Genomic DNA, 72,089 nt, shown 5'->3' with positions numbered 1-72,089 from the left:
CAAGGCTACCTCTCATTTGCATTTTTTGACTGGAAAATATTACATTTGTCCTCATGCCAGGCTTAGCCTCCTGGCAATACCCTAAGGTATATGAATATTATTAAGGCTGTAAACTACACTTCTTCTTAATATTTCGGTCCAAACCAGGAAATATATGTTGTTACAAGAGTCTCCTTTCATGATTAAGAGAGAACAATTTTAGGAATAAAACAAAGATAGTCTGACAAAATTTCAAAGTTTGACAAAATGTAATCCTTGAAAAAATGGGGGATTTAAAATGTTTTACTTCCTTCCTCATTTTTTTTTTTTTTAGGTCCAAGAAGATCTGTGTACTGAAGGATTTAGAAAGAAATGTGAGGTGATGAGTACAGAGATAAATCATTTGGGAGAGAGAATTGTTGATACTAAAAATGATGATAGTTCCTTGCTTGCACAAGCCTTGGACAACCTTGGCAAAAGAATCACTTCGTTATTGCCTGCCCCAGCTAACATTCTTGGTAATGTTATGAAAGTAGTGAGCTCACTATTTAAAAAGAAGTAGCTCTCCTTGTAAAGAAATCAGATATATAATATAATATACATGTATGTTCTCTGGCCTATTTCTGATATGCATGCTTTTCACTTTCATCCAGCAATGCTTTAAATATAAAAAGTGATTTCTAGAGAATACTGATGCCTGGCCCACATTAGATAGAATAAATGCATGGACAATTTGATATAGTGTGTTGAGTTTTAGGAAATATATATGTGTGCAAAATCATATATATGTGTATGTACATATATACAAGAGTTTCACTGAGGCTTCACTTCTAATGGCAAAAGATTGGAAACCACTTAATGCTCATTTATGTAATTTGGTAATATATATTTTGCATGTATTTATACTAGAATACTATGTTGCTATTAAATAGTGGAGCTCTATTTGTATAAATATAGAACAATCTGGAAGATAGAATGTAGAGTGAAAAAATGAGGCACAAAACAGTTTGTATAATGTGTTCACCGTAAAAAAAAAAAAAGGCAATTATTTTGGGCACTCATACACATGTATGTATAGTACATTTCTGGAAGATTCATTAGAAATTGTTATCATTGGTTCTTCCTGGAGAAGACAGCTTGGCATCAGGGATAGAAAGGACACATGCTTTTCATTATATACACTATATTTTCAATTTTGCAAAGTTAGTTTGTGTTATTTCTTGAATAACAAAGAAAACAAACTACAATACTAATAATTAAAATAGTAAATGGAATGTGAATAAATGGAATTGCTCATTGCTTCCAGAAATGACATTAGCCTGCTTAATGAGGGGTATAAGACAAAGATCAGAATACTAGAAAATAACGTTTGCATCCTAATCTTGTTTTTGCTTTGGCCTTGGTTCTTAATCCCTTATATTTGCTTCAAAAATAAGGTATGAACTTTCCTGTTACCCCTTGAAATCTCAACAACAGTAACCTTTACTTCATAGGTTTCAATTACACTTTTACAGTGTTTAGAAACAAATTACTAAACACTAAGAATATTCACTGGTGAGAGGAATTCCCATCATCCTTAAGTTCAGTGGTGGCGTCTCTGCTGTTGGCAAGTACAGAAGGGGTGATGCACCACTGCAGAAATGGATGCCTTGATAGTAATGGGGAATGAAAAACCCAGACACATAGAGGCCAGGTGTTGGCATTTAAACATCAGAATTCAAGTACATACAATAAGAGTAATGAGCATCGTTGTTTGTCTTAGCTCAGACTGCTATAACAAATTACCATAGACTGTGTGGCTTACAAAACAAACATTTATTTCTCCCAGTCCTGGAGGCTGTAAGTCCAAAAGCACTGTGCCAGCATTGTTATTTTCTTGGTAAGGGTCCTCTTACAGCTTTACAGATGACAAGGTTCTTACTGTGTCCTAGCATGGTGAAGAGAGAGAGACAGAGAGAGAGAGAGAGACAGAGAGAATGAATCTCATGATTCTTTGTTATACAGGCACTAATTAGATTCATGAAGGCCCCACACTCATTATCTAATCCCTCGCAAACCCCATTTCCAAGCACATTGGGACATTGGTATTTGGGGTTCCCTCAAATGGATTTTGGAGAACACATTCAAACATTCAGTCTATAATTTGGTTGGAGTGGCAGCTAGCAGAACTGACCAGAGAAAATTCTGAAGATGGCAAATAAAACAAGGTGTCTGTAGAGAAAAAAAGAATGGGGAGGAAACCATTGTAATCAAGGATATTTATAGGAAGCTGAGAGGTAACATTGATAAAATGTTATAATCCGTAGCCTTGGTCTAAACCAATTTCAGATGATGGAACTATCACCTGGAGGGGAGGGCAGGATCCCAGGAGAGAGGACCTTGCAACTCTGGGATGAGGATAAATGATAATGATTTTCACAGTGCCTCTCCTAGGGGACCTCTGGAAATGTACTTGGATCCATATGCTGGGAAATGAGAATGCCCAAACACTTCAAGGACTCTCAGAATCAGGATCCAAGCTAGGAGTGATGCTCAGATCCTGAAAAGACATCACAGTCTCCCTGTTAGAGGTACATGACATCCTGGTATGAACACAGTCTTGGCCCAGGTGCAACTAACTTGGTCTAGTATTTTTTTCAAATAAAAGTATAGTTCGTCTGAAGACAGACACCATTTTATATATATATGTATTTTCTTTACATCTTCATAGTGTATGTTTAGGCACAGAGGGTACTTAGTAAGAAACTTCTGTATAAACAAAAAGCTGACACATGTGTGATTGTTTTCAATTGCCAGAATTCCATGATCACACCAAACCTCTGAGATAATAGATTGTTTGGATTTTAGATATTAGATTAAGGTCTCTAATTTGACTTAAGGACCAGAGGAGCAGAAGAAACTCTTTCGGTACAGTTTCCCCCTCTGTGACCTTATTCACCACAGTCTCAGTATCTCTGCGAGGATGTTAACTCATCTCCACTGGAGAATTTAAATGACTCCGTCTAGTCGTGGCTTCAAGTGTTCAGAAGGAAGAATGAATGGCTTTGCCTTTTAAAGAAGAAACCATATAGTAATGAATATGTGACCAATGTATCATGGGGTTTAATGGAAAAGTAAACTATTCTACAGAAATATCTGTATATCTGTTCCCACTGAGAGCTTGACTTAAGCAGATGTTCTAATCCCTTGGACTAGACACACCCTGCATTGAAGAGCAAAGAGAAGCCTTGTCTTTTTTAGATTTGACATACAAGTGATATCACACTGTACTTGTCTTTCTCTGACCTATCTCACTTAGCATAATGTGCTCAAGGTCCATTGATGTTGCAAATGGCAGGATATCCTCCTTCCTTGTGACTGAATAATATTCCCTTGTGTATATGTATATGTGCCACATCTTTTGTATCCATTCATGTGTTGGCATTTAGGTTGCTTTCATTTCTTGGCTACTGTGGTTAATGCTGCGATAAACTTGAGTGCAGATATCTCTTTGAAATACTGTTTCTATTTTCTTTCAATAAAAAATAATAAAACTGACAATGGTCACTTAGAAAAATAAAAATTCTTTAAAGAGTAGTTAACAATTTATTCACACATCTATTCTAATCCTCATTAAGGAATGCTTGGTTCTAATTATTTACATTGTTTGTTAAATTCTTATGTCCTCCCTGCCATTGTTCTGGATTATGTAAAGAGAGAAAAGCAAAGATCTTGTCCTCATGCAGCTTACACTGTGTATGGGCCTTACATAATGTTATTTAGGCAGAAATAAATATTGTAATTATATACATGTATATATATATGTGTGTGTGTATATAGATGTGTGTGTGTATATAGACATGTGTATGTGTATGTATGTGTATGTGTGTGTGTATATATATAAATATTTTATGTGTAGTGATCAAGAATCTAAGTTGCAACCAAATAGTCATTTTTTAAGTTTGGTTTCAACCTAGTGCATTTTGCCTGGAGATATAATTGTGTATTATAGAGCCCTAAGGACCAAATATGGTAACTTTAAAGTAAGGTAAATCCTAGTGTGCATGGTGATTGAAACAATGAATAAATAGATTAATGTTTGGATGTATGAATAAGTGTGACATTTGTTTATTATTTCAAAGGGTAATAAATATCCCTCTTATTACCTATAGGCCAAAAAGTAAAGGCTTTGGTGAAGAATTTTGTGTTTTTTGATCTCTATTCCTTTATCACCTGTACAAATTATTATGTTTAAACAAACTAAAGTGGATTCTGTTTCTATGACTGTACTAGGACTGATATGACAACTCTGAAATATTCTTCCTTGTGTCTCTTTTTCCATGGAAGTGTGGTTGTGCCACTCATCAGTGTTATTTGGATGGAATTCCTTATACTTCAGATAATGTGATCTTATTCCTTAACCACTGTTCTGTGGACAGTGGTCCCAGGCTGCATTGAATATGGTGCTCACTCTTAGCCCAGGAAACAGTCCCTGATAAAACATGAGTAATGAATTCCTCCCCTGATATATTTGGTCTAAGACCACAATCTCTCTCTGCCCCTGCTTACTGTCCATTAATATAGAAAATGCAGACAATCAAGTTCTATTTCCCTCCCACTTAAAATGCCTAATTATTTTATTTTGATGAAATATGCACAACTATTTACTATTTTAACTATTTAAAGTGTACAATATAGTGGAATTAAGTATATTCACATAGATGTTACAATCATCATCACTATCTACCTCCAACCCATTGCATCATGCTCAGCTGAAACTCTGTATCCAATAAACAAGTCTCCATTTCCCTCTCCCCAAGCTCCTGGTAAGTGTGAGTAAACTTTCTGTTTCTATGAATTTAACTACCCTGGATACCTCATAAAAATGACATCATATAGTATTTTTCTTTTTGTGACTGTCTTATTTCAGTTAGCATAATGTCCTCAGGTTTATTTAGACTGTAACATGTGTTAGAATATCCTTCTTTTTAAGGCTGAAGAACATTCCATGGTAAGAATGTACTACACTCTATTTTATTTTTTTAATTTTTAATTATTATAGAACTTTTACATTTCCACTTAATTTGCAGTTATTACAAAATACTGGCTATGTTCCCTTTGTTGTGCAGTACATCTTTGTAGCCTGTCTTATACTCAATAGTGTGTTACTCCCACTCCTCCCACTCCTCCATACCTTTATTGCCCGCCCCACTTCCCACTGGTAACCACTGGTTTGTTCTCTATATTTGTGAGCCTGCTTCTTTTTTGTTGTTGTTTTTGTTATATTCAATAGTTTGTTGTATTTTATACATTCTACATATAAGTGATATCATATAGTATTTGTCTTTCTCTGTCTGACTTATTTCAGTTAGCATAATGCCATCCAAGTCCATCCATGTTGCTGTTAATGGCAAAATTTCATTTTTTATGGCTGAGTAGTATTCCATTTTGTGTGTGTGTGTTTGTGTGTGTGTAGTGTACAATAAATATCTATACATACTATATCTATCTATATCTATCTATCTGTGTGTGTGTGTATATCATATCTTCTTTATACATTCACCTGTTCATGGACACTTAGGTTGCTTCCATACCTTGGCAATTGTACATAATGATGCTATGAACATTGACATGCATGTATATTTTCAAATTAGTGTTTTTGGTTTTGGTTTTGGTTTTGCTTTTATATACCCAGGGGTGGAATCTGGGTCATATAGTAATTATATTTTGAGATTTTTGGAGAAATCTCCATACTATTTTCCACAGTGGCTGCATGAGTTTACTTTCCCACCAAGAGCCCACCAAGGGTTTCTTCGCTCCACATCATTGCCAATATTTGTTGCTTGTGTTCTTTTGATGACAGCCATTCTGACCAGCAAATACACTACAATTTATTTACCCATTCATACGTTATTGGATAACTAGATTGTTTCCATTTTTTTGTACTGTTTTGAATAATGCTATTATAAACATTGGTGTACAACTATATATTTGAGTTCTTACTTTCAGTTCTTTTGAGATATATAACTAGAAGTTGAACTGTTGAATCAAATGGTAAATTTACATTTAATTTTCTGAGGAATAGTTATACTGTTTTCTACATTAGCTGTTCAATTTGTTCCTACCAATGATGTACAGGATTCTCAATTTCTCTACATCCTTACCAAAATTTGTTTTCTGTTTCTAAAGAAATGGCAACCATATTAATGTGTGTGAAATGTATCTCATTTCCTTAATGAATAATGATGATGAGCACCTTTTCAGGTACTTATTGGCCATTTATCTTTGTTATTTGGGGAAGGTGTCTTCAAGTCCTTGACTATTTTTGAAAGGAGCTCTTTGTTTTTGTTTTTGTTGTTGCTGAGTTAAAGGGTTCTTTATATATTCTGTATATTAATTTCTTATCAAATGTATGATTTGTAAACATTTTCTCCCATCCTGTGAGTTACCCTTTATTCTTTTGATATTGTCCTTTGATATGCACAAAAGTTTTAAATTTTTGTAAAAACCAATTTATCTATTTTTTCATTTGTTGTCTACAAACACCTTTGGTGTATATCCAAGAAATCACTGCCAAACCCAATAGAATGAAGAGTTTCCCCTACGTTTTCTTCTAAGAGATTTTGTTTAGCTTTTACATTTAGATCTTTGTTCTATTTTGAGTAAATTTTTGAATATGGAGGAAGGTAAGGGTATAACTTCATCCTTTTGCATGTGAATATCGAATTTCCTCAGTATCACTTGTTGAAAATATTGTGCTTTTCCCACTGAATGGTCTTGACACCTTTACCAAATCATTTGACCGCATATGAGAAGATTTATTTACTCTATTCGTCTATATGTCTATTTGGATTACAATAGTTTGTACTAAGTTTTGAAATCAGGAAGTATGATATCTCCCACTTTGTTCTTCTGTTTCAAGATTTTTTATTTGTTTATTTGGAATCACTTGAAATTCCCTATGAATTTTAGAACCTTTTATTTTCTGGAAAAAATATTGGAATGTTGATAAGAATTGCATGAGATCTGTAGAATCTGTTGAGTAGTACTGACAGCTTAACAATATTAAAACTTCCCACCTATGAACATGGATGTCTATTTCTTTATGTCTTATTTAATGTCTTTTGGCAATGTTTTCAGTATGCAAATCTTTCTTATTCTAGGCTAAATTTATTTTTAATTAATCACTTTGATCCTATTTTAAATGGGATTGCTTTCTTAATTTTTTGAATTGTCATGTTAGTGTATAGAAATGTAACTGATTTTTAATTGTTGATTTTGTATCCTCCAAATTTGCTGAATTTGTTTATTTTTTCTATTTTTTGGTGAAATCTTTGATATTTCTATATTTAATATCTTGTCGTGTGTTGAGAGAATTTATTTCTTCATTTCCAATTTTAAATCTCTTTATTTCTTTCCCTTGTTTTATTACACTGGCTACTATCTCTAATACTATGTTAAATGGAGGAGGGGAAAATGGGCATTACTGTCTTTTTTGTTATCTTAGGGAATAAGATTTCAGTCTTTCATCATTGAGTAGGATGTAGCTGTGGACTTTTCATGCATGGTTTTTATTATGTTGAGGAAGTTTTCTTCTATTCCTAATTTTTTAGTATTTTTTTAACAGAAAAATTATTAAATTTGATCAAAGGATTTTTGTGAATCAATTGGATGACCACTTTTTTTCTTTGCTCTCTTAATGTGGTATATTATATTGATTGATTTTTCTATTTGGAATCTACAGGATGTAATCAACATTTATAGAATACCAAAAACATTAGAATACATATTTTCCTCAAGCTAACATGAAACATTCACCAAGATAGACCTTATTATGTATCATTAAACACACCTTAAAAATTGAAAGGAACAGAAATATTATAATGTATGTCTCAGACTAGAGTGAAATTAAACTAGAAATCAACAATGGAAAGATAGCTGGAAAGTCCTAAAATACCTGGATAGTAAACAACACACTTCTAAGTTATAAATAGGTCAAATAAGTCTCAAGAGCGATTTTAAATGTATTCAATGAAATAAAAATAAAAATACAACTCATCAAAATTTGCAAAATGCAGTGAAAGTTGAAGGAGACTTGTAAGATACTTTTGTCATGATATATAATCTTATGGAAACCATAAACTCAATTTTGGGAAGGTGAATAGGAAGACACAAAGCAGCAGTTCCCAGGAAGGGAAATGATCCTAAAATTAAATTCATAAATGGTTTCCAAGCAAAGAACAAATCCAGGGTGTTGCCAGAAAAGAAAAGAAAAAAGATGGAGGGGTCAAATATGAAATGAAGGACATGACTGAAGATTCTTTTCCTTAAACCTCAGAATCATTATGGTTGCATCCTTGGAGTATGACATAATCAGAAAAAGACTCTCTGAGGAAATACAGTATGTATCATAGATGCTCTCAAACAATTGGGCTTCTGGAAAGTTTAAGGGAGTTTTTCCTCAGACTTATCAGCAAAAACCCAACGTAGAAATAGGGCTACATTGAAAGGATTTGTGGGTTCAGCATTGTTGAGCCTTGATGAAGCTCACCTCAGAAGGCTTAGAACAAATTGGAGGGTATTTGTGCTAATGAAGAGCTACAGGGGAACCTGTTGATCCTGCCCTGGCACTCCCATGCATGACTATACTTTCATACATTTTTCCTTACCATTTTATTCTCTTATCTGTTTTTACCCTTTGTTATTGTTTCTTTTCTCATTTCTTCACCCCTTTTTGGACAGTTTTGTGTAAGTAATGGACAGAGGACAGGCCTTGGAGTCAGAGAGCTTGCATCTGAGACTAAGCTCTAGAACCAAGCTAAGTGACCTAGAATATGTTAAGTCTAATCTCTTCACTTGCATAAATGTAGGAATAATATCTAATTTACTGTGTGATCATGAGGATTAGAGATAGTAAGTGTACTTCCTTAACGGTAGAAAGTGTCCAATAAGAGTGGCTGTTATATTGTTTTTATTACTGTTGCTACAATTTTGTTTATGTGGTTGATTTGGGTTCTTGGAGCAGCTGTTAGTAAACTCTACACTGAGTTTCTTTACTCTACATACTCTTTAATATGATTATTTTTATGAGGTTGATTTTGATAACTGATATTGAACTCTCTTAGTCTCTTTACAGCAGAGTATCCATCCCAAGATGCTTTGAGTGCTGGCTTCTAGAAATGCTTACATGATCTCCCTAGAGAAATGCCTGGGAACTTGCATCCTCCTATGTCTCCACTTCTCTAAAGATTTCTTCTCAGAGGATTCAAGCAACAAATCATCTACAGGAATTGCCATCTTATGCTTTGCTTCTAACATACTAACATTAGAAAATTATTTTTTAATTTTTATTTTTAATACTACAAATATATCTTAGGCATTCCACTAGCAACCAAAGATACAGCAAGCCCTCATTTAAAGAGAATGCTAATCTATACTGTATCAGTTTCCCCTTCCTGGCTCCACTTCTGGCATGATGGTGTGCAACTCAGAATCACTCCTCAAAAAAACTGATGAAAACTATTTTTAAAACACATTTAAAAATAGTTGGCCTTATGAGCATACACAAATGGAAATGCCACTACAGTTATACAGAAAATGAGGACACATTTACTCAAGAATATTTACTGAAGCTCCATAAAATGATGAGTCTTTAGTATTTGAAGTTCCGCACTTTTCCCCTCTACACTCATTGAGCTGGGAACTCCACCCAGACTTGTACAACCAAGAACACAAGTTTTTGACTCCCCCCAGGTCCTGGTTGGAGGGTTGTCTTCCTGGGAAGGACATGACATTAGCATTTCTCATACTGCCCATAGATACTTGTTGCTGAGGCAAAGTTCTGTACTACTGCAGCCAACACGTGGGGGCCCCATTCTTTCACCACGTTTCCTCTCATGAGACAAAGGTTCTACCTTGGGCATGGTAGGACATTGAAGTCCCAATTGCTATTGACTCAGCTCTTATGACAGGGGCTTGTGCCAAGGGAGACAAGCCAAGGACACCTGGGGCTCTTGCCCATATAGCCACTGAGCACTTACTTCTTCAAACTGGGCTGTCACTTAGAATTGACCTATTGTTCCTTACTCCAGCACCAGAGTTGTGGCTCAGAGATTTTCCCTCGGAGGAAAGGCAGACCATAGAACAGAGAGCTCAAATTATCTCCCCAAAGGAGCCAACTTTATTTGCAACAGCATATGAAGTTCAAATCTAAGTTTGCTTTCAAAAACAGTAGAAGTGTTGGTGAGAGGCAATGGGGAGGAGACTGACAAATTCATTGAAGATACAGGCTAAATGATAAGCCAACTAGTTGCTGGAGAAAAATAAGTAACCAGCTGCAAGAACTAGAGTCTGAATAAATTTCAAACTTTGACCATCAGGAACTGTCCCTTCATAGAAGCCTGAATTTCACTGGATTAGGGTGTAAATAATTTATTCTCCAGGGCATTGTTATGAACAATAGAGCTTTTAACCAGCAGTTAGTGGAGTTTCATAGGTTAGTGTGGTCAGGTAACTAGACAAACACTGCCTAAGTCCTGCTAAAACCTTGTTATCCCAAAGTGGCTGGGCATGTCCAAGGATGAATCCCTGAGGAAAAACATCAGAGGCTTTACCCTGTGCCTGTTTAGGGGATAGAGGAGGAAGAGAAGGGAATGGACAACACTAAAATAATCCAGTTAGTCTTTAAACAAGTAAACAAGCTAACAACAATGACAAGCACTGAAAGAGGGGAGAGATGAAGTCAGTACCCAAAGTTGTTGCAATATCTAAAATGTTCATTTTCCAAAAAATATGAGACATGCAAAATAAGCAGGAAATTATGGCCTAGATACCAGAAGAATAGCAGGCAATAAAGCCACCTGCAGGAGAGTCCAGATGTGAGAAAGAAGCCATTATAAATATGTTCAAAGAAACAAAGAAAACCATGATTTTAGAAGTAAAGCATGATGACAGTGTCACATCACATAGAGATCATTAATAAAGAGACAGAAATTATTAAAAATAACCAAATGGAAATTTTGGAACTGAAAAGAGCAATAACTGAAATTTAAAAATTCACTATATGGAATCAATAATACACTTAAACAGGCAGAAAGTAAAAGTACTTAAGAATAGATCAATAGAAATTATGCAATCCAAGAACAGAGTGAAAAAAGAATGAAGAAAAAATGAGCAAAGCCTCAGAGAAATGTGGGAAACTAATGTATACCAACAGACATGTAAAGGCAGCACCAGAAGAACAGAGAAGGAAAGGAGCAGAAAAATATTTGAAAAATTAGTGGCTAAAAACTTCCCATTTCCTAAAAAATTTAAATCTACATATCCAGGAGGTTCAACAAACTGCAAGTAGGATAAACTCAAAAAGACCCATGAATAGACACATAGTAAAAATGCCAAAGAAAATCTTGAAGGCAGCAAGAGGAAAATGACATCTTGCTTAAGAAAACTCGTATAAGATTAACAGTTGACTTATCATCAGAAACAATAGAGGGCTGAAGGCAATAGGATAACCTATTCGCAGCCCTCAAATTTTAAAAGCTCTTAATCAAGAATCATATATCCAGCAAAATTATCATTTAAAGTGAAGATGAAATAAAAAGACATTTGGAAAACAAAATCTGAAAGAATCTGCTGCCAGTAGACCTACCTTACAAGACATACTGAAGTTAGTTCTTCAGGCTGAAAGCAAGTGACCCAAGACAGTAATTTCAATACACACACACACAAAACAAAGAACACTGATAAAGGTAATTATGCAATTATAAAGGAGTATAATTGCCTATTTCTTATCCTTTCTTATCTTGTTTAAAAATCATAAAGCAGTATACATTTAATTGTATTTGTGGGCATATAACATACAGAAATGTAATATATTTTCCAATAGCAGGGCAAAGAGGTTGGTGAGAACAAACCAACATTGGGTTAAGAATTGACTCCAGATGTTTCACTTGAATCCAAAGGAACAAATGCATAGAACCTGAAATGGAAAGAAGGCTAATATGAGAAAAATTATACATATAACATAAAAATTGTGTTCTACACTGGAAACTGACACAACACTGGAAACTGACTATAACTCAATTTAAAAAAAAGAAAAATTATACTTATAAACTTGCTCTCTTTTCTCCTCTCAGCTTCTTTAAAAGACATAAAATTACATAAAGGAATAATAATTATAATGATGTACTGTTGGGCTTATAACATGCATAGAGATAATACCTATGACAAGAATACCACAGTAAGAAAGAAAAGAGAGTAGAGCTATATGGGAATGCTGTTTCTACATTCTCTGAAATTGCTGGTGTAATTGTGAAACTGTTTTTGATAAGACATATATGGTAAGGCATAAAGCAATCACTAAGTAAATAACTAAAAATATATAGCAAGATAATCAATAAAGAAGTTAAAAAGTAATATTAGAAAATATTCAATTAATGAAAAAGAAAACAGTAATGCCAAAAAAAGACTTGTGGTGTAGAGAAAATAATAACTTAAATGAGAAATGTAAATCCTATTGTTTTGCTTAGTTTTGTTTTTATGATCTCTGGATACAAGTCCCTTATCAGATATATTATTTGTGAATATTTTCTACCATTTTGTGGGTTGTCTTTTCATTTTCTTAACATTACTTTTTCAATTAATGCTATGTCTCTCTCTCTTTTTTTTTTTTTTTTTACTTAAAATGAATCAGAGCAAATACAACATGTGTACAAATCTATAGATAAAGCTACTCTGGAAAAAATGCATAAATACATGGCAAAGAAATGAGACTTGGCATTTTAATGCTGATCATGCCATCCCCAGTGCCATAACACCAAATCTGTGCTTGCAACACAGTAAACTATGTGTATCTGCTATACCCTACTTCTCAAATCCAGGACTTATGAACTCAAATCAGAATTTGCCATCAAAAACTCAAACTTGAATTCCTGTACTAGGAATGTCTCCAGTAGAGAGCACTAATGTTTTTTGAATATTCGGTATAAGTAGCTTTAATTGAGATAAGGCCTAGGAAGGGGTTACAACCATTTCCCATTCCCATATATCTGGGTACACAAGACATAGGCATTTATTCCATATCTATTAACAGTTTACAGAGCACCCACTGTCCCCAGGCACCACATTAGGCCTTGGGATCCTGAGGAGGAAAAGATACACTCTTAACCTCAAGGAATTTGGCCTAGTGAAGAAGACTGTCTCAATCCCCTAATAACATCTCCTTGCATCAATCAAGGAAAGCATTTACTAATCATGCACTTTCCTATCACAAACTACATACATATATGTAGAAAAGCACATGGACTGTAAGCATTTGCAAACAGTAGGTTCAGGAGGGCCTTAGAGAAAATCTAGTCAAAATCTCTCATTTTATACCTGGAAACTTTAAACCCAGAGTGGATAAGTGACTTACCCACGATCACGATAAGAGCTAAGATTAATATGGCACTTCCTATACGCCTAGAACTGCTCTAACAGTATTGTTTATTTAATCCTCACCACAAATCATTTTTGAAATACAAAACTAAGGCACAGAGAAATTAATTAACAACAAAAATCAAACAGCTCACAAAGGCAAAGTCAGGATTTGAATCTAAGTAGTCTTGCTCCAGAATCCATACTTTTAGTCACCATGCTATATTTAAGTAGCTATGTCTAAAGACAGTCATGATTTTCTGACTCATGTTTTTACACTGTCTTGTTATTTTATACTGTCAGGGATTCCAGCAACTCTAGAAACCATTGGTCAAAAATTATCAAAGAAATCTCAAGATATTATGGTACTTCAAAGTCACAAGATCCTCGATTTGGGGAAAATGGCTCAATTCAAAGTGGATGTATATGTTACCAGAAGGTGAAGATGAAGACATGCACAGACATGAGAAATATAGTAAGTAATCTTATAAGTATTCTTTTATCTTACTTTGACAAATGTTGCCACTTGTGTCTCATTTCCTTGTTTTCCTGAATCACTTCCATGTACTCCTTCTCACTTCCAAATCCCAGTCTTTAAGTGTGTTGATTCTTCAATCAAATAAGAACATGTTAATGTAGACAGAGCTAGGGATTAAATCTTGAGAGGACCCTGCACTATACAAGATAGAGAAAATGTGCATTTCAGAAGCCTCAGACTTCAATTCACCCATTCATTTATTATCTAACAAATATTTATTGGCTGCCTGCCATATGCACAACAATGCACTGGGTTCTGGGGATGTGCTAGTCTATGTGATGGATGTGACCTTTACCCTCCTGAGGTCCACAGTCTTACAGCATTCCTCCAGAGTAAGTTAGGGATCCATAGTTAAGCACTTGTCAATTCTCAACCTGTTGGGCCTCTGAATGATGCCTGAGCTACAGGAGGATGAACAGAATGACTCAGCAAGACTGGGGACTGCTAAGAGATGCTGTCACTCTCAGGTGTGCAGACTACAGAGGAGTGAGCATGTTATTTTGAAATGACAGGAATACACTGTTTGAGTGATATGCATGAACTATAAAATCGTTTATAAATAGAAATTATTTGCATTATGATTATGTTTTGTCAGAATGCACACATCTTTTTTTGTGTGTTTGTGTCCTTGAGGACCCTGAAGAACAAAATTTTTTATCTGATTATTGAATTGGTTAAGTAAATTAAGCAAATCCAGGCATTTTATTTGATAATCAAGTTCACTCAAAGATGAAGGTAAAATTATAAAATTTACACCCACTTACATATTTGTTTCATCCTTTAGTATGCTTCCCCCCTCATTTTTACTTGTAATCAATCTGTCTGTAACTCCCCCATTTACACAGAGGCCTTTACCAGACACAAAAAGCTATTCTGCTCACAAAAACAACAGGCTTCCTTAAGCCTTAAGTTGTTTTTTTTTTTAATTTGCCCTTTAGGTCTCAATTTCTCTGAGAAATCTGGGAAGTCCTCTCCACTTTAGCCCACTCTTTCATCTACCAATATAAGACCCAACTACTTTTGCCCTTCAATTTTGTAATGAGATAAACGACGCCTGATTTATTATCATACTGCTCTTTTTCATAAGGTGACCTGGTTACATTCAGCTATTATAAAGCATATTTGAGTCATAGGCTCTGAACCATGTCAATATCCTGTACTAGGAGATTTTAATCAGCCCTGAATTTGCTCATATATCCAGCTACATATTTGCCTCTATTTTTTTTTTTAAACTATAAGTTTCTTGAGGGCACATGTTTATTTGTTTTTAAATCCTCCAAAAACAATTTGGTGGAGAGACTGAATTGGAGATAAAGAAGTTAGCAGAGATAAATTAGTAGAATAAGTGGATAATTGGAAGGTGTGCCTGCATTTGGATACATAGGATTCAGGAGACAAAGACAAAGAGAACTGTGGTGTGGGGACACACTGGGGTTTGGTTAGTTAGTCCCCACTGATTTATCATGTCCAGCCTAACGGTCCCTGGAGGAATGCTTGGAGACTTGTGGACCCCAGGAGGGCAAAGGCCACATCCATCAAATGGACCAATGTATCCTCAGAAACCAGTCCAGTGTTTTGCCCACAGTAGGCATAGAAAAAACATTTGTTGGATGATAAATGAGTGGTAAGATGAAACGAAGTCTGAGATATCTGGAACATGAAATATTCCTATCTTCTTTTCTGATATAGTCCAGGATAGTTACATTAAACACATAGAAAACAGAAACTCCTGCCTAGACAGTTAGTGGCTTGCCCCAGATCTCACTGCCAGAAGAGCCACCAGCAGAAGCCAAGATACCAATTCTCATACACTTTCTGACTCATATCTCTTTTCCTCTATTTCTAAAATGTTCTGAATCTTGTTCTTTTACAATTTATATTGATTCTTAAAAATTCTTAACAAACTATATATATGTGTGTATATATACATACATACACACACACACACACATACATATGCATACATATTATGTCCTAGTCTTAGAGAATCAGTTAAGGTTAGAATTGAAGTTCAGTATTAAATGTGTATTACAATTAACAGATAGCCTAATATTAGGCCAAGAAACACATATGCAGAAATACATACACACACAGTCATTGAGGAAAAAAAGATGGGAGGGGCATGGAATCAAGGCCTAGCTGGTATTAGACCTGGGTTACTTCAAATCAAAGAAATGAAAAAGTTGACTATGAGGAACCTCAGAAACCAGCTGTTTTCACAGTATCAGGAAAACTTTTGCCCAGATTTCAACATGGTCCAGGGAACACAGATTGAATTCTTACAGGGATCCCAGCAAGCACTGTCTCAGTCACTAGCAGAACCCATCAGGGCTTTTTTTATATCACTTCACAGGAGCTAAGGAGCACTAACTCTGCTTTAATTCTAAGCTTTCAGCCTGGCTTCACTTGCAAATATTTTCTAAGAAGTCTTCATTTTATGGATGGGAAAGAGACAATAGTCAATAACTGGCTGGCTCCTGTGTGGCAGATTCCAATATGGGACCAAGATGACAGTACATATTCTTTAAATGGGATGCATGGGAAACTTTCAAAGAAATATTTGGACATCTTCCAAGAAGACAGATTAGCTGGAGATGGCGGGCATCCTGCTGCAGGAAATCATGTTTTCCCCTTGAAGGAGAGCCTGGAAGATCACCTTCCTAACACTTGTCATAAAAGGAAGGGATGTCATATAGTTAAGGCAGAGGGTCAATCAGCATAGTGGGGTGAGAACACAGAGTAATTGGTCGTGAATATTTAAGACTGGGACCATGATAAGGGATCAGCTCACACAGAAGTGCACAGCTGGCCTTGCACAATTACAGTTTCTAGTCAACCTACCTTATTCCAAAAACACTTGCAATGTCGACCTCATCCTGTCCTTGGACTTCTCACCACTGAGCTCATTCTCAGGGGTCATTCTCAGAATTTCTCCCAGGCCCAAGGAGAGCTCACGTTAAAACTCTGCAACCAGGAGATTGAAAAGGTCAGGAAAACATGGTGAAGTCTTTGATCAAAAATAAATAAAAATTCTTCATCAATGACAATATGCTCAATCATACAGAGTTGAACCAGCAGGATGACTTTCTGAGAATGCAAAGCCATGAATGCCTTCTCACTTTTGTTCTTTTCTTCTGACCTGATGTCTCAGTAGGACTAACAAATTTGAACCCTGGTGTTGAGAAAGTATTGCAAAGTAGTATTTCAATTGAGCACTGTAAAGCTAGCCAAACTTTCCCAGACCCATGTTCCTATGCTCCTCCTTCAACCCTGCGTGGCCCACCAACCTCTCCTCCCCTTTCAGGTGCTGCATGCTTCCCCTGTAGATTACAAACCTCTGAGAAAAGGAATAATGATTCCTGTTTACCTTCGTATTCTGCCTCACTTCTCCAGAATTCCAGTGCTTTCTTTTATACACTGTAGAATTTCAATGTTTTAATTAATTGAAAGAAATAGAGAATTTTCCATTATCAGAAATAATTTTATAATACAGAATTGGAAAATAACTGTTAATACTGGATAATATTCTGTCTTCCATTAATCATAAAAATTTTCTCATGACACAGAGAAATCTGAACTCTTATCAAGGCAGCCACATGGAGCAGAGATAATGACACTCAGAGTCTCTCTATTTTTAATTTTTTTTTTATTTTTTGGTTTGGTTTGGGTTTTATTGTTTTGTTTTGTTTTTCAGGGAATCAACTCAGAAAGGCCCTGCCAAACCTAGGAGTGAGTTGATTGCTCCATGTAGGTCATGCAGTTCAATAACACAATTTGTAGTGATCCTTTCTTTTCTGTTATTTGTGACTCTGCTTGTGCCATTGGGCAGAGGAACCGGCCACATTGCTGCTCACAGTCATCTCCTTTATCATATGAATGTGAGGAGCCTACCACTAGATATGTCCCCAAACCAATGGGATGCTGTAGAAAACAGAGTATTTCTATGTCTTTTCCTTCTGGATTTTCTCAGGTTACCAGAAAGAGATTGACTGAGCCCTGAGGGTGGATTGGTCATTTTAAGACAATATTTGGGGCAGATAAGGCAAACATATAGAATTTAGGTCTTTCTAAATTTTACTTCTCTTTCATGAGTCTCTTTCTGATTATTATCACCTGCACTGATCCATCTATTCATGTAAGTAGTACTTGGTTGTTTTCTATGTGTTCACCTAAGTTCTGAGCTGCTTGAGGTCAGAAACCAATATTGATGATTTTTGATATTGTTCTTGATATCTAGCATACTGATGGGCACAGAATGAGTGCTTAATAATTATGATGAGACTTCTAAACACAATTTTACACTTTGACAAATTTGGCTGTGGAAATAGTGAATGAGTCTTTTAGAATTTTCTATGAACAGAAAAATAAATGTATATAGGAAATTTATAAAATATAGATGGGAAATAAAATACAGCAGCATCTTTCAGAGACACAGCTTCTCTTTCCTTTCTCTTTCCAGATCCATGCAGGTAACAGATCTTTCTCTGTCCACCTCTGATGGAGACTATATTCTTTACTGTCCAGTAGCATATTCCCTTTGATTGTCTCTTAGGTATGCAGAATTGCGAGCATATTCGAACTTTCCTTCTTTCCTTCTGTCAAATTCTTGTCAGCAGTTTTACACACACACACACTCTTCCCCCACCACCAATCTTTTGCAGATTATAATCAGGAGTTCTTCAGGCTTCTGCCTAAGAGGGTGGACTTTGCAGACTGGTGGGCCTGGGTTTGAACCTTACATGATCACTTTGGATAAGTTTCTGGATTAGTTAAAATTAGCTGCCAGTTACAGAGACTGCAAAGAACAGTGGCATAAACAAAGTGATGTTTGTTTCTTTTTCACATTAAAAAAATTTCTAGAGAGACAATCCAGAACTGGTATTATGATTTCACAAATCTCCTGAGGCTTAGGCTGGTTCCACTTTTTAGGTTTGCTAAACATCAGATGAGGTCCTCAATCTCATAGCCCTAGATGGAGCTTTATCCATCACATGCAATGTAGAAAGGAGGAAGGAAGGAAGGGAAGGAGACTGAGGAAGGCAAGCATCTATGATCTCTTAAGGAAATTTCCCAGAGGCTGTCATACACTTCCTGTTACATTTCATTGACCAGAATTTAGTATTGTGACCTCACTAAGCTGGAATAGAGACTGGGGAATGTTGTCCTTATTCCAGACAATACTCAGCTGAAATGTGGGCGGTTCACATCCTTAGAAAGAAAGGGGGAAAGGAGCATCGGAGTAGCCAAATGCCAGTTACTCTATACCACTTTTTTCTTGACTGTTATTACCCATCTCACAGGAGTCTTAGGATTAAAATAAATGTTACTATGAAAGCATCTAATACAGTATCTAGCATAAAACAAGCTTTCGGTTAATGTTAATTAATATCCCTCCTTATTCCTTTTTTGTGAATTTTCTCATTTCCCTGATACCCCATCATTGGCATCCAAATTCTATTTTAAATACTTGCCCCAGTTGATGGTACTAAGCTGTAGTCTTGTACCTTTTCATAAGAGGGAGCAACAAATACATTATTATTCAATGTCAGCATTAATTTTTTAGCTTAAAGTTTGGTTTAGATTTAAGACATAGCTCTTGGAATCAAATAGACCTAGATGTGAATCCTGGTTCTGCCATTTAGTCAGTGTCTAACCCCAGCCTCTTGCTCCCTCCATTTCCTCATCTGTGACCTGGGATAAGATTCAGATATGAGGATTAAATGAAAATAATAGAGAGAGAGCACCTGACAAAGTAAGTGGTAGTTTTTCTTATCTTTTTAAATTTGGCCTAATCTGGGTGAACCTTTTTGAAAATGAACTCTTATTCCATTAAAAAAAAAAAAAAAGTTTTAAAATTGGTCATCTCCATACATATAAAAATGAGTGTTGTTAAATTGTTAGTCAAACCTTTTGAAAATTGTCTCCAAAATCAGTTTAAACCCAAATAGCAGCAAAGTCTTTCTTGTGTTTTTTTTTTAAAGAAAAAAACAGCATAGCTGAGCCTTAACCTTGTTTAGCCTTGATTTGAATGATTTTTGGCAGATCCACTCTTAGAAGCAGAAACACTTCCACCAATGAGTATATTTCATAGCATCTTTCCCCCAGTGGCTAGTTGTTAAGCCCCTACTGTGTCCCAGAAGCTGTGCTAGTTTCTGGGGACATATTGGTAAGCAGAAATGCACATGTTCCCTGCTGCTGTGGAAGTCGCAGTTACTGAGGGAGACAGGTGAATCAATCACTGAAAATAAATGAAAAATTGCCATTATTAATGTTGTTAGGAAGGAGACATACCGGTGCTGTGAATGTATGTGTGAACATCTTATGATCCAAGGTTGAATGGTGATTTTAGGAACAAAAAATTGACCAGTCAGTTGAAGTAAAGAGATGTTATGAGCATATGGTTTGAAATGAGCTCAGACACAAGGTGAGCCTGCCCTTGGCATGGACCAAAACATGCCACAGTCTCCAGCACCACTCCAAAGAATGCATTTCATGGTTTGGGGCTGTATTTAAAATAAGTGCCCGTGATATATAACTTCTCAATTTTATACTCTGAAAGGGGCTACATAACTTAGGAATAATCTAATTATTTCATAATGTATTCATGCTATATTGATAAATATTAAATTCACATACTTTTTTTTGATACACCAAGCAGAGATATCTGATAAAATTGGCTGTAAAGTAGGATCTTTTCAGAGAGGGTCAGAGTGTTGATCTGCATTACCTGTAGTGAGAATTTGAATTTGAAGCCATTTGGCTGAATGGGGTGGCATAAGAAACACTGTTGGCAGAAGAATAGGTAGCCCACAAAGTAGCAGTGGAGGATGACCACAGGATGAGAGGTGTGAGCAGTGTGTTCCAGAGAGCAGGCAGGACTGTGCTTGGGATGGCCCATCTCAGAGCCAGCAGGCAGCCCCAATGTCCCATCTCTCAAAGGCATTCCAGGTTCACATAGACAAGAACCCATCTTGGCACCTTGGCAGTGGGGTACCATTTCTCCTTGTCCTGTCCAGCTGAGCTAACGGGGCATCCTTTGGGGAAAATGTTGCCTCTCTGGTCTCTTTTAGGGGTTTGGAAGTTGGCTGGGAGGCTCTGTTCCCATATAACATGTTAGGGCATGACTGAGCCTCGGGGGAAGAGCTGCCTGCCATCGGACTGTAGGTGGTTTCTTGTTCTGAGCTGATAAATTTAAGATGAATTCCATTCATCTAAAGATTTTTAAGTTCATCTCTGTAGGCAAACCTAAATGAGTTTTAGTTAAATGAGGTACCAAAATAGGCAACTGAGCAAGGGCTTGTCTTCCAAAAGCATTTGTGAGTCATGATGCAGTTTCTAGAGGCATAGTGTTGTGCACGGTGGGCAGGTTCCCAGCCCTCCCCAAGAGTATTTGTGCTAGGTATTTACCCTAAGGCGTCACAAGCCTTTCACTTTCACCTTCCTAGGAATGCCATTGGAACTAGGAATTTCCCCAGCTCTTCAATTGCTCTGTAATTGGAATTCCTCCCTCAGGGTGCAGCAAACTTGTTTCAACCTCAGGGACTTCTCAATTGCTGTTCTCTGCCTAGAAAATTCTTCCCCTAAGAATCTGAATGACTGCTTCCTTCTCAATGGAAGGTCAGCTCCAGAGTGACCTCAGGGATACTTTCCCTAATATCTAGATAAAGAACCACTGCCTGCTACCATCATAGTCCTTCAGACCTGGGTTCATTGCTTGCTGACTTGTTCATATTCTGTTCCCCCCAACACAAACACAAGAATATAAGTTGTGTGAAAGCATGGTTCTTGTCTCCCTTGTTTACCTGTTCTTAAGCCTGGTAGAGAGTAAACTTCCCAACCTGCTGCATGTGATAGTAGGCAAAAAGTTTACCCCTTTGGACATAAAATAGGGATAACATCACCTGTGCTTCCTGCCTCATAGAAAAACTGAGGACCTGGAGTTAGGGTGCTGAAGATACTTTCTCTCCCAGAAACTTGTGACCAATTTTTTGATTCAATATATATATATATATATTGCAAATATCAATACCATTTACCCAATTACATAACCCCAAAAGTCTTAGAACACATTTTGTGCTTGTCTTTGCTTTGCTCCCCACTAAACTACTCCTTAAACAATAGTAATCAGTTTGTCCAGAGGCCATATCCTTAAGGTCCCTCCATTCAGCACCCTTCCTTCACAGCTTCTTGATTGCCTTGAGTCTTTCCAGGACCACTGATAATTGTCTTCCAACCAGCAGTTCAGTTTGTATTCTTTCCCCTCTTCCACCTCCCAAATTTGTCATCCACACTGCAGGAAAATAATTGTTGTGGAAGGCAAATTCCACACCAATACTGCTTAGTTTAATAATCATGTAATGACTTGCTTTGCCACAGGATCATGTCCAAATACCTTGAAGAACCATGTAAGACAGTCTTCCTCTGTGTGCTTCTGCAACTCTCCAGCTTCACCACTTGCCCTTCTGTCATTTCTAAATCATCAGTGCACACAACATGGACAGAATGTGCACAGTCATGTGCCATATGCACCAACCATCCCAAACTGTTTGCAGTGCAGAGCGGAAGGATTGCAGGTGGCTTCACTCCCCTCTATCTGTGGTGTTCACATTGCCTTGTCAAACACCTGCCCATCATTTAAGAGTCAGTTCAAGTGTACCTATTCTTAAAGAACATTCCAAACACTTGCCCTCTGCCCACCACTTCCAAGAGCTCCTCATTTCTTCCTCTGCACTGCCTCTGAGCCTTGTAGTATGCCTATTATAATACCCATGCCAGAGATCATCTCTGCCTCCTCAGTGCTCCTTCATGGTCAAGTTATTTGATTCATCTCCTGAGCTTCCTGGGCCAGGCAATATACTTGGCATGTTAATCATTATCTGGAAAAGAACAAAACAACCAAATTCAGTGTACTCATTATCTAGTAGAGGGCTTCATTCAATAACATACATTTGACTGATATTTGAAAAATTGAAAGATCTCCTTGAAGGTTAGAGTTAGGAAGAAGGGATATTGTATTTATGCTGTTAATAGATATCAGTTGAATGGCCAAAATATTTTGTCAATGAGCTAGTGTTAAATGAACATTTACTGTGTTCAGAGTTCTGGATGTGGCCAATTGCAGGGGATGCTTGAAATAGCTTTTGGACATTTCTGAAATGACTCTGGCTTTATCATTTCACTGGGTCAAAATGTTAAGTGGTCAGCACAGTTTCTCAGCTTCCAGGCAGTTTAGAACATAGTGCCTGAATGTTTTTTCATCCACTACCCTCTTAAAGGATTTTGAAACACTGTGTCCTTTCCTCATCCATTTAAAAAGATAATATGTAAAAATTTTATCTTGACTTTAAATCATTATAAAAGATGGTGCTTCTTACATTATAAATATTGATTTACAAAAACCACTCTCTTTAATGTACACAATGGAAGCTAAATTAAATACCAAAGTGATTTTGTATCTACCATGTCATCCATATAAAAAAAAAAAAAAACCACACATTATAAACAAACTGTTCTAGAAAAGCCAGGAATTTTACATAATTGTTTCCCTTGCAGAACTCATTTCATTCCTCTTCTCCTATAAAACTTAATCCCCATATAACATTCTTGTGTTTGATATATTTTCTTGATTACAAGTGCATTCTTAGCTCACTCTCATCCATGTACACTCACCCCTTGGCTCAGGACACATGCTGGACATTGGTTGAACATCAATTTCACCTTTTCTCTCTCTTACTTCAAGAGACAGAAAAGGTCCTCACAAAATTGGGAAGGAGGAAAAAGAAAAGTAGAAAAGGAAATCAGTGCAGGACCTGACTTTTGGTGAGGGAGCCAAAAAGGGGAAAACACTCTTTTACTGGGACACACACAGAGAGATCAGTTGGGATTGAAGGAGATCCAATGAGGGTGAGAGGAGTGCACAGCAGATGCCTGGCTGACAGAACTGAAAGAAACCAGCACAAAATATCCCTGTAATCAATCCCCAGACCTTGACTTGAGCTGTTGATGCTGAGCTAGGAATGTCTGCTGAAGCTGAGGGAGAGGGCTGAGGCTGATGGCACAGACTGAGTCTCATGGGGTTGGAGTGTGTTGTTTTCTGTGATTGGTAGTGTCTATGGAACAGAACTACCTGGGACCTGAATTCAAATAGCAACATTGCTGATGCACATGGTGTGGATTATCTAGGTATCTCATGGACATATTCACTATCTCTGCAGGTCCAGGGCCCAATTTGGCATTTTTGCAATAGAAGAGAAGCACGGTTCTATCAGAATCATCATAATTTTGGTCTGAGAGACCCAGGGGAAGTTCGGGTTGAAATCAGAATCCATGGCCAAAGAACCTGCATATTTCATAGGCACAACTGTGATTTTTATTGGGTCCAAGGCAGAGGGTGTGGATATGCTCTGTGGTTGTCTTGGTGGTCCCATGCCACAAGGAAGAGAGAGCCAAGAGCAGAGATCTGGGTGCACAGAAGGGGAAGTTGAAGCCTTTCCATCAGCCTTGTCTACTACATGAAAATGTGACAATAGGGATGGCACTGACCTGATACTGCACTGAGGACCCAGCTGGGGGACTGAAGGATCATTACAGGAGGCCCTAGTGCATGACATCTTTAGATTTGTTTCCACTGGTGTTTCTGTGTAGAATTTGGACATTCCCATGGCAATAGAAAGGGCAAAGGAACTGTTATGAGTGTGTATTGGAAACATTCCAACACCACATACCACAGCCTGCACCACAGAAATGGTTTGGAAGTCTCAATTCCAATAAAAGGAGAAGCCCTAGCCACTCTCCAATCTGTGATAAACACCTAATCAAAATGAGGCTCTGTTAAACAACAAAAGTAGATTGTGTTCACCACAACAAAAACCACATTGACAATCATAGAAATAACAGGCAATGCACTCACAAGAATGACATGGCACCACACCATACCAAAAACAGATCTCACAGCAATATCATGGAAATGTGCGCAGCCAACATAGGAAATCTTCCACTTAAAAAAAGCCCTTCAAGTCTACAACAGATAACTGACAATCTTTAACCCATAAAGATAGAGAGCTATAATAAAATGAAAAAGAAGAACCATTCCCAGACCCAACCTCCAACACACTTGGAAACTGAACAAAAAATAAATTTAAAAAAAGGCAGCATGTGAACATCCTTATCTACAGAACAGACTGAAATAAAAATTAGATTATGACTACTTCTTAAAAAAAAGTTTTAGTTTTCTAAAATGTCTGAATTTTCAAAGCCACATTTTATATTCTCCACCACCTTTTTCTTGTCAATGAGCCTGAGTAAGGTGTTCACTCAGTGACCAAGAAGATCTCAGGTGTTGTCAGCAGGACCTAAAGCAAGCCTCCTCCTACTTGCTTCATCAAAAGAAAATCGACCTATAGTTCCTGCCACTGAGCCAAGAAAACAGGCAGTGAAAACACATTCAGTGTTGTTAATCATCAGAGAAATGCAAATTAAAACCACAGTGAGATATTACCTCGTGTCTACCAGGATGGCTATCATCAAAAAGACCACAAAACCACAAACATTCAGCAACAATGTGGAGAAAATTGAACCCATATACACTGTTGGTGTATAGTTTATACAGAGACTAGTGTGTGAGAGCTGAGTCCTGGAGGCCTGTGATTTATCCAGGAGGTCAAGTCATTGCAGGCAGCATGTGCTGCTTGAAGCCAGTTTTCAGCCCTGGCTGTCCATGCGCATCAGTCTCCTCAGGAGCTGAGTCCCCCAAAATCACAAACCCCCACCCAGAGATTCTGATATAATTGGCCCAGGCATCCTGATTTGAAAAGCTTCCCACTTGATTCAATGTGTAGTCACATTGAGAGACACTGTGAGCAACTAGTTCACTCTGGGTTTAGTCAGTATAATTTATACACCCAAACTAGGAAAAGAAGGAACAATAGAAATGCAAACTATTACAACCACAATGGAAAACAGGACGGTGGCTTCTCAAAAAACTAAAAATAGAACTAATATATGATCTAGCAACTCCACTTCTGGGTATTCATCCAAAGAAAATGAAAACATTAACCTAAAAATATATATGAACCCCAATGTTCATGGAAACCTTATTTACAATTGCCAAGATATGGAAGCAAACTAAGTGTCCATCAACAGATGACTGGATAAAGAAGTTGTGGTATATATAAAATGGAATATTACTGAGCCATAAAAAAGAACGAAATGTTGCCATCTGCAACAATATAGATGGACTTGGGGAGTATTATGCTGAGTGAAATAAGTCAGACAGAAAAAACAAATACTGTAGAATATCACTTATATATGAACTCTGAAAAAGAAAACTAGTGAACATAACAACAACAACAACAACAAGAAAAAACAGACTCACAGGTATGGAGAACAAACTAATGGGTATCCATGGAGACAGGGAAGAGGGGAGGGCAAGAGTGGGATAGGGAATTAAGAGGTACAAACTACTACTTATACAATAAATAAGCTACAAGGATATGTTATACAGCACAGGGAATATAGCTGATATCTTATAATAACTAAAAATGGAGTATAACCTTTAAAAACTGCAACCTGGAACTTATATAATATTGTACATCAACCCTACCTCAATTAGAAAAACGTCAAAGACCAGTTTGCCCCATGTGACCCAGGTCCCTCCAGTTTTGCCTCCTTTTCCTATCTGTAGGGCTCAGTGTCATCATCTGTTAAATAAGGTACTCAGGCTAGAAGGCCAGCTCTACGTCAAGAATCCTGTAAATCTATTGAAAGCAAACTAAATGATCAAATGAGAAAACTCAACCCCAGCATGAGCAATCCTTACTGCTGGCAGAAGTTCCATCTCCACCATGATGAAATGAGGACTAGATAGTGCACACTTGTTCCTTGCTTTCATGGACAGGAAGTCACAGCTGATGTTATGTGAGATTTAAGAAGTAGGGAGAACAAGCCACATACTGCACTAAACTTAATACTCTCATCTGCCTTTGCTTTCCCTTCCTTGCACATTTACTGGAGGTGAGATGTGTTTAATTAAGGTTATATACCAATAAAAACCAAATTATTATTTGCTTTTACCCATCAAATTTTTCTATATAGAAAATGTTTTCCAATAATAAAAATAACATGTATTAACCATAAAATTTCAAATAATTTTAAAACACAAAGATTAGAAAGTAAGAGTTATCCATCTCTTGCCCAGATATATTTTATTTCCTTTAAGGAGTTTAACACATATCATTCAATACCTTTTCTTATATATATATATATATATACATAAAGTATATTTTAAATAAAATGAAGTAATACTATGTGTAAATTTTACAACTTGCTTTTTCATTTGACAATATATACTGTAGACATCTTTTCATTTGAATTTACATTGCTTTACCTCATTCTTTTTAAAGGCTGAATAGTATTCTACTGTCCAGATGAAATAAACTGTATTAAGCCCTCCCTACTGAGCCTGGTCCTCTCCCCCATAAGGTGCAGGCCCCTGCATCTGTGAAGGGGAGACGTGGTCTTGGGGGAAGAGCAGGATGTGCAGACAGAGGTGAGCAGACAGGGAAGCAGGGCCAGCTGACTGCCACTTTCTGCCCCTCCCCTCTGGCTCTCAGCAACACTTCCTTCATCCTACAGTTACATGAACTGCCTTTTTCTCCTTTCAAGTTTCAAAATTCCCTGCACTCAAAGAATTTTGGAGAAACATTACATGAGCATTTTCTGATTGTTCATTTCAGATTCCTCCTTCTCTCTGACAACAACACATCTGGCACTAATCTAAATACTCATGAAGCAAGACCAGCAAACTCACAGAAAGCAAGAGGGGAAGGACCCCCTTGATCTTTCAGTCAACATGGAGGGTTAAAATTGTCCAATTTAAAAATACAGCTGGGCAGATAAGAATAAGAGATACTAGAATATTTAAATCAAATACTTCTGGCTAACTGAGTTATATTGCCAAGCATTTAAGTCACCCTCACTCCAAGAAAAATATTTTACCAGGAATCAGGCCCTTAACAAATCCTATAAAACAGAAGTCAAATAGGACTATCTGCAGACTGATGGTAAGGGTCTATTATTCTCAGAATGCTGGGCCTTTAATTTCAGAAAGAAATCCAAGCATGTTACCCAAGCAGCTTATACCTTATATAGCAGATGGTGGACATCAATGGGACAGTTCTGTGTTACTTTGTCAACAACATCTGAGATGGATTGCATAAAATCCAGGTTGGTGAACAGAATTTTGTACAGATATAAAAGAAACAATACACATTTCTCTCAACAACTTTTTTAAAATGTAACTTTAACAAATACAGAATTCACTATGCCTTTTAAACCATCACATTGGAATGAATGTGTCAAATTAATCCAAGTGACTCTGGGCATGGAGTGATGGTGACATGTCCCTTCAAGAGATGAAATGTGTGGGTTTAGAGAGGGAAAAGAAATCAAACAGTAACAAAGGCAGACCAGCCCTGCGTTAGAATACACAGTGACTCAAACTTTATATGAGATTGTAAAAAGCAAGTGCTCAGTGTATGTGGCATGTAATGAAAAATATTGTAGATAATGAGCATGTGATGTATAGACACTAATGTCATGAAAAAGTTAGCCAGGATATAAGAAAAAACCTAGTCAGTGACTCACACTGTAAATCTGAGCTAGAAGACTGGGAATGGGGAATGGAGGTGGCTTCTAGGTGAAACAATCAATATGGTAATAACCATGTTATTAACTAAAAAATCTTACATTCAATTCCATAAGTGAAATAAGCTAAAGTATAAGTAATTCAATTACAAAATTCTTAAAAATGCTTTAAAAATCATGAAAAGTGTCAATGTGCTCGAGGGAAGAAGAAGGTGCCATGCAGCTGTTCACTGGACTTTGCTGGTTTATGTCTATTTTAACTGAAGACTATCACGAGCGAATGAGTGCCGTGATATCAGGTACTGTCAGACATACATTGTGTGCCATTTCCCTGAACAGTCATACACATCGAAGAACAGGCAGTGGTTTGTATTTACCTATTAAATGTAAACTGAATGAGGCAGAAAAATATACCAAAATACAAATAAAGTCCATTTTACTTAAACCTTAAAATATTGCCTCTTAGTTACTGCTTTTACAAACGCAGTAATAATTCTTTGTGACTACTTGCTAAACTGATGATATCTTTAATTCTTCTTTCCAAGGCTGTCCTCAGACAGAAGCTTTATCTAACTTGCAGCAGGGAACACAGCAGGACCAGCTGTACTGGGTTAAATGTTGGACTGGGGATGGATCGTCATGTGTGATGGGAAGATTATATGTACGCTATCGTACTCTTATACAGAGGCAAATTCCAATCAATCCTCGAGATTAACTAGTTTTCATATCAGTAGGAGATGAATTTCAAATCCATTCTCTTCTATTGCTCTTAAAGCTTCTTCCTAACCACTCTTGGTTTAACCAACCATTAACTGTTTAACAGATAGCCAGACCCAAAGAGGAGCATGATGAAACACCCAGTCAAGTGTGTGGGCCATGCAGGAGCCAGAGCAGCCACTGAAGCTGCAGCCTACACTCCCAAGGTCCTCCCTGAAAGGTGGCCACCTCACTTGGGAGCCCAACGGGGAGCCACTCTTGCACACACGAGGTGACAGCATTGCTCCACACACGTCATTCTCTGCACACTCAGAAAGCAAATGTCTTACCTCTGGGTGAAAGAAAATTTCAGGGCCTGGGAAACTTTCCTAGCCAACATCGATAATGAATTTCTTCTGGCTTATGGCATTGTTCCCTGTTTGCTGTTTGATCCACTTACGCTGATCCACGTCATACTTGGCAAACTTCTTGACTATATTGGGGCAAATGTGACAGTACTTCTCCTGCAGACACACACACAGAGATGTCACCAGGCATTAGCGGCCACCCAGTCTGCCCTCCGGCAAACACCCAGTAACTCCAGCACCACAAACCCCCGACATCAGTCCTGCCCAAGGCCACAGCTCCAAGGGACACTTACTGGGCTCAGTGATGTCTAACAGCTATGCTCTGGCCACGTACTCTGCTTTCTTTCCAGCTCTGCTATTAGTCCCAGCCTCACTGTGTCACATGTTGCTGCCTACTATCTGAGATGATGTCTGACGGTGCCTATCAAGTCCCTAGTCTCCATCTCCTCTCTTCTTACTCCTTGTATGCCCCCACGTTGCACCTGCCCAGGCACTTGCTGCCACCCACTGGGACAAGCAGACCCGCCTCGCAGCCCAGCCCAGATCTGAAGGCAGCAGATCTGGCCCTGTGGTCACCACATCCGATTGACAGGTGGTTAACCTGCTCTGCGGTCTGACACAGCACACTCAGTGGCTCCATGACAGAGAGTTAGTGAGTGCCTAGGCACGTGGGATGAACAAGTGAATAAAACACACACAAACCCCTGCCCACTGGCCCATACACTGGCTGAGAGTCAGAGTAACAAGTGACAGTGATAAATAAGTAAATTGCAGAGCACTTTATAAGGTGCTGGGACCATGAACCAAAGGAAAGCCCGACTTTGACAGGATGGAGCTGCCACACATTGGGGCATGAGAACCCGCTCAGTGCCAGCCCCAGCCTGTGCTGTGCAGTGTTTCCTCAGCTGGTGATGCCTGACTGGGGGCCTCTGGGTTGATCATCTGTCCTTAGAGCTAACCTCACAAGAACAGCAGTTGGCCCCTGGGTACCGGATTCTGAAAGTCAGCTTCCTGTGGGCCAGGTGGGCTTTGTTCAATGCCTGCACTTTGTCAGGCCCAAAGCTGGTGCTCAGGAGGACCTCTGAAGGCATTTTCATGATACTAAGTTCAAAATTTCTTAGAATCCCTGAAATGAAACCTAATACCATCCTTGGTATACTCTGCACAACTGTAAGACTGATGGGCCAGACTTGCTACACACCCCTGTGCTCACTGATAACTGAGTGAGTGGGTCACCCCATACAACTTCAAATCTACCAGGCTGAGGGCAGAAACAGTAAGTTGTCCTAAGACACCAGGTCAATGTCTCGCAGCAACTCAGAGGCTTAACTGAAGGCAGGAAGTGCCTCCACAGTGTTGATGGTGTGCAGTGTGTCAGCCCCAAGTCCTGGACCACCACTGTCCCCACCAACAGAATCCACGCATCCACAGGCCCACTCCTGCCCACAGGGGCAACAAGACACAGGGTAACTCTGACCCACTCCCACAGAGGGAAGCGGGGCAAGAACTAACTGACAGCAGGGATGGGGTGGCTGACCTGCAGGGAACACAAGGAGCTCTTCCACTGCCTACCTTCATGGCTGAGTGATACCTTGTCACTGCCCAAATGGGCCAAACCTGGTTCAGGGTCAGAGATGGACCCCAGAGAGCCAGTGAAGAAGGTAAAGCCCACCACGAGGACTAGGAGAGCAGCCTCTGTCACAGTCAGCATACTCAGGGCCCTTCTCACCTGCATGGCCACCCCGACAGTCAGGAGCCAGAGGCTGTGAGACATATTGGTAACAGGAATGGGGAGGTGAGGGAACTTGGGTCAACTATCCAAATTTATTTCCTTGAAGAAACACAAGGAAAGGACTAGGGGAAGTTCTAGGAAATATTTTAACATTAAAAGAAAGTCTTATGCTACTTCTGTAAACCTTCCCCCAGAGGGAAAAGATTGACTCCCATGGGCTGCCCAGGACCACACACCCAAGCTGTGAATTGACCCATCCCTGGAAACTCTAGTCCTGGGCACACCCGGGCACCCAGCCACCCTACTCACACGGGCCCTGACTCACACCTGTGCACCCTGTCCTAAAAATACCTCTCCGTCCACCAAGAGTGTCATGCAAAATGTGGGAATCCCCCCAGGCACTAGCTTTCCTTCAACCAGCTTGTTACTGGGTGCAAAAGTGGGAGGGAAGGGGGGAGGCTAACCTCCCTTAAACTCCCCTGCAGCTCAGAAACTGTGTGTTCAAGGTCACATGTCACTTCCATGCTTAAATTTTTCTCCAAAAACAAAATCTTTGCTCTTTATATAATAATTATCCTTGTATTACTAAGAATCTCTTCATTTTGACTAAAACAAAACAAAAACAAAACAGTAATTTGTCCTGATTTTGCAACCTGAAGAGAAAATTGCTTTGAAAGGGGTCTGTCAACTGCTACCTACAGAGTGACACAAAGACCAAACCGATGGATCAGTCAAGTGGGCATTTTAAATAAGGACCAATGAGCCATTTTCCTCCGAATCTTACTGATTTAATTTTAGAGCTTCCTGTAACTCCTCCAGCATGGTAACGGAGTCTAGAAAACACAGGTGGACTCTGTTCAATGATTCACCCTAGAACAGCATCACTCTGAATGGTAATTCTCAGGGTACAGAACCACACACAGCAAGAGCTGGAAATGAGTTTGAATTCTGGATGACTGCACAGGATTCCTCACAGTCACTGCTGCTGCTGTCTGCTCCTTACTCGGGAAATGAAGCCTGGAGGGAGAGGTGCAAGACACATTGGCTAATTGAAGGTTCTGTCTAATCAGGCTCCAATTAAATGACATCGTACTAGGCAGGATGCTCAATACCAGTTATCAAGCTGCTCTCATTTACAGCTGGAGAACTTCACAAGCATCCATGTTCAGAGAAGAGGCTAAGTTTTCAGCCCCTTAATTCAAGTGGTAAACAGATGGAGACCCACATTCATGGGGAGGGGAGGGAAGGCACAGTGGGAGCAGGGGTGGTGGCCACAAGGGGAAGTGTGCAAACACTATTTCTCTCTCACCACCAAACTGGCCCATTTCCCATCTGTTTTTACCTTAATGGCCTTTGTGGTCTCCAGTGGTTGCTCAGGAGGGATTCCCACCTCCCTCTCACTTGGCAGCTGTTGAATGAAATACATATCTCTACCTGCAATAGGGATGTGTTTGATGCAGCTTCCAATTACCTAACCTTCCACATGGGGAGACAGAGAGGCAAAACACCATGTGAGTAACTCCAGGAGGAAAGCCCTCCCTGGACTGTAAGTTAGACTCCTGCCCCCACCTGCCCTGGCAATGCAAGCATTTACTGAATCTCCACTCTGTGCAAAGCTCAGGACTGGGGGAGGGGGAATAAAATGACCATGCATGCAATTCCATTAGGAGAACCTGAGATGCTCTGTAAGCAAACAAAGTGGCCTTTCCATTAGGAATGTGAAGAGAAAACCACAGAAGGCAGTTAATTTCCAAAATGCTGCTGTCTGTCCGAACAATGGGTCATTTTATTGTTCCTCTAACAAAAAGGAAAACGTTTTAACTATTAATTTTATAAACATTTTTATTGAGTTATAGGCATTTTACAATGTTTTGTCAAATTCCAGTGTAGAGCACAATTTTTCAGTTATACATGAACATATATATATTCATTGTCACATTTTTTTTTTTGCTGTTTAACTATTAATTTTTAAACCAACTACAAATTGGCTTGCATTTAAAAGTCAACCACCTGGCTAGCATGCAGGACTTAGAGTGTGACAACCAGGACTCAGATCCTGGTTCCACATCTGTGGGCAGAGTAACCATGGCCACATCTGTTAACACATATGTTTCAGCCTTGGCACCTTCACCCATCATATGCAGTGAGTGGGTGCACACAAGAGACCCAGTGACAGGCAGCGGGTCAATTACACAGCATGGTTTAGGCATGCATTAAAGACTCAATAACTGATCTGCTCACTCTAGTAAGAGCTGAACTTGGTAGGAAGGAACAGTCTGGCAGGTTCCCCTCAACCCTATGCTATGTGAGATCCATGCTGGGGGGAGTTTGGATCTGCTCACCCAGTTGCCCTCCCGGACCAGTGACCAGGATGTCAGCCATCAGCAGCAGGAGAGGGCCAGGAGCTGCTGTGTGGTCCCAGGTCCTCACCAGCCCCCTGGGGTGCCACTCAACATGCAGGCCACAGGCTGGGAAGGTCCAGCTCATGCTGGTGGGAGTAGCTGTGCAGAGTGGACAATGTCCCCACCTGCACCAGGTAGAGGAGGCACTCTGAGCTCCCTGATGGCACTGGCTGCTTGTCACACACTCATGGAGACAGAAGGCTGGAGCAAATCCTCATCCATCTGACAGATGGATCAGTTCCAATGTGTACAAACACAGTTACCACTGAAGTTGCAAGAACAGGTGACTGAATTCCTCTTATGTCTTCTGAGGTGCCCAACTTCTAGAAGTGAAAGAGTGTGTAGACTTTCTCAGGAGCCCAAGCCAATTGTAAAATATTTAAGATCAAGATAAAAGATATGTACACATTATTAAAATTAAAAAAATCATAAGAACAGTAGCTCTCGCAAACAGAAACTATTCACAATTTCTATACTCAATACATTACATATAACATTTTCTAAAATTAATTCAACCCATGTTGAGTATCAGCTTCATCACAGATTAAATATATTAAAACAACCCACAGCCAATGGTAGGAAAACAAGTAAGTGAGTTGTGCTACACCCACATGATGGGCTGTCAGGTAGTTACTAAATATCTTTCCACAGAGTATTTAACCATAAAGATACATCAGGGATAATTCAATATGCAAAATACAACCTCAGGAGCACATTGTACATTTAGAACATGAAATCAGATGGAGGGTATCCCAACTGTGCTTAAAATGTGTATCGTGTGTCTAAGAAAAAGAGCTCAGTAGACTATACCAAAAAAGTGTGGCACAGTCCTCTGGGCAGGTTTGTGGGTCATTCTATTTTCTTCTTTACATTTCTCCATTTTACCTAAATTTTGTACAGTAAATGTAATTTTTATAAATAGGGGGAAAAAACTGCATTAAGAAACAGAGAAAAATTTGAACAACAACTTTCTCTGTGGGCCTGCACGTAGTGTGAAACTTGTTTCAGATGCACAGGGGAGGCCAGGAAGCAGACCCACAGGCACAGGCCCTGACCTTGGCCTGCACTGACCTCTGAGGACGTGACCTCAGAGAGGAGCCAGGCAGGACCACACAGCAAGTGGCACCTAAACACCTCAAACCCAGGAGGGGGCAGCGTTCCGAGACTGGATGAAGGGGCTGCGAGCACAGAGCATGCTCTGCAGGACTCCAGCCTCTCCTCACCCCCGGGCAAAGGGGACACTGGCAGGGTGCAATGACAGAGGGGAAAGATTTGGCTTTTTCCTCCTGACTGTAGACACATCAGCCTCCCCCTGCAGTGATTTCTGAACTTTGAGGTATTAAAGCACCAGCATATTAGTACATCATCTCTGCAACGTCCTGAAATAAAACAGTGACTATTTTTTAAATGAAATAAATGAATTGTTTTTTTTTAAAAAAAAACTAGTTTGCATTTTTTAAATTTGTCTTAGTTGATTTACAAAATTCTGTTAGTTTCCAGTGTATAGCATAGTGATTCATTTATTGCATTTTTAAAAGGAGCTTAGCACATACACACACAAACCTATATTTTCACAAAAGGTACTTGTAATACACAAAATAACAAACATTAGTATCAGGGGTTGCCTCCAAGAAGGGACGTGGAGGAGGAAAGGCAGGTCTGAATTCCCAATGTAACCCCCTCCAGATAGCTTCAATTAATTAAAAAAAAAACTTTAAATAATTCATTTAACTAGTCCATTTTACCAAATATATATGTATATATATATATATATATATATATATATATATATATATATATATATACATATATACAGTCTCTTGAAGCCTGAATTAGAAATCACTTCTGTTATATTTTGAAAATTAAAACCAAAAAGTGACATTGCAGAGCATCCCGCAAGTCAAGGTGAACAATCTCTCCTTCTTGGCTCTTAAAAAATTTTATAAAGCAAGAAACAAATCCTCTCCAGAGGATTGTCACAGAACACAAAATCATCCTCCAAATGTTCATGTGCCGCACCCACTGACATCCAGATTACAGTTCAGAATGAAAGCCAGGAAAATCCTCCTGGCAAAGTGACACCGGGGCCAAGCAGAGCCCAGGGACATCAGACGACTGCTGACACCAGACTGCACAAATCTGCTACTGCAAATTTCCAACTGCCAGTGCCACAGACACTAGGCATCTTCCTCTTTCTCACACAACTGTGTTTAAAGGCTCTTGTTACCTTTGCTAAGTACAGGTATGACTTAAAAAGTGGTGTTTTAATTAACAGAAGGGTGTTTTTTCTTTCACTGCTTCCTTCACCTCAAATCAGGTTAGGCCCACAGACAGAGCAGAACTCGCTGCCCTGCTGACCATTGGGATAGCGTGAGTGACCCCATCCCTTCTGTCAATGATGATTCCTGTTATTGTGTGTTCACCAACTTGTCATGATGTCCAGTACACAGCTAAGGCCAGCACTGCCTTCACAAATACCACAGAGACCATCAGCATGGGGACTTTCTCAAGTGTTCCACAAGCCTATCTTCAGGTTGGAGCAATAAGCCCTTTCTTTCTTACTGAGTCTGAATGACCTTTCCCTTCCCTACCTTCCATCTTCCTCCCAAATCCAAATTCCAAAGTGGACAACTAACATGTAAATTCTGTGCACTTAATCTGGAGGAGTCAACTTCTCAGTAAGATAAATCAAAGCTTTGCAAAGAAAAGCCAGAGACAAAGGAATTTTATTGTGGGATCAGGAGGTTTTAATTTCTAATCCACTGGTTCCCAGTGTGGGTCCACAGATGGATTGCAATAAGACTACTTGTGGGGACTTTAGAAAGACAAAATAATGGGCCTGACACCCAGAAATTCTCATCTGGCAGAACCAGGATAGTGGTTCTCAACCAGGTGCAATTTTGCCCGCAAGGAGCACCTGGCAATATCTGGTGCCATTTCTCGCTGTCACACTTGAGGGAGGGGAGGCTGGTGGTGGTGCTTCCCCTGGTGGGTCAAGACCAGAGATGCTGCTAGACATCCCACAACACACAGCTCAGTACCCTCCACTCCCCTGAGGACTGCCCGATCCAAAATTTTGAGGCTGGAAACCCGTGGTCTGATATAAATTCTGAGAATGTGTATTTTGGAAAAAACACTTTTGAGGAGACCTTGCTGCATAGATCACTTTGAGAACCACTGGGCCAGTGTTTCCTGAAGTGTCTCCTAGTCCATGGAACAGAAACAGCTTAGGGGTGGGGGAATATTTCTGGTTAAATTTGGAAGTGGTGGAATAAACAGAGTTTTCTAATGTAGGCATTTTCACAGCCTTTAAGACATCACTGTCTACTGAGAATCACCACACAGAGGACACAGCATGTGGAATCTTCCAAGTTAATCATCTATGCAACTCCTCCTCTTTTTTCCTACAAGGGAATAGAATATGCAGGAAGCATTTTGGAAAACAATTTTATCATTTATTCCCCCAAATTTCAGTCAATTCCCTTATATAGAGGCAGATACATTACACCTAAAAACAACAAAACACCCCACGAAGAACAAGCAGCTTCAGGGGAAGTTCTGCAAACTCATGGAACCACAGGAGCTCAGATCCACAAAGGGAAACCCTTGAAAGACATTTATTTTGTTTCATTTTGTTTTGTTTTAACAGATTCTATAGTATATTTTCTTTTTTATGATCAGAAGTAAAAAAAGCCAAAGAACCACACCTACATCTTGATCTTGTCTTCCTGAGGTTACCTTAGATTTTAATGAACGTAAACAGACAAAAGCTGGACAAACTCTACACCAGCAGTAAAAACATAAATCACAGAAATTGCTCTGTACAGTGTTTGAGCTCGGACCTGAATGGGATGAGTTCATGTGCACTTGAGTGCATGGGAAAGGAAACCACACCACACAATCTTACAGAGGCCTCTAGAATCACCATTTCTTCCACATTAGACAACTAAGGTCACTTGGGAATCATGAAAGTCACTTGTCCTAACCTGAACTGCAATGTAGAGTCCTGGTACATTAAATAATTTGAACATAATTTCTGCAAGATATTCTCTATTTTCTGGTGTATTCAGAGGAGGTTCTGTCTGTAAGGAAATATTCACTATATTTAGTGTTCACCCAAATTTCATGTAATTACATGAGAACGGCAATAAGTTAATCTAAAAGCATGTTCATTAAGATGCTGTACAACTCCTTAATTTGACAGACAGAGTACACCCAGAGTGATTGATTAAACACATTTTGGCTGTGAGGTTTAAAATCTTTGAGAGAGCAAAGCCTCTCTAAGCACTTCTGCTCTTACTAATCCACCCCAAAACAAAAACAAGCTACAGAAAAGGAAACTCCACCTCGGATACCAGAACACCCAAACACCGTGAATCTGAAGAGACGTACACTGAGCTGCCAAGGGCAATAACAGCCCCACTGAGACCAGATGAGTGAGGACATGGAAAGAGAACACCAGTGACTTCAGATACCAGGCAATATCCAGTTCTCCAGAGAAGAGCAAAAGCAGAGAGCCCTTGCTTGGAGTCAGAGCAGTCTGAGCAGCACAGCTGCAGGAGCCTCGCTCCCCAGGTCGCTCCCCTCAGAGCACAGGCGGCAAGGTGAGAAGTTAAACCTCCACCATCTGCTGTGAGAAAGACAAGCCTGGGACAGAAGCTGCTTCAGCCAGACACTGCCCACCACCCAACCTAAACCCGACAAACAGCCAGTTCAGAAAGATCTCCCCTCACTCAAAGATGAAGAAAGAACACAAAAAGACTAGCCAAACATCAAATAAAAACACTCATAGAAAAAGAGAGGGGAGAGAGAAATAGGAAAAAACAAATGGCAGATAAAAAGCATGTACCCAGAAAAATATAAAAAAAAAGCAGATGAAAATCATGACATAGATATCCGAGTTTTTTGAAATGTCTATTTAAAATAATAACTATTATCTTATAGGAGGAAATTAACAGGATTACATAAAGATAAAAATAAATAAACCTGCTTTTTGTCATTCAGCAGTATGTTGAACATTTTTCCATGTTAATAAATATGGATTTACATCACATATTTAAGCTAGGGAAAAAAAGAGAGAGAAAAGGAGAAAAAAAAAAAACAAAGAAAGGAAAAAAAATCTAGGCCTTTTGGCAAAAAAATAAATAAATAAAAATCCACATTACCCTTTGTTATATACTGAGCTGTGTGTCCCAAAACTCTTATGCTGAAGCTGCAACACTCAGGTGACTGTGTTTGGAGATGAAGCCCCTAGAGGGGTAATCCAGGATCAGTGAGGTCACAGGACAGCACTAACATCTCTGCAGGATTAGGCAGAGGGATCAGGGAGCTCTCTCTCACTCACACACAGAGGAAGAGCCACACAAGGACCTGGTGAGAAGGAGGCCATCTACAAGCCAGGAAGAGAGATCTCACCATAAACCAAACATGATGGCACCTTGATCTCAGACCTAAAGCCCCCAGAGCTGTGAGAAAACAACTGTCTGTTGTTGAAGCCACTCAGCCTATGGTGTTTTGTTAGGTTTATTGAGCAGAGCAACATACTCTTAAAGCAGGAAAAAGGCAGCCGGTCTTGGCCATTGGCACAGCTGCATGCAGGACACTGGGACACACAGGGCCACATTTACAGGCTTTTCTGGCAGGAAAATATGACCCCAGAATTCTATATCTGGCCACACTGCCAATCAAGTCTGTTGCAAAAACAAAATATCTTTAAACATACAACAACTTGAGAGAATTTGGTTTCTATGAACCCTTCATGAATTAACCATCAGACAATAAGCTTTAGCCAAATAATAAGAATGCATAAAGTACAGCCAAAGACTTACAGTGAGCAAGTAGTCCATTTAAGATGTAGGGATAAATGCTTTTCTTTTCTGGGAGAATGTATAGCTATAGAACAGAATGTAAATATTATAAATTAAAACAACAGGAGTAGTATCAAGTTGACAGGCACAGATGGAAAGGAGGAAAATATAAAGACACTGATGCCCTTGTGTCATGGAATCAAAAGATATTGTTTTCTTGGTAGAGCAGCAGAGACACCAGTAAACATAAAGTCACAAACATAAATATCAGAGTAAGTACACTAACATAAACAATCAAAAGGAGGTGATAGAAGAAAGGAGGAGGAGGTAAGAAATGTGGCCATGTACCAACGTGGTCACTAAGCACAGTAGGAAGTAATCATCCCTAAACAAATACAGGTAAATATCTTATACAAAAGTACAGTTATGTTAAAATATGATTTACCAATTATCAGAACGAATATGCACCCAATAGAAACCAAAGAGAAAGCCAAGCCTGAGTTTTAAAATATCCATACATAAATAAAACACACTAAAACCAGAAACCACAGCACCAGAAAAGTAGCTGTGACCACACAAACCTGCCACACAACCCAGGCCATTTCAGCATGGGCAACGGGAGAGCTCCAACTCCAATCAGCCCAGCTACAACCCACCTTCGATTTTACCAAGTTTGGAAAGTGATTTCCCCTCTCCATGCATAATTAGCACTGACTTCACAGGAGTCTAAACGAAGTGCTCATGGCAGCACCTGGCATGGGGAACGTACTCAGTGAAAGTGCATTATTATCACTAAAATCATCAGCATGTACCAGTGAGAAACTCACCTACTGAAGAGAAAGTCTCTGAACAAAGACTATGAGACAAAATCAAATTCCATTGTCAAGCCAAGGGACATCTAAAACAAGGTGCATCAGAGAGGTGCACAGTTGTCACAGCTTCCAAGATCAGAAACAACATAACTGCACATAACAAGGAACTGATTACACAGATTAGGTCACATCCATAAAATGTAACACTTTGCAGCAATTAAAAAGGATGGGCAGTGTGTCTGCAGATATGAAACAATATCTACTATAAATTTGCTACATGAAAATAGGCCTCTCCATACATACATATTCTTAAATATACTTCTGTATCTACAACATTTTTTTAAAAAGCAAGGTGTATGAGGGAGAGAAATGAGGAGCTGTTTATGGGCACAAAGTTTTGATCTTGCAAGATGGAAAAGTTCTAGAGTTCTGTTACACCACAATATCAATGTAGGTAACGTTACCAAATGATATATTTAAAACTGTGTTTAGTGGGTAAATTTCATATATTTCAAATTATAATTTCTAAAATTTTTAAAGTAAAAATCAAAATGTACCATAGTATGTCAATTTTGTTACCATTTTATGAAGTAAGTTTATGTATAATCCATGTGCCTGCACATAATTATTGCTGGTTAAGCACCAGTAAAGTTGGTTTCCTCCAGGAAGGGGATCTGGAAGGCAACACAGAAGTGGGAAGGAGACACTCTTGCACTGGAAATCGTACTGCACCTTTTGAATTCTGTGCTGTGTGTATGCTAACTCTTCAAGCAAATAATCAAATCTGGCTATCAACTAGCTGGGGGCTTTAGTTTATACTCCTGTCTGATACAAAGCTCAAACATCATGCCCCAAGTAAGTTTTAATTACTCTGATTAGAATCAATACACTCCCTGAATGGGAGAGAGAAAGCAATCTTAAGACATAGACAAGAAATAAAAAAGTCATCAAAAGCAGATTGTAAGTAAGTGATCTAAACGTTATTCAACAACACATTACTTATTTTAATGTGCCTACCTCAAGGGGCTGAGATCAAATTAGTTAATACCTTAATGTTCCCAGTACACATTTATCACTGTGTTAGTGATTACTATATCAGATATTTTTTTTTAGTTTTCTTTCATTTAAAGCACATGAAGAATAGCTGTGGATTCCAATATTTAGGTTACAATATATCTCCTTATGGCACCTCCTATCAACCTGAAAAACAGGCCTAATAACTACCTACCCCACAATTGTCTGTGGGATTAAATAAGTGAGTTAATTCATGCAAATGCTTGGTGGGGAGAGGGCTGGGCCTTTAGCAAGTGCTGAATATATCAACAATCAACTGTAATATCAAGAATATATCTCAGGCCAGAAGAAATTGAATGTATTAACTCCAGAGACCTAGAGTCTTCTCTTACCTTGAAGAGGAATCCAAGCACCTTAATAAGTTAATTTTATAAACATAACATTTAAACTGATTAGAGGGGGGAATAGGATGAAGAGAGGAAGGCTAGAAAGGTATGCAAAGTGAGAGCATAGTCATGCAATGTTTCCTTCCTGCCTGGTTTAAAAAAAAAATGTGAGCCTATAGAAGGCATTCCAACAAGAAGTAGATTAACCCTGGCTCTGGATTCTTCCTGGGTTTAATTTCAGTGTCAAGTGATGTTCCAAATAAATCCCAGATGAATGAAAAATATATATAAACATCAAAGGAAAGTAGGTTTACTTACAAAAAATTTACAATTATAGATGTTCAAAAACATAACCTACAAAAAATCAAGTGAGAAAAATTATCTTCTTATGACAAAAAATTCGTATCTGTTATATGAAAGAGTTCACACCATAAACAGATTGTGGCCATACATACAACAGAATATTATTCAGCCTTAAAAAAGGAAGGAAATTCTGACACATGCTACAATGTTGCTGAACCCTGAAGACCTTATACCAAGTGAAATAAGCCAGTCATGAAAGGGCTAATACTGGATGTTTCCACTTATATGAGGACCCAGAATAGTTACAGTCATAGAGACAGAGGGGGGATGGTGGGGGCTAGGGCTGGGAGAGGGGGAAAGAGAGTTATTCTTTAATGTGGACAGAGTTTCAGTTTGGAAGATGAAGAAGTTCCTGAGATGGATGGTGGTGATGGTTGCACAACAATGTCAATGTACGCAACTCACCAAACTGTACATTCAGAAATGGTTAAATTGATAAATTTTATGGTATGTGCATTTTATCACAAAAGAAAAATTTAAGTAGAATAAAGTTCAAAGAAATCATAGCAACAATAAAAGCAATAAAACACTGATATGTACAAAACCCAGGACATGAATAGGCAATTCACAAAGGAGAAAATACAACTAATAAATACATGAAAAACTGTTTAAGATCAAAGGTATTCAAACTGCAAATTAAAAAGTCAAATAATCAAAAATGATATTAATCAGTCCTAAGAGTTCAAATAATGTGGCTTCTTGTACATTGAAGATCTCAGTGTGAAATGGTATACCAGAGATTCAAAATTATTAACACATCTGGACCTCCAAATTATATATATATATAATTTTTATATTCTTAATATAAAAATGCTCTAAATATAGAAAAAATGTGCAAAATTACTTTATGTTATGTCTTACAAAACCAAGAAACTGGAAACAAAAGTAAACATCTAAAAATAGTGGGGCTGCTAAACAGACAGGAAACAACCACTGGATACAGGATTGTATGACCATTAAAGTGAGGATTATGAAAACCGTGCAAGAAAATGGGGGAGAGGGATGGAGGACACAATATTGAATGCAAAATCATATAAAAACATGAGTGAAAAGATTAAGTATAGCTATACTAAATGTTAATATTTATGATAATGGGATAGGAGTGTGAAAAGCCCCACAATCATCTTCCAAATTTTCTAAATCGCATTTATACTTCTATAATAAGAAAAAAAAAATCATTACAAGAGTTGTGAAACCCTGAGTTACAGCCTGTGTGCGAAGGCCACAGAAACTCCCAATACAACTTCCTGGTTTATTTCTCCACAGGCGGAGAAGTTAAAAGAAGAAAGACTTCACCACAGGGCAGAAGCCACAGCACATCCTGGTGTGGCTTTTCCCTCGCCTGATGGCTCTGTAACGTGGAAAACACTTTCCATATCCAACCACAGTTGTGAAGACAGCTGAATTATTGATCTGCCACTGTCTTCATACCTGTAGTCACATCATTATGGCAGGCACTGCAATTTCCCTACCCAGTATCTATTCTGCCTTCTGCCTTAATGACAGACCACTGATCAATCACAGGCCCAGAAAACAGCATTTCCCAGACTTCCTGGTGTACAGGGATGGCTAAGTAAGTTCTGGCCAATAAGAAGCAAAAGTTATTGGATGTGTCTTCTGGGAAAGCTCCTTACAAGGTTGAAGGTAGACTCATGTAGTAGGCCCACTTCTGCTCTTAACCCCTTCTTTCCTGGAATATGGAGGTGATGACTGGAGCTGCAGCAGCTAACTTGTGATCTAAGGCAATCTTAGAATGGAAGCCATATGCTAAATATACTAGAGCACACAGATCCCTAATGACACCAGAAACCTGACATACCAGCACTGCCCTCCCTGCTACAAATGACTTTAAGAAAAATAAAACCTTTAACTTGCTTAAGCCACTGATTTTTACACTTTAGTACTTGCTGCCAAACAATTCACCATCTGTGAAGAACTAACATTAAAATCTATACACTTCCATTAAGAGAATGTTTACAATAAAATTAGGTTCTCCTGGCTCCTGAATCAAATTCAGCACTATTAAAGACACATTCTTCTGGGTTCTCAGAACCATAATCATAAATCTATGTTTTCCTCAATCCTCCTTTTCTCCTATGTTTACCACCAGTAATTGTTCCTTTAGAGGATTAATTTAAATAAAACCTTCCAAAAGCCATTATTTATATATAACGAGATCTAAATTGGAGATATCAAGTTTTTCTTATTTTTTAAATACTGAAGTATATGATTAAAACGTCACATGAATGCAAGTTACATAAGCATTTTATTCATAATAATGGTAAAATATCATCAAGTATTAATTCAAAAAAGGAATAATTATTCAGTACTATAAAAATCAATCCATATTTCTGGATAAAGAAAGCAAGCTAAACACATGCAACTAATATTGCTCCAGTCAAAAATCTCTCCATAACTGCAGTAAAGAAACATTTTTAAAAACCTAAATCCTCAAGGAAGGGCAAGTAGGAGTGGAGATGACAATATACTGAAAATGGGAAGAACATGGGCCAGCAGTAACAGACTCAGCAGCGCCAAGGATGTCCAGCTCCACACGGGCCAGTGCTAGTGTACAGGACAGAGCAGGTCTGAGCCACCCTCATGAACCAGGAAGGGAGTTACTGCGGTAAGCCAGGACAAGCCACATGTCATGGTGATTATTATGTGTCAGCTTGACTGGGCTAAGGGGTACCCCGAGAGCTGGTAAACCATTCTTTCTGGGGTGTGTCTGAGATGGTGTCTCTGGAAGAGCTTAGCATGCAGCAGACTAAGGAGACCTGCCCTTGCCAATGTGGGTGGGCAGCACACAGGCTACTGAGGACTTGATTGGAACAAAAGGATGAAGGAAGGGTGATCCTTCATCCCTGAGCTGGGACACACATCTTTCCTGCTCTCAGGTGGATGGCAAAGCTCCTGGTTCCCAGCATCCTTGGGCAGCACTGCTGCTTGCTCTTTCTCCCCTGATTCATATTCAAAAAGGTTTGCAAATCTCCTCTACAGTTACAATTCAATTTCCCTTCAAGAGCACTGCAGTTCTTTAGAATATACGATTCTGTCTTGAACTCTGGGCAATTCAGTATTAGAGAAAAGAGTGTGGTTCCCATTTGCTATCTGTTTAGTCCACGTGACCAACATGAGTGGAGTCTCTGAAACTTCTTGAAAAACATGATCCCTACTGAGCTCATTCCCACCATGGATGTGCAGATGTCTGTCATGGCAGTCAGAAGGGACAATTTCATAGGCTACTGAGGGAACTTTAATTTAAAACTTTTAGACTCTTTTACACCAAGAAGCCATTAGCTGATGTAGTGGTTCAGTAAATGTCTTCAATGAATTTCTGGACATGGCCACAAATCCCTGTACCTGCTTCACTCCCCTTCAATTATCCCATTAACTGATGAGGAAGGACATAAGCCTGAGATAAAACCACCCTTCTCATAACTTCCTCTGTCACATCATGCAGCAAACACACCTGCTAACTTCAAATTACAATAAATGTAACACAATATTTTCTTATGTTTAATGTAATAAACAATTATTTTTGAAAATTCACTTCAGATACTCATTTTTGGCAAAGGACTTAAGCTTTTCCATATTCATACCAAACACCTCCAGTTCGTTCCCAGCAATTGTTTTTATTGTACTGCGGTGTATATGCCAGCTAGAGCAGAAAAATTCCTGGTAGGAAAAATTTCCTGTGGGCTGTGTCCTGGTGATTGCATTTGCTCCACGGGCCTAAGACTCAGACTCCCTCTGAGCAGAGCGGGATGGGGCAGGCAGGGAGAGGAAGCTGGGCCCTAGGCCCATGCCTGGAGTCCTATCAACAGGTAGTTATGTGACGTACGAGAGAAGGGAACATGCCAAGCATTGCAGGTGGGAGTCTGTAATTTGTTTTGGCTGTAAAGACAAAGCCACTCAGACATACTGTCAGTTTCCTGGCTCCATGTATTTTACATAAACCATCATAGATACACAGGAGAGAAAATACACAGTGGCCTGTAAAACACAGTAATTGGACGTGACAATTCCTAGTTGTGAAGATACAGCCAGGAAAAAGCTTAGAGCACTTTCAAGGACTTGATTTAATAGACACAAAATATATAGATTCCACTAACTACCATAACAGCCTTGTACTTAACATATTTTAAGCCAGATAATTCTAAAGAATATTCCATATTTAACATTAGAAAGAGTTATATAATTGGATCAGGGGCCATTTGACAATGCACTAGCATGGAAAAAATGCAAAGCTAAATTATGTAGGTTTTAATGTGCAGCTTATGTTACATGCAATTGCTCTCCTTAAAGTAAGTGTTTTATACATGTAGTTAATTTTAACTTAAAAAGAACATAAAACAATGAAAACAGGCTCCACAACCAAGAGACACTTCTCTTCATTTCTCTGTATTGTTTTATTTCATCTGAACAAGATCAATTACATCCACAATATCAGGGCCCATAACTCAGCTCAGAGTTAGAGTGAGATTTAACCTTGGCAAAACAGCACCTTGACTCAGCTCCCTCTGCTGTAAGAAGCAAAGGTCAGAGCCATCCAGTTATTTCAGGAGGACACCTAACTACACAGGTGGTTTCCTACCCAAACCAATTCCTCCCTCCTCATTCCTTGCTGCTGGAGGCCGGTTTAGGTACTTACCTCTTGGGGCCAGGTGATGAGATGTGGTCCCCTCACCAGCAACAGGAGAGAATCTTGACTCATCAAAATGTACCAAAGTAATTTTGTTCCCCTCTAGGGCCCACACTGGGCATGGACAGACAGGGCAAATCTGCTAGGAAGGTTTCTGAGGAAGAGAGTCTTAATTCTAAAACTCTGAAAGTAAATACACCAAGAGTCAACACAGGAACTTGGGCAGCCACCCTGGGGCCTGAGGGGAACCAGCACAAGAGGCCAAACAGGTGAATTAGGCTGGGTTCTCACCTCCATCTCTGAGCTGCTCAAGTAACCAGTCCTGAGTGGCCTGACACTGGCATCCTGTTTTGTGGGATAATAAGCCCTCTTTGGTTTTGGACATTTTGGTTGAGCCTTCTGTTATTTGCCCAAAAAGCACTCCAACTCATACAAAGAGCTTTAGTGGGAATTAAAAACTCCCCAGGGAAGAATATCCTGGGTTTAAAATCTAAGCAACCAAGAATCCACAGGGCTCTTCTCTCAGTCCCAGTTACTCACCATCAAAAAGTGATGGCCCTCAGGTTCAGCTCAGGGAAAATTAAAAATAACTTGTTCCATGAACCTCTCCATTAGATCCCAGTCTTCAATTATTCCATGTCTTATTGGCCACTAAAGCAAGAGAAACCAAACTATGTCAAGCTTCAGTCCATGTCAGTAAGAGCAACAGTTTTAAAAACACTGGCCCAGAAGAGACTGAGTTATAAGAGAAAACAGGTCCTTTGCACTGGGTGAATGTTAATTTATGTAAAGAAATAACAGGCACTTTACCAGAAATATTAAGTTATATTATCATTTATATTCTACTTCACATCTCTAAGTACAAAGTATCATCTTAACAGTGAAGTAATAGATGCAAAAGTACAGCTAATCCGCCATACCATTCCATTTGGAGTTTGGAGGTTTTTAGAACAAATACCTAGTTAAACAATTTTAGTGCTTCTTTTTAATTAATCAATCTACAGCTCTTCTACATCGGACAGGTCAGTGAGTCAACCTGCAATTTTCCACAGAAGCAGATCTTGCTCTCACATGAAGCCCAGCATTCCCAGAGTCAATCCTGCATTCTGGGGTTTCTTAAATTCACTTGATTCCCCACATGAAAAATACCTTGTTCAACTAACACAACACTGTAAATCAACTATACTTCAATTTTGAAAAATACCCCATTCAAAACCAACAACAACAAAACCTCTTTTCCAACACAAGAATAAAATACACAGCTCACAAGTACAATTGCTATGAAATCTACCATTTTGCATGATTCATCCTACTCTCTGTTCTTGATGATACACTTACAGAAGCAAATCACGGTGGGGAGTTTAACTTTGTGGCATACGTGTGTTTATCTATGGCTTCATCCCTTATGAAAAAGTCCAGGTCATCAACTCCCCACAGCACCCTCCTTTGGGCTTGGTCAACCACTTTTGCTGACTCTCTGATGGCAATACCTTAGGGAGAACAACGCAAAGATTTCTGTCAACATCCATACTCATTTCAAGGGTCAAGGAAGCATAATATAACCCCTGTGTATGTACAAGTAAATTTTCAATGTCAGGGTCTCATTGGAGTTGAGAGTGTTCACAGAAAAGACGCTATCACAGAGCACATAAAGTAATACAGAAACCTTTCTTATGTTCTGGTATTATTTTTAGTGTGGCACAAAGGAGCCTAGCTGGTCTGCTTTTAATACTGACAAAAGATGAATTACTAAATTTTTCAGTTTCATCTGAAAAAACATCCCTCATGATAGTGAAGTGAAAAGCACATATCAATCGGTTCCAAATTTTAGAATACAATGTAGAAGGACACAAAATTAAAAATATAATGTGAAAGAAGAAAATAAACTGATAAATGCTCATACACTCTCAAGTCATTTTAATAAAACTGTGTCACACAGATTTAAAATATATTTTTATTCTTGTTACAAAATCACTAAAAGAAAAAACTGAGGTTGCTGACTAATATCTGACGAGAAAAGTTCAATAATCAAACAACTGTATTATGTAAAAATATTAATGGCTTTATGATATATTATTTTAATAACAGTTTAACCACGATATTTAGGAATATACTTATAGTTAATAATCATATGAAACTTCACTGTAGAATTTAACATCTAATAAAATGTGGAAAGCTTCATGAAGATTCAATTTTCCATTTTAATTCCTAACCCCTGGTCACACGTTGCTTTCCCATAAACTCATCTTCATCAAATTTATTCCAAAACAAATGAGTAAACATATACAACCATTTTTAAAAGTAGAGTATTTGTAGTTCCCAATTTATTAGACATGAAGAATAACAGCAAAGGTAAGGGAGTGAATTTTAACCCTTGCCCTCAGAAAGGCATCTTGAAATAATAGCTTGAAAAGGTAGGAAAAAAAAAAGAGGTACAGGACAGAAATCACTTTGCTCACCTCCTCTTCTGACTCCATCTCACTGCCGCACTTGGTCCAGAAGCTTTCAACTTACAGAAGGTGGCACAAATCCAAAGCGCAGGATTTCTGCAGGACTAAGGCAGCAGGCGTGACGTGGACGTGCTGGGGGCGGAGCCCAGAGGAAGCATCCTGGGCAGAAGCAGCGGGCGTGCCAGGACCACGAGGCCGAGAGTGGGGCTGGGGAAGTCTGGAGGGCCGGGACGAACTGCGGCAACTGCAGCCACAAACACACCCGTAACCGAACACAGAGCCCGCCACGGGCGGCGCACTGACGGGCGGCGCACTGACGGGCACCGGGCAGCCACCTGTGCATACGCAGCACGTCAGAGGGCCCTGGCGGGACGGCCCGCAGCCGACCCCAAAAGCCTCGCGCAGCCGAGGCGCCGCTGCAGGGCCGGCGGGAGCCCCTGCAGCCGTCTCCCCGCACCTCGCGCCCCGCTCCGCCCTGGGCGGCGGCAGCAGCTGCGGGAACCGGAGCGAGCGGGCGGCGGGCTCCGGGACTGTCCGGCCGTGCCGCCCTGCGCCCCGACTCGCCCTCGCCCCCGCGCCCCGGCGGGGTGGCGGCCTCCGCAGGGGCCGCGGCAGCGAGAGCCCGCCTCTGCGATGAGGTCCAAGCCCCCCTAGGCCGCGGACCTAGGACAGCGAGGGCTTCAAGAAGCGGGCGGCGTCCCTGTCCTTCCGGAGCAAGCAGGAGGACGAGGTGCTGCAGGTGGGCAGGCTTCGGTCCCGGACCAGTGGACTGGCCCAGGAGGAGGACTGGAGCCCCAGGAGGAGCCTGCCGGTGCTGCCGTGAGGGAGGCTTACCAAGAGGCTGGAGTCAAAGGAAAGTCAGGCAGACTCCTGGGCATATATGAGAACCAAGACAGAAAGCACAGGACATATGTCTATGTCCTTACTGTCACTGAAATATTAGAAGACTGGGAAGATCCTGTTAATACAGGAAGGAAGACAGAGTGGTTAAAAGTAAAGGATGCCATCAATTTCTCCAGTGTCATAAGCCTGTACATGCAGAGTATCTGGAAAAATTAAAGCTGGGTTGCTCGCCAACCAGTGGAAATTCCACAGTCCCTTCCCTTCCAGAAAGTAACACCTTGTTTGTAGCTGCTGCACAGCGAACCTCTGGGCTGCCATCCAGCATAAGATAGACAGGGTTGGAAGGACCTCTTCCACCATGTGCAATCTCATGGGCAGAGGCTTCTTTATTTTCCTTGACAAATATCTGAATGACGCTTACAAACTGAATTTGCCATGCGGGATTTTTTTAACAATCTGCTTGATTTTTAGGTGCTTTCAAATCTTCTTTAAAGAGAAAAAAGATAGTGTAAAATATTTTAATAAGCCAAAGCCATATGGAATTTTTTTTTTTTAGATGCCTTAAATGTGCTCTCCCACCCAGCCCACACACCTTGTTATTTTGGTTGGCATTTTCACTTTTTCCCCAGTATTTTTTTATCCATTTGATGTCAGTCTGTGGTTTTTGTCAGATCAACATACTTGTGGGTATATTATCCTGGTGAATTGTCTTCTCATTCACAATATTAACATATTCAATGAATCCATTTGTCAACTCATTTATCTCAATTTTCACAACTGGTACTATGTCACTAGCTACTTGATATGGCCAATTCCCCTGTAACTCAATAGTCCTTTAATACAGAGTTTAACTCTATAGAGCTGGTGAGTTTTAGGCAGTTACTGTAAGCAAAATGCATGTAGTAGATATCTTATCATGGAACCTGTATTCATGGAATTGAATTAGGGTGCTCAGTTGCCAATTCCCTTTATTCATAATCTCTCTTTACACAGAACACACAAGAACCATATTTCCCTCAATGTAAATTGCTGCTTTTAAATATATATTTTCAGTTTGAATTTAGTGACATCTCTTCAGTTAAACTTGCTGGTTACCAGTAAACACCTTAAATAGCAGTCAGTGGTGACTGCATCAGAATTGAGTAAAATGGCCTTCTTGTTCACCTGTTACAGACCTAGGTTTTTAGGGTGCCTCGGAATGTCTCATCTTTTATAGGTGGTCAGCAGGTAGGTACTATTTATCATGTAACTAATTACTGGGACACTGGAATGTACCTAAGAATTATTTTGTCTTATTTTTATATTCACATAAATCCAAGAATCCTATCTAAAACACATAAATACCTAATTTGAAATGCCTGTACTTCCTCAACCAAGTCAGAGATGAGATGGGGCAAGTAAAAGGTGGTTCTCTATGTAGATATTAGCTTTTTGTAAAGATCATAACTGTTGAGTATAAAGTAGGAAGAAGCATCGTTAGACATTTGTTGTACAAATTGTTAACCTTTAAAAATATAATTGCTGCTGAAAATAGTGCTGTTATAAGGAAAATCAGTGCCACCATTTTGAAACTGGGCTCTTGTGCCATAAAAGCAGCTGAGCTAAATACGAGTATTAGTTCACAAATTAAGGCTGCCAAAGGAATAAGACAGAAAAACTTTAAACCACTGACATTTCATTCTAAATTATGTAGTGTGATCAGACATGATCTTCCAGAATTTTTATATTTTTCTTTGTACAGAGGTTATGTTTTCTGGGTGTTTTTTTTTTAAAGGAAATACTTAAAAATCCCACAGATTGACACTTGTTATCAATCTTCAGTGGACTAAGTTTTTCCTCAGTAATCTCTGAAGTTTCTTTAAATTATATACTTAACACAGAAGATAAATTGATTGTATTTGTACATAACACTGTGTCCACCTGAAATGTCACAATTACTGGGGGGCCTGGGTATGTTGTACATTGATATTCTTACAGGTAATAATGCATGAATTTCTTTTATAAACTCTTGGACTATGTATTTGATGTGTAAAATATGTACAGTATTAATGTCAACCATTTCTTAAAGGTGAGCCTATAAATATTGTTGTATCATTTTCTTTGGTCAGTAACATTTGGACCAAGTAGTGCCACTTGGGTCAGGATTTTCTTCAGTGCCATTTACCAAAACATCTGTCTTTGGTCTATGCAACTAGCAAAATTTTGTATAATGCATCAGAATACTTCAGAGTTGTCACACTTTAAATTTCACATGACGGGTTCTTCACTATTCTTGAACTCAGCCCACTGAAGCTAGAGGAAAGGCCCTGAGGATATTTATTTCTGTTAAGAGAAAAAAGCCTACATTTGCAGGCTCAACAATTGAATCTACTACAGATAAAAAATAGTGTCTACTCTCTCAGTCCCTCAAAGTTTACAGAGTGTTGGGACTTTCATTTGTGCTGCTTTCTGTTGGGTAGTTGGATAAAACTGGGCAGCTAAAATTTTCAGTCCCAAGTGCCTACTAAATTAAAAAAAAAAGTTTGTAAATTGACTTCCAGACACAAAGTAGCAAGTATCCTACATGTTTGATTTTGAGTTTTCGTAATTTCTTCCTTTTTTTTTTTGTAAACAGGTGAAATTTTCCAACTAGGCACATGCCATTCAATTTTCTGTCTATCCCATAGTTGTATAAAGTAGCAAAACTGAAGGGGGGAATGATTGTTGTATACACTTTAAAATTGCTTTGTATGGTCTCATTTGAGATAACTGGTGTAAGAATCTTGATGTTTTATATATTTGGAAATATCAAATTAAAAAATTGAAATTAAAAAAAAATCCTCACACAGTCTGTCAGTGCAAGTTCCAGTCTATCAGTGCAAGTTCCAGACTCCATCCTCTGTGCAAGATCAAACTTAATTATGCATGGATTTAGCATTAAACTGCCAAGAGAACATGAAAGACTATCAAGAGACAAAGGCAAAAAGGTTCTTCAATTCATGACTTTAGTCAAGTTCACCAAGAATTTAGGGCAATATTTCTACTCAAAAGAAAAAAATCACCACCCTAAAGAAAAAGTGCTAATTTAGTGAGAATGAAACTACCATGCTCAAAAATTTAAATGATAACAAAATCAATCTCATCTTTCCCAAAAGGTAGATACAAGTACTCTGACCCCAAATCATAGTAGACCTGGTTTTCCATGCCACTTAGAAATAACAACAACAAAGTGCATACATTCTGTTAACTGTTATGTGGAAGCACCTAAACCCATGAAAGTGAATAAGGGTATATAGAGCTTATACCCAAAATCTTTTGTTGACACCTATGAAAAGCAAGCTGTGGACCAAAGAGCCCTTGTGAACATGATGGAGAACCAAGTCTAGGAAAGCAGCTGTAATGAGTATCTCCAAATACTTATGGAGTATACATATGACTTATCATAAAATGAAGACTTCAGTCACCAGCACCTGTCTCCAACACACTTCAGCTTACACAGGACCCTGACTCCGGTGTACACAGAAAACACAAGAAATGTGCAGAAGACACTAAGATGGAAGGGAAAATAAATATATCAGGTAACAGGACCAACACCTAAACAGTGCAAGTGGTTACATACACATGGCATCTCCATGCACTGGAACAGCATGAGGCCATGAAAAATGATAAAGAAGTTCTTCTTGTGTGAATCCAGAAGGTTCACTAAATTGCAGTGTTATGAGAAAAAAAACAGGATACAGTGTATGCAGTATGCCACCACCTGGGTAACAACGCATCTGTGTATGTCTGCTGGTATCTGTAAAGTTACCTCAGAAGTAAGCACAGTAACCAGAAGCACTGTTGCCATCTAAGAGGGGAAGTGGGTGGGAGAAAGTTAATTTCAGTGTAACTTCTTTTTATATCACTCAACTTCTATGTCACATGAATGTATTACCCATTCAAAGTTAATTAAATTTGGACTTCTGCTTCTGGAAAGATGGATAAACATACTTTTCCCTGCTCTTCCCACTAAGCATGGCTAGACTCCCTAGGCTTTATATTTGAAAGAAACAAAAACATGCTGAGATTTGAAGAGAATGTGGCAGACTGGCCAGGGATCAGGACCTGAGGAACTACACAGTGGTGACTTCCTGAGTTTTCTTTTTGTCTCATGCATCCCACACTAGGTGCCAGGGAAGCCAACAACCCAGAAACGCCAATGGGAGCAAATAAAAAATGTCCCCAGAAAACCTGCTCTCTCCAGCCAAAGGAGATGAAGGGACACTGGAAACACAGAAAACTTACACAGTTACTGCCTGACTCCAGCCAAACATTACAGGAAGACAAGCCCCCACCTGCAATGTAGACACCACATGCGGAACGAGGACCTCCATCCCCCTCACTGCCTCCATGTTTGGGTTATGACAGGAGGCCCAGTGGAACATCAGGAATTCCACCAATGACAGTAGGGCACCCCTTGCCACCCCAGAAAGAAGGTACCTGCAGAGCCCTTGGGGGGAAGCCCGAACTCTGGTCCACAATCAGCAGTAACATGGAGCCTCTCCCCAGATGAGTGTCAGCAAAGGCCAAGATTAAAATCTGAGCTTCAAATCCTAACTGGCATTATCCCCTTCTCCCTGCTGGAGCATTAACAGAAATGACTTACTAAAACATAATATTTAAATAAGATCTGGAACCTCATAATATAATACCCAAAATGTCCAGCACTGAATAACAAAAATTCTCTCAACATAGCAAGAACCAGGAACATCTCAAGTGAAAGGAGAAAAGATAATCAATAGATAAGAACACTGGCATGACACAGGTAACAGTTACCAAACAAGACTTTAAAAGCCATCACAGAATGCTTCAGTGAGCAACTACAAACACACCTGAAACAAATGAAAGACAAACAAACAAACAAAAAAGTCAGCAAAGAAACACAAAATCACAGCAAAGGTAAAAGGCCACATGGAAATTTAGAACCAAATAACCTAATACCTGAAATAAAAATCTCAATACATGGACTCAACAGCAGAAAAGAACAGATGAATCACTGAACTTGAAGACACGACAATAGAAATTACCCAAACTGAAAAACAAAGAGAAAATAGACTGAAAAATGAACAGGGCCTCAGGGACAGATGGGCGCAATATCAATGAATATGACATTTATGCATTCTGAGTCCCAGAGAGGATAAAGCAGTAGGGCTAGAAAAGTATTCAAAGAAATAATGGCTAAAATTTTGCCAAATTTGTCATGAATGAATGAATGAATGAATGAATAAATAAATAAATATAAATAAATAAACAAACCTAAATATTTAAGACTGAACAAATTCCAAACAGGATCTTAACCCAAAGAAATCCACTCTGACATATTATAGTTAAACACCTAAAAACTAAAGACCAAAGAAAAAATTCTGAATGCCTCCAGCAAATTTCTCATCAGAAATCAGGGAGCCCAAAAGGAAGTTACATATTTTTCAAGTGTTGAGAGAACTGCCCACTCAGAATTCTGTATTCTGCAAAAATAACCTTCAAAAATGAAGAGCAAATCAACTAACTATTATCTATAAAATAGATAAACAACAAGGTCCTCCTGTACAGCATGGGAATTCAGTACCTCATAATGGCCTATATATATAAAGTTGAATCACTCTGTGGTACACCAGAAAGTAACAACATTGTAGATGGACTGTACTTCAACAAAAGAAAATGTTTTTACTTTAAGTATGTATTTTTAACTGAAGTATAGTCAGCTTACAATGTTGCGTCAATAAAAAAAAACTTTTTAAATAGCAAAATAAGGCATTGTCAGATGAACAAAACTAACAGAATTTGTCAACCAACATATCTACTCTAAAAGAATGAACAAAACAAAGAGAAAATGAAAAAAGAAGGAATCCTGGAACATCAGGAAGGAAGGAAGAACAATAAAAATAGTAAAAATATGGACAATTACACTTTCTTACTCCTTTCTGTTTGCTAAATTTTGTTTGGTAGTTGAAGCAAAAATTATAATGCTGATGCACTTCTCAGTGTGTGAAGAGGAAACATACAAGACTATCATAACAAACTGGTAAGTGTTGACACCAGCAGACTAAGAAAAGTTATGTGTATATGATGTAATGGTTACAGTAACCACTTAAAAAGATACACAAATAGCTGTAGCACAGGGAACTATATTCAATATCTTCTAGTAGCCTATAATGAAAAAGAGTATGAAAATGAATAAATCTGTATGACTGAACTACTATGCTGTTCACCAGAAACTGACACAACATTGTAAACTGACTCAACTTCAATTTAAAAAAAAAATGATACACAAAGAGAAGCACTCAAAAACACCACAGATAAGTCAAAATTAAGTTCTAAAACATTTTCAGGTAATCCACAAGAAGTCACGTAAAGCAAAACAGAGAAGTGAAAAGCAGAACAAACAGAAAAAGGACCAATCAATAACCACAATAAATCTAAGTGGTCTAAACACACCAGTTAAATAACAGTCAATTTAAAAAAAATGACTGAGCTCTATGTTGTCTATAAGAAACACTTCAATTTAACAGTATAGAAACATACTTGTTTTACTACACTTCAGTTTATTGAGTTTTACAAATTGAAGGTTTGTGGCAATACAGAATCAAGCAAGTCTATCAGCATCACTTTTCCAACAGCATTTGCTCCCTTTGTGTCTCTGGGTCACCATTTGGTAATTCTCACACCACTTCAAACTGCTTTATTATTATTAATTTGTTTATGGAGATCTGTGATCAGAGATCTTTGATGTAACTACCACGACTCACTGAAGGCTCAGGTGATGGTTAGCATTTTTTAGCAATATTTTTAAACTAAGGTACATACATTGTTGTTTTAGACATAATGCTATTGCACACTTAACAGACTACAGCACAGTATACACATAACTTTTAAATGGACTGGGAAACCAAAATTTCATATGACTGGCTTTCTTGTGATATTTGCTTTATTACTGTGGTCTGGAACCAAAACCACCACATCTCCAAGGTATGCCTATATGTAGGTAAAAACTAGACAGATGAAAAAAGATATTCCACATAAACATTAATCAAAGAAAGTATGAGTGGACACATTGCTATCAGAAAAAGTAAAATTTATAGCAAAGAAAATTACCACTAACAGAGAGGGATACTAAATAATGATCAAAAGTCAATCCATCAAGAAGACATAGCAATTCTAAATGTGCATGTACCAAAGAAGAGTGCTGCACGATACATGAAGCAAAAACCGAAAGGAGAACTAGAAGAGTGCACAGTTACAGCTGCAGACTTCAATCCCTTCTCTCAGCAACTGATGGCACAAGTAGAGGGGAAATCAGCAAGGATACAGGACTCAGCAATACTATCAACATGCAGGGTCTAACCAACACGAAGAGAGTACTTCGCCCAGCAGAAGCAGAACGCACATTGTTTTCAAGTGCACAGGGGACCAAAGTAAACTTAATACTGATCATAATACAAACCTCAAAACTTTAAAAGAACTGAAACCATACAGACAATGCTTTCTGACTGCAATGGAATTAACCCAGAAATCAGCAAGAGATGGGTAACGAGAAAATACCCCCAAACACTTGGAAACTAAACAACATGGTTCTAAATAATCTATGGATCAAAGAGGAAGGCTCAGGGAAACTAAAAACTATATGAACAGGATGAAAATAGAAAATACAAAATATTAAAATGCGTGGAAAATAACTAAAGCAGTGCCGAAAGGAAAAATTTTAGAAAAGAGAAAAAGTCTCAAATCAATAATCTATGTTCTCACCTTAATAACCTAGAAGAAGATAAAAGTAAACCCAAAGCAAGCAAATGAAAGGAAATAAAAAGAGGAAATTAATGAAATGTAAAACAAAATATAGAGAAAAATCAATGAATCAAAAAGACAATTCATCAAAAGTTAAAACTTTTGCTCAGCAAATGACCCTGGGAAGAAGGTGAAAAGGCAAGCTATGTGATAGGAGAAATTACACACATCTGACAAAGGACTCATATCTAGTATATACCAAGAATCCTCAAAATAACAAAATTAGAGAGATGGAAACAGATGAGTGGTTGTCAGAGGTCAGGAATGGTGGAGGGGAGGGGGAGTGTGTAATTATAAAGAAATAGCGTAGGAAAGATCTTTGCGATTATGAGACAGTTCTGTATGTTGACTGTAGTGGTGATTACAGAAATCCACACACGGGATGAAATAACGGAGAACTGCACTTAGATTGTACCAATGTCAAACCTCTGGTTATGATGTTGTACTATAGTTGTGTAAGATGTAACCTTTGGAGGAAACAGAAAGAAGAGTAAATAGAACTTTCTAAACTCTCTTTACAACTCCCTGTGGCTCTAAAATTGTTTCAAAATAAAATATTTTAAAGACAAAAAATAGTTTTAAATGATTTAAACAAATTAAAAATTAAAACACCTCAGTTAGCTGTAATGATGAATCAAAACTAATGAGATTAAACTCAATAAAGAACAATGTAAACATTTTGAAGATTTTTTTTTAAAAAATAGAATGTGTGTAACCAGAAAAGACATGCTATTCTCCAAGTGCTAAAAAGTCATCTGAGGGCAATCTAAAGAAGCTTATTAGGGACCATATATCTAAGGAAGATTTCATCTAAAGATTTAGATATTAATTCTGGATCTTAAGAACACCTGCTACAGCAGTTGACAATAGTAATTTTTAAAATAAAAATATCCAATATGTTTCCCAAAAGAATGTCATATGTTTTACTAAACCTTTACAGAATAAATAATTCCTATCTTATATAAACTGTTTCAAAGAATAGAAAAAGAAAGCTAAAAAATTAATTTTACAAAGCCAGTAAAATTCTGATATACAAACTGGATTAAACTAGTACAAGAAAGGAAAATTATCTCACTTTTGAATATTGATACAAAAATGCCAAATATCTGCAAATACAATTTAGCATGTACTTGATATTTCATAACCAATTAGGGTTTACCTCAAGAATGAAATAAAAGACTGTTCAATATTTGAAAATGTATCAATGTAATTCACCATGTTAGGAGCTTAATTATAAAAGCTATAAAATCATCTTTGCAGATATACAAAAAGCCTTAAATGTCAACATCTATTCATAATAAATTTTTTTTAAAAAAACCTCTTGGTAAACTAGGAATGCAAAGGCACTGTATTAACCTGAAAAAGCATTTCTACAAAAACCTATAGTAATCACCAGTGAAACACTAAAATCGTTATTTTTTAAGTCAGAAATACAAAAGGGCTTGCTACTCCCAAGTTCTAGCATGTGCCGCCAGGCAAAAAAAAAAAAAAAAAGTATTGGCATGAAAAGAGACACGATAACCATTATCTGCAGTACATCTTGGATGATTTTAATAGATATTGTTCAAAAAAATATTTACAGAGAGCACATAAAAAATAAGTACAGTAAAAAATGTCCAGCCTCATTAGTCATTAGGGAAATGAAAATAAAAATCACTATGAGATACAACTTCACACCTGCTAAGATGGCTAAAATGAAAAAAAAAGGACAATAACAACTTTTGGAAGGATGTGGAAAAGTTGGAACCTTCAGCTTTGCTGGTGTGAATATTAAATTGTGTACCCACTCTAAATAACATTTTGACACTTCCTCAAAATTTAAACAAAGTGTTATTCTGTGTGTAACAATTGCATTCCTAGGCATATATCCAAAAGAATAAAAACATATGTCTACACACACACTATACACGAATGTTTATAGTAACCAAAAGTGAAAACAACTCAAAAAGCTATCAGTTGATGAATGGGCAAAAGCAAAATTGAATACCTATATACAATAGAATTTTTTTTTACCAATTAAAAGGAATAGAGTACTGATATATACTACAATATAAATGAATCTTGAAAACATTATAATGAAAACAGCCTCCAATTGTAGGGGTCAGTTTATATGAAAACGTCCAGAATGGCCTAATCTATTGAGACAGAAAATATGTTAGTCTTACCAGGAGCTGAGGGAGTGGGGTGCTAGAAATAACCACTAATAGCTATGGAATCCTATTATTCTAAAGTTTAATAGCTTTCATGACTGAATAATGTTGGGAATATACGAGGAATCACTAAATTGCACATTTATGGGGGTTAATTTTATCATATGAGAATTATATTTCAATAAAGTTGTTATTAAAAATAAGTTATGTATGGAGTACATAAAAATGAAAAATTAAGTTTATTAAAATAAAGCCATATATCACTTTGGCTAATGGAATCTTTATGAATTTTAAAAAATTAGAAATCTAGAAAGAATGATCAATATGTTTCTCTAAAGAAGAAACACTGAATTACAAAACAATGTAAGCTTGAAATATAATAACCCAAACTATGTATGCAAAATGAAAAAACAGATCATCAGTGCATTTGAATCCTACTTACATAGCAGCTATTATATGCCAGATAATCTAAGTAATCCATACATATTGACATATTTGATCTTATAACAAACCAATGACAAGAGACTACTACAATCCTCCCATTTTAGAGCAGGGGATACTGAGAAGTCAAGTCATCTTAGTTTCACTTGGCCCCTAGTTAGCAGAGCCAGGCTCAGACACCAGTAAGTTTCTTCCAGAGGCCGGGCTTTTAAGCCCCTACACACACTGCTGACCTTGTCAATCATGAACTGAAATAGGAATAAAGACAGGAAAGGAGAACAAAGAAGCAAGCAGAGAGAAAAATGCCCAAATCAAAGGAGGTCAAATATCCTGATAGGGCTGAAGACGAGAGGCTAGAAATACAGTGGAAATGCATGGGTAAAGGGAAGAAAAGTTGACAGATCTCCTGAGGTCAGGAAACAACAACCTGCAAACTAGAGTCAAAAGTGGTGTCTTCACTGTCTCAGCAGCAGAGAATGAGGATGACCAGGAGGGGATGATGCACCTATCTTCTTAAGCTGTGATTTGCACATTTTCAGAATCTCTTACTATAGGTGTTATTTAAAGGTTTTTGTTCATATATTTGTTAATGATTAGGATGTACCCTCTAAGAATTCTTTATTATCTTTTCCAGTTTTTAAGTATTGAGTTTACTATTTTTCATGTTTGTTCTTCAATTTTACTTTTAATGTATTACTCATCTTTTAATTTTTGTGTAGAACATTTTTGATTGGGATTTTTTTCATTCTTTATGTCAACTTTATGATTAGAAAACCCTTTTTCATTCTAATTTAATACATTTCCCAATACATTTCACTCATTCCCTTATTGTTGTAACAATTCCATCAAACCCTTTAACATTTCCTTTCAAATTTTTTTTAAGGAAGTAAGTATCCATCTTTACTTCTTTTTCTAAACTGTAACTAATTGTGTCAGCATCATTTGTTTAAGAAAACTTTCCCTCATCTGTTATTTTTTATCCCTGTATCTTTAAAATATTGTAGTATTCAGGGACTTAGCAATATCCACAAAGCATGGCTCCAAAAATCTTCTCTATTGTGTTTCTGAATTTACCTGTATTCACAACATGTGCATTTCTGTTAAAAATGGCTTCCCTCCAACTGATAGACACAGATTGATGGCAATCAAGGAAAAAAATTATTATGGGGCTGTTGAATCTAGGTCTCGAATGATCAAAATATTCTCTCCATCAAGAAAGTCAAAGAGAGGGTGAAGAGGAGGAGGGGCTGAAGAGAAAGGGAAACATCCTGTGTGTTCTGGCTTCCGTATTTAGCTCAAGAAGAATACATTCTTAATAACTATCAAACAAAATAAAATTTCTCAATGTCATATTATAGAAGATTATGCATATCATGTTTCTGCAGCTCCCAGGGGGAGCTTTTGTGGACTTACAGGAAAAGCCTCATGACCTGGACAATGGGAGAAGATCTGGGGCTTAGACCCTAACAAAGACATCGCCGTGTAACACTACTGTGTGATAACACCCCCAACACCACCGTAGGCTATCATGAAAAACAGGGTTCCTGGGCGAGCACTTAGGCAGTAGAACAGAGATTCCAAACAGAAAGGCCAGAGCCATCCCTCCAGTTAACACCAAGGCAGCTAGTGCACACATGGCTGGGTATCATAAGGAAGAGGTCAAACTTCTGCAGATACCAATTCAGGATGATTCAAGTTAAAAATATTTTGAAAAATCTCACAAGCCAAAAAGAATTCTCGATGACCTGAAGTGTAACAGTAAGATAACCAGTGTGTGTAAGATAGACAAGCACACAGGGATGCAAGTATGAGAAAGCTTTTTCATAAGCAGAACAGCTCAGGGGACCACATCAGAACAAAGATGAGCCCCTTTGCTGGATGGGAATAACTGGAAACGATCATCCAAACACAAAGTATATCTGATATTTGTAATTACATTTATATATTATTTTATCCCAAACTGCATACATGTTTTTAAAGTCTATTTTCTAATAATCTTTTAAAAATAACCCTTAAAACCTGAAATAAACAAGTTTTCCACCGTTTTCCTATATGGCTATCTAGAAAGCACAGCCTTTCGCTATCTGCTATAATCAAGATCCCTTCACCCATTGAAGTGAAAATTATCCAAGAATATAACCTTGAGAATGTTTATTAAATTATCTTAATTTGCTATCTGTGTCATTCTGCAACAGGAAATCCCTTTAATTTAGATATTGTCTCAATCAGAATATTGTGTGATCACTTCTAACTTATATATCTTTCCATGTTTTTTCCTCTTTCTTCTAAGTGGAAGCAGAATCTTCCAGACTCAACTTTACAATCACCATTCCAGACAGCATTTCTGAATAAATCATATTTTAATATTGCCTCCCCACTTTGAATAAAGCATGGATCTTTTCACTACACTTAAAGTAAAACTCGATAAATATTTATTGATCACTTAAATATGTCAGGCACTGTGATTAAGAATTTAAATAAATAAACTTCATCCTTTAAACTATCTTTTTAAAATGCACTACTATTAGCCCCATGTTATATACAAGAAAACTGAAATATACTGATGTTAAATTAAGTTTGGGGGTCATCGACCGCTATGGGCTAAATGTGTACCCCACCCCACAGTTCATCCGTTGAAATCCTGATGCCTGTGGGAGGTGATTAGGTTGTGAGGGTGAAGCCCCCAGGAATGGGTCAGTGCCCTTAGAAAAGAGACCCCACAGAGATCTCTCACCCATTCCATCATTTGAGAACACAGGAGAAGACTGGCTATGAGCCATAAGGTGAGGCCCTCACCCAGGACATTAACGTGCTCATACCTTGATCTTGGACTTAGCCTCAGATCTGTGAGAAAGACATTTTTGTTGTTTATGTCACTAATGTGGTAGGATTTTGTCACAGCAGCCCAGCAGTATAAGACATACGTCAAAGCAATGGTCTAAGATTGGCATCCAACCAGTCAGACTCTAGAACTGACCTGCTCTTGTGATATTACAATTACTAACCCATCTTCCTCTTTCCCAATTCTCCACTACTTTAGCGAAACATCAAAATCATCTGTTGAGTTTTTCTTTAACACAGATACATCAGTTCTACTCTTTACCTCCATCCTGATTCAGCATTTCTGATCTTTTACTCTTTGATTTTCTTAGCATTCTCCCAATCTTAAACAGATGAAGTCAAATGTGTGATTGTGATGTTTAGTCACCAGGAAGAGCTACAGCCTTAGAATCGACACTTCTTATATTCAGGGACAAAATCTTGACTTATTCAGAACCCTTATTACGTCTCTATAGTCTTGCTGCTAATAGACACTCCATAAATATTTTCTCAGTGATTAAATCTTTATAGGCCTCAACACTATTAAACAGTTGCCTCAGGGTGCTAATATCTGGAAAGTCAATAGGAAATACCTAAAATAATGTATTATACTGAGTTGATTGCTAATTTTATTTTCAAGACAGCACAGAAGGGAACTGGTGGGGGGGAAAGAAAATTTGTAGTACATTTCTAAAATTTTGAAAATTGTATGGCTAGTGCTAATTGACTGTAATATATTGTGTGAGAATAATAATCACAAGGTTTGACAACCTGTAGGTGATGAGCACTTTTCAGTCAGAATGTACAAGGCAGTGAACATCAGGTGTGATTACACCGGACTCCAGCAGCTGAATTTCAGACCTGTATTTAACCATAGGCATTTGTTAAGATGTAAAAGATAAATTCTGTCTGTTACAATGTGGTCAATTGTAAATTTAAGTTTATTTTCCCATTTCATATTAGGTTTGTACTCACGGTTCTAAATTACATGGTCTCCACATATTAGTACACTTTAAATGCAGTTTTCTATGTAACATACATTGCTTTCATATACAGTGACATTAAAGTCGTTTCCTTTCTAAGTTTGTTTATGTCAGTATGCTTTTTACTTTGTAATATTGTGAAAACTATTTTCCTAGCTTTTAATGTGCACACAATATATGTTTATAAAATAGCAATAAAAGTAATTTAGGCAAGCTTCTAATTATTGAAGGTCACAGAAATACTATTATCTAAAAATTTATGTGATTTTCTAAAAATTATGGCAATTTCTTACTGGCCTATTTACTTAGATAATTAATCTTTCATCAATAAATAGCACAGTGAAATATAAATTAAATATATAAATTGAATTTGATAGATACATTACTCTTAACAACTTTCTTTCCTAAAGTAAAAAATTTCATGTATCAATTCAAAGAAACACAGCAGAAAACGAAATGTACAGGAATAAAAATTCTTATTTCAAATTGGTAGTAAACAAAAAGTGAAGCAACTGCGTTATCTGGTAGAAAAGCTACCACCAGGCGGCGCAGCTGAGCCCCCAGCCAGGAGTGGCGGCTCGCTCCGGCTCGCGAGCGCCACGCTGGGTGACTGGGAGCCGGACCACTGCCCTTTGCGCCTGGGCTGGCCGCCGTGGGGCGCCAGCTACCGGCTGGGGTGGGGGCTGGTTTTCTCGCAGGCCATCGGGGAAGGCCGCTGGAGAGAGGGGAGGGAGGACAGGGGGTGGGAGCGGCAGGAGGGCAGCCGGAGAGCAGGGCGAGGAGGCGGTAAGGGGAGGGGAGGGGCCGCGCGAAGCTGGGGCCATGCCGGGAGGGGTGCGGGGAGGGTTGGGACCGAGAGAGAAAGTAACTGCAGGACGAGACCGCAGCGTCTCGGGCCGCGGGCACAGGCGGCGTGGCTGCGCCCGAGACCGCTCCGCCGCTCCCGCTCCAACGTAAGCCCGGCGCGGGCGCCACGGTTCATCGATGCGCACCCCTGTCCCTAACGTGGCTGCGACGCCCAGAAAGTCGCCCAGCCGGGATTCGGACCTGGGAAGGGGCGGCGGGACACGCGGAGCGGGGACATCCAGCGTCAATGCCTGGTGTGGAAGAGGGGACTGCCCACGTGGCCGGCCCTGGCCCCGGGTAGAACCTCTCCAGACAGGTTCGGGGCTCAGGTCCTGGCACACTGGCCTCAGTGCAGGGCTGGCGAGTATCCGGTGTCAAAACCGGGCTCCCGGAGCTGGGGCTTTGGGCTGACTGGGCCCAGCTTGGTGTCCAAGTCAGAGAGAGAAAAGGTCTCCAGCGGGACAAATGTGCGTCCTCTGCCGCCCACACGCGAGTCCGAATTGGAGCGGGAGGGGCTGGCGCGCTGCTGGTCGTGCCAAGCGTGCGGGATCTAGAGCCCCAGGGGGGCACCTGGGAGACGTGATCGCCCCTCGGGAACCCCGCTGCCCGCGGGCATCCCCGGATTTGGACCGCTCACCGCATACACTCGCAAACAGCCCCCTCCCCCGAAGCTGGAGCGTGCTTCCCTCCCTCGTCCCCAACCCCTGACTTCAGAAAAATAAGCTTCAAATTTTCACTCCGTGTCTCATATGTGCCTGAAGGTATTTAACTGCACGAGTGAATAACAGCATTAGTTTCAATTTCTTTTTAATCCCTGCAACAATAAACTTTGAGAACAACAACAAAAGAAAACTAAAACAAAAAGTATGAAAATTCTATGTGACAATATTATTTGATGGTACATGTAATTAGTTAGATTAATTTTATTTCACTTAAGGAAACAATACTGTAAAAAATTTCTATTAACTTGCATAATAAAAATACATAAAAATATCAGTCACTTTTACAGAACTATTATTCAGTGTTTTACATATGCGGAGTCAGACTTGCCATGAAGCTGATGGAATTTGTTTCCGAGCACCTCATTTGTACAAACCTTTCCAGGGACCTGAAAACAGTCCTAGAATGTGTTTATAAGGTCAGTTATTTTTGTTAAAATTAGAAATATATTTATAATTGTGATTTTTTTCTTATTGTAATTAATATTTTATTTTGTGACTGATAGTTATTTATAATTTGTCTTCTATTTCTTAAATAGAGCCGCTTCAAAATGGAGGGGCTCTAAAAGTTAAAGGGTCATATAGCCTTGAGCTGTATTAGTTAGCTATATGAATCGACTGCATTAATTTGTTTAATTAATATGACAATATGCTTTACACACAAAGAAACAGGACAGGAAAATTAAGGAACTTCTATATGAAGGCTGTTAAGTTAATGATATAATATTCAAAACAAGGCCTTCCGGCTCTTGAGTCCCTGTTCTGAAAGTCCACACTTATAGACATAGATATTAACACAGATGGAACTCCAGACTCAGTCATACATGTATGAGGTATGGCTCAATTTATGTAAAATTCCAAACAGGCAAAAATAAATGGCATGTTTTACAGATACATATATTTACAGTAAAAATACAAAGACTAGCAAAGAACTGGTTAACATAGGACTCATGGTAGGAGTTACCTCTAGAGAAAAAGGAGAATTTAGTGGGGAGGAGCCTCCAAGGGCTTCAAGTGTCTTTGCCATTGTATATTTTTAAATGATTATTAATTCTACAGTTATCAGAGTATTATTTTACTTTAAGTCGTATGTAGCTTATAGATACCCTCATGTGTGCAATACGTATAAAAAATTCAATAAAAATTGTCACATATTTCAAAGTACATAGGTTCCCCTAAGTATACATAGAAAATCCCACATCTCTTTCTTATTGCTTTAAATAGACAGGAACTGTATTTTTTAATTTAATGGAATAAAAATAAAACATTTAGATTTTAAGCTATATTTTGGCATATTTCAAAGAGAACACATCTTTATTTTGGTTTCATCATGAAATATTAATAACATAATAACCAAAAATACCTGGAATCTTGGTAACCATGAATAATTAGTGATTTAATCACATGTATTACAGAGACCTGGTTCCATCTAAGGATAGACACATGGAAAGAGTGTCATACTTATCAAACCATAAGAAGAAGCTGGGAAATCTGCAAAATCACACTGCTGCTGAACCCATCAGAGTGCTGACTTTGAATGGTTACCATCAGGGTAAAATTTGAGGAACGCTGGCATGAGCCTCCAGACAGACAAGACACTGGCAATCCCTCACCTGTCCCAGAGCACTGAAAGTGTTAGGTAGTTAGATAAGTGGGGGCACCAGGCAGACAGGTGGAGGAGAGAGAGGATGGTCTGGATGATGGTGGCATGCCTGCCTCCAGCATAAAGGGGCTTTACTTCTTGTAAGTGAGTGCCAGCAAGAAACCAGTTAGAACTAAAAGGCTGGAACTTCATGGTAGTGACAAGGACCTAACCGGAAATGACACAGTGCTCATTGTAATATAATTAGCATTGAGGTTCTGGCCCCTCCATGGGTTTTTCTGTGTTCTTCATGGATAAGGGCATTCACAAAAGGGGACAAACATGACTAAGCACTCCAGGGGCAAGAGCCATCAATCAATCAAAAGACCACCTCTAAGTGAGGGTACAAGAGGAAGGAGCAAAGACCATTGCTGTCTGCACTTGGATCAGCCTGCCTCCTGTTCTTGGAGGGGTACTTCACCTTTCCTAATAAAATCTTTCACTGCACAATGCTTTCATCTCGCATGTGAATTCTTATCTTTTGAGTAAGTCAAGAACTGGGGACTTTTCTTTCCCCCTTTTAGGGTAACAGAAGGAGACAAGGTGGGGATGCAAACAGATACAAAAGTATCAACTAACTCCTTAATGAACTGCTCAAAGCTGAGCACTCCCAGTTGGGAGAGTATAGAGTCCTGGGAGCACAGATGGTCGCAGCCCCTTCTCCATGGACCTCACTGTTTGCTTGTGAAAAAGCCTGGGGGCAGGAAAGAGTGGAGAAAGCCTCCCACAGTTGGTGTGTTCCTGTTGCCCTGGGATGGCACTGCTGAGGGAGAAAACAATTCTTACCTGGATGCTTTCCCCAGTGGAATAATGTCTTAAGAAGCTGAAAATAAAGGGCAGTAAATCCTGTCACTTTCAGGGGGTTGAAAACTCAGAGTTTGGTTAATGGAGACAGGCAGAAATCCTCCTAGTTTCAGAAAATTAAAGATTTCTTTTTACCATGGAAAGCAGGGCAGGATCACCAAGGAAACTTGGCTCCAATGACTCAGAGACACGTGAGCTACCTAAGACTGATGCTAAATGAGGAAAATGTGGAAAGCCTCTTTGTTCCTCATCACCTGAAGTAACCAGGACTAAGAAACAAGCAACAGCAGACCAACCCCGAGCAGAGGGATAAGAGCACACAGGGACCAAGATGCAGGGTCACAGGGAACATCTACAACTGAAGGTGGACCAAGCACATTCCAGAATAAAATTCAGATAGTCTATCAGTCTAGCTCCTGCCCTAACCACAAGGTGACACTGAAGGAACCTGAGGTTGGCCATGCATGGCAGGTAATTGAAACTACCAGCAAAACAGAAACACAGCTCAGTTCCTCAATGAAAGCCTAGCAGGAAAAGAGGTGTGCCTATTTCCAGCCTTAAACATTATTTACTTAGGCTTCTGACCCCCTACATGGAATATGTAGATTTCAACTAAAAGTTATGAGACCTATGAAATGGAAAGAAAAAATAATCCACTGTTGAAAGATAAAACAAATAATAGAAGTGAAAATCAGACAGGGAATATAAAATCACTATGATTAATACATCACACGCTCCAGTGAAAAGACTTGAAGACATTCATGAATAGATGGGTCATTTCAGCAGAGAAATGGAAACAATAAGAAAATGTCAAAGAGCAGGCTAGGAATAAATTTAAACACATGCCCAGCAAAGGGAATGAAGAATGTCTTTGATAGGCTCATTAGTAGGCCTGACACATTCAAGGAAAGCCTTGGTGGACTTGAATATAGGTCAACAGACATTACTCAAATGAAAACAAAAGAGGAAATTCTTGGAAAATTTTAATAATTTAAATTTAAAAGAACAGAGTATCCAAGAGATGTAAGCCAATCAGTCTGAAATATATTTAATTGAAGTCCCAGAAGGAAAAAGAAACTAAAAGAATGAGGGAAAAAAATTGCAAAATGAATGGTCAAGAATTTTCAACAAATAATGAATTAAAAAACAATCTAGAAATAAATTCATACTGCTAAAGGCCAAAGATGAAGGGAAGCATTAAACTCTGTCAGAGAAAATTACATGATCATCTTTAGGAAATGGGGTGTCTCCCAGGTGTTTGAGACCAGGTGGAACACGAATAAAGTTATCAACGTGCCTAAAAAAATGATGTATAATTTAGAGGAGTGAATGATCCGCCAAAGGGGTTAAGAGAAATCAGAGAAGGGAGGTAACAAGGTCAGTTATCCCGTGTAAAGTATGCTTTTCCTGGCTAGAATTTGGATCATCCAGTCATATATAGTGTACAAATCAATGAATCAATTAATTAACTGTATGAACATATATAAATAACTAATAAAGACAATTTAAAATTATATTCTGATGCTATTATATATTCAAATGATAAAACAAAATATGTCTCGGTATTTGTACTCAAATAATATACATTTCTGATGTTTTTTTTAATGTAAGTATAGTCAGTTTACAATGTATCAATTTCTGGTGTACAGCATAATATTTCAATCAGACATATACATACATATATCCCTTTTCATATTCTTTATTACAGGTCACTGAAAAATACTGAACATAGTTCCCTGTGCTAAACAGTATAAGCTTGTTGTTTATCTATCTTATACACAGTAGTGTCAACAAATCTCAAACTCCCAATTTATTCCTTCCCACTCCCTTTTGATTTGCTTTTCAATAACATTTGCTTCTTTCTTTCAATGTAATTTCAATAATTACCTTTCCAATATCTCAGGTTGACTTTAATATTCTACTCAATTGAGCTTAATATTCATTGACAGATATTTTAAATTTAATAGATTCAACTGACAAATAATACTATGCAAAATGCACCCAACTTTACTACTGTGAATCATGTCTTGAATCAGAAGAGCTCTGGGACCCTGAAGAAAGCAAGCACATCAGTCAAGCACTAATCCAGAGGCAGGAACCATGTGGTACCTTGAATGTGGACATTTTAATTAAAAGTATTAACTATAACAGGGAAACATCTACTAGAATGTAAAGGGTCCTATAGAAAATCTAGAAATAACAGATAAAATAACAACCAGATCTCCTAGAGATGAGATCATGAACCACAGGGAGAGACTCATTTCCTGAAGTGTGGAGAACACCCAGACCTCTTTTTAGAGGGTGGGTATATCTATGGCTCATGAGAGAGTGGAGAAGTTCACCGAGGCCACAAGCCTCCCAGGGAGTACAGGAAGAAATTTTAAATAGGAGGTACCCTGCTGGAAAATCCCCACTAAGAAGCCACTGTGGAGTTGGTGGAGAAATCAACCCCTCAGGAATATCCTGAGCTGCTTATAAGTCAGGTACTTCTGGAGTCAAGGGACTGGAGGAGCTTTGCCCTCTGCTGAGCTTGGAAGTTGACATGGTGCAGGAGCCTGCCTAGGAAAACACAGCAGACTTGGAAGAGAAACCCCTTTCTTACTCTAGTGTCTCTCTGGTACTCTCTACTAACAAAGCATGCCATCTGCCACAGGAGAAACATCTACAGGGTCCAAATATATTATTTCAGAGCAGTCATTTAAGGGTGGTTTGCAGCAGAGAGGCAATGCACTGATAACAAGTATATTACATTTTAATGTCTCTCAAGAAAAATGCATCTGGAAAAAAAAACATGGTCAGCTATCTGGTCTAGTTTGAGCCACAAATTTTTCACTACACGCACTTGCTATTCTAAGTATTTGCCAATAATAAGGGGAAAGAAAGAGACAACACAGAGAAAACATTCAAAAGCATCCCAGAGCTGGTTATGTCAGTGTTTTCAATTTGTGAAATCTCATCAAGCTTTAAAGTTAAGTTTTATGCACTTGTCTTATCATTTATATATTTCAATAAAGACTTTTAGAGTAAACCATATATGTGGCAAAATTTAGTTTTTGATTATGTAGCACTCCATAGAATTCATGTATTTAGCTCTATTGGCACATGGATTTCTTTATATTTCAATTGTCAATTCAACTGCAAGGACTCTGAATTGAACATAACTGTATTTCCAGGCTCTCAATAAAGATTTTTTTTTTAAATTGAAGTATGAGTGTATTTTGGAAGGAAAGACTTGTCAATCATGCAAAATATGTGTTTTCTTTGACTTCTTAGAGGTTCCTAGTTTGCCTCTAACTGAAAGTTATAGTCATTATAAATGCCATCAGGAAGCTAGTAATTATTGTATGGTAATTATTTTATAGTAAAAAACCAAATGACCCTCATTTCATTCACTAAGTTCTTTTATTTTAAACTGAAGTATTTTTGACTTACAATATATTAGTTCTGGTGTACAGCATGGAAATTTTATATTTTTATAGATTATACTGCATACAAAGCTATTATAAAATATTGACTATTTTCCTTGTGCTATCCATTAGGTCTTTTTGTATCTTGTTTTATGCATAGTAGCTTGTATTCCATAATCCTCTATAATAGCTTTGCCCCACCCCACACCCCTCTCTCCTGACAACCAGCAGTCCATTCTCTGTATATGTGAGTCTGTTTCTGCTTTGCTATATCTGTTCTAATTATTATTATTATTAATATTATTATTATTATTATTATTATTATTATTATTATTATTATTATTATTATTAATTATTATTACTACTGTCTTCACCCTTCATTGGAGAATCAGTCCCTGTCTTAGAAG

The 72,089-nt window shown here is 38.4% G+C and overlaps 1 long non-coding RNA gene across 1 annotated transcript; it reads right to left on the bottom strand.

Annotated features, from left to right (window-relative positions):
* Positions 1-11,745: 11,745 nt before the first annotated feature.
* Positions 11,746-17,205, bottom strand: LOC141576182 (uncharacterized). The gene is made up of 3 exons (XR_012504437.1): positions 16,751-17,205; positions 13,880-13,980; positions 11,746-11,935 (listed from the first exon to the last, which is right to left on the bottom strand). It is a non-coding gene; the product is annotated as an uncharacterized LOC141576182 (long non-coding RNA).
* Positions 17,206-72,089: the final 54,884 nt, after the last annotated feature.

This window comes from Camelus bactrianus, chromosome 36 (assembly GCF_048773025.1).
Source record: "Camelus bactrianus isolate YW-2024 breed Bactrian camel chromosome 36, ASM4877302v1, whole genome shotgun sequence".
NCBI classification, from domain to species: Eukaryota; Metazoa; Chordata; class Mammalia; order Artiodactyla; family Camelidae; genus Camelus; species Camelus bactrianus.
Note: the sequence above shows the minus strand (reverse complement) of the source record. Positions and strands in the feature narration are given on the sequence as shown.